Genomic DNA, 72,089 nt, shown 5'->3' with positions numbered 1-72,089 from the left:
ATACAGGGATCGAAAGGCTATATACAATTTGTACAGAAACCAGATGGCCGTTGTAGGAATCGAAGGGCATGAAGGGGAAGCAGTGGTTGGTAAGCGAGTTAGACAGGGTTATAACCTACCCTCGATGTTTTTCAATCTTTATATTGATTGAGCAGTAAAGGAAACAAGAGAAAATTTCGGAGTAGGTATTAAAATCCATGGAGAAGAAATAAAAACTTTGACGTTCGCCGGTGACATTGTAATTCACCAGAGAGTGCAAAGGACATGGAAGAGCAGCTTAACGGAATGGACAGTGTCTTGAAAGGAGGCTATAAGATGAAAATCAACAAAAGAAAAACGAGGAAAATGGAATGTAGTCGAATTATATCTGATGAGGCTGCGGGAATTAGATTAGGAAATGAGACTCTTAAAGTAGTAATTGAATTTTGCTATTTAGGGAGCAAAGTAACTGATAATGGTCGAAGTAGATATGATATATAATGCAGACTGACAGTGGCATGGAAAGCATTTCTGAAGACGAGAAACATGTTAGCATCGAGTATAGATTGAAGTGTCAGGAAGACGTTTTTTAAAGTATTTATATGGAGTGTATCTATGTATGGAAGTAAAACAAGGACGATAATAGTTTAGACAAAAAGAGAATAGAAGTTTTCGAAATGTGGTGCTTCAGCAGAATACAAAAGAGTAGGTGGGTAAACCACATAACTAATGAGGAGGTACTGAATAGAATTGGAGAGAAGAGAAATTTGTTTCACCACTTGATTAGAACAAGGGATCGGTTAGTAGTGCATATCGTGAGGCATCAAGGGATCACCAATTTAGAATTGGAGTGCGACTTGGGGGGTAAAATAGTAGAGGGAGACCAAGAGATGAATACACTTAGCACATTCAGAAGGATGTACATTGCAGTAGGTCCTGGGAGATGAAGAAGCTTGCACAGGATAGAGTAGCATGGAGAGCTGCATCAAAGCAGTCTCTGGACTGAAGATCACAACAACAACATTAAAAAGAATATCCACAAACAGTGTAACGTGTGTGCTGAGGGAAATTATAAAGATGTATTCTGTTATTATTTTTTTCTGTCATACTATATCACAAAATCTTATTTTTCGTCGTCCACACTGCTTGATATGCCAGAACGATACTTATCATAGAAACAACCGAAGCACATATTTTCGCTGCACTACACTCATTTCAAGCAAGCAAGCGTCTTGAATGTGCACTGTTTCTTCATGCAAGATACCGGGAAATACAATTCTTTGCATTCAAAAAGATTTCTCTTTCATCCTCTCATTTCGATGATAACTATGCGCAACTCATCATGCTTTCAAAATTAGGTGCTCTGAATTGATGTAGGATTAGAGAATATAATTTTATCGAATCTTCCCTAGAAGCGATCTCTGTATTGTCTTTCATCAAGTCGTGAGCATTCTGGATATTTTTCGCGAAGATTTTCACACGTCGGTAAAAATAAATATCGCAGGTCTGGCAATAATTAGTGCACTTTGGTTGAACCACTTTTTAGGGTGCAAGTGCTCGCTTTCCTTTCATCAGTGAATAGATGATGGTATAAAGTTGAATCGGTTTGCCCTCCCCACGAATTGATAATGTACAAAAAAAGTTTCTGTCCTACGTACGGAAGAATTAACACTCCGTCGTCAGGCCACAAGTGGCCCATCAGAACCATCCAACCGCCGTGTCATCTTCAGCTGAGGATGCAGACAGGAGGGGCGTGTGGTCAACGCACTGCTCTCCCGGTCATTATGGTGGTTTTCTTTGACCGGAGCCGCTACTATTCGGTCGAGTAGCTCCTCAATTGGCATCACGAAGCAGAGTGCACCCCGATACAAGACAACAGCGCATGGCCGCCCAGATGGTCACCCAAAGGAGGAATTAAGGAACGGAAAAATTGCTCTTACACCAGTTTCGTGAACTTCCCGGATTTCGTGCAGGGCACGACTGCGTTTCTGTATTTCCCAGTTAATTCGTCTACTTACTTTTGAACGTTAGGGCCAAATTTTCCGGACGGTTCTTACATACTTAAAAAACATATGGGGTCACCTTTCCTGAGGCTTTTATGGTAAACTGGGCCGTATAAGAATGAGTAGTCTTCTTTAAATTTTTTTTTGGGACGAGAACGGTTTTCATTCCTTTTTCCGAAAACGATCTATTATACATTCTCGGATACTGGCAGCCAGTTTGATCAGTGTTGATTACGAAGTCAAGGTCGAAATTATCCGTAAGTATACTCGTTTGCATGTGGAATTGTTCGGCAGCTGCTAAAACTTCGTTTATCAACGCCAATTCTTAGAGCTGATAAAACTTCGTAATTTTTCTTTCCCTAATCTTATGTTTTTTCTTGAGTCGCTCAACGATAATGGTCGGAGATCGATTTTAGGTATCACAAGAAGCGACCGTAGTACGAACTTTTGAAACACCAACTGCGAACCACAAAAGGAATGAAGATTTGAAAAAATTAATAACTGACTGTATCTTTATAATTTCGCACACCTTAAACTATTCGTAGATTTTTCTTTGAAAGAAAACTGAAAAATTCAGTCGATATTGAAAAAAAGTACACAATCAGGATTCGATCAGGGTACTCGCAGCACTGTAGCCATGAACTTTTACCGCTGCGCTGCCCTGACTTGCTCAGAATATGCGTAATGTTACGGGTCTACAAAGCGCGCATTGAAATCCAAAATAGATTTTCTCAAAATTCAAGGCCCGTCGCTAAGAAACCGTATCCCCAGGTACTCAGGGTAAGTGCCTCTACAACATATTTGAAGCTCATAAATATCCGTGATTTACAGTATGGAGGGTCCCCTAATAAGAGAAACGTCTCAGCTGATTGGAAAACGTCACAGGTTTGCTAAAAATAGCTGAGGTGAATGTTCGCGAGCGGCTAATTTCTCTCTCTGAAAATGGTTTTAATGCATCTGAGACAGGACATCCTTCCGGTGTGGATGCTTCTACACTAGAGAGATGGATTAGAGGATTTAGAGATAATGGTGAGGTAGCGACGCGTCCCATACCTAGAAGATCACGAATCTCTACATGAAGACAACACGAAAACCTAATCAGGGCGCCCCAGAACACTCCTTTGTCTCTCATCCGGGAACTAACGAGATCTTCACATTTCCAGCACTCGTCGACAACTGCTCTCGGAAATTAAAGGACCAAGAAATAAGGTCTCGTGGCGCTCTTATGAAAGAACCATTGTCTGACGAAAAACCCTTGGGTAGACTAGCAATTGTGAGTTCCTGGGAAGATTTCCATTGGAGAAAAATCATTTTATAAATCGTTCAAATGGCTCTGCCCGAGGCAGGATTCGAACCTGCGACCGTGGCAGCAGAGCGGTTCTGGACTGAAGCGCCTAGAACCGTTCGGCTAGAAAGGCCGGCTGTAGTTCTCTCCGACAAGTGCACAACTGAATCCGCGAACAGACTTCTCGTTCTTGTTTACCTCACAGATGAGCAACGACATGGCGCACAACTCGTGGCCACACCTGCTAGAAGCGGATACATAAGTGTAAAGTGTTGCGGCGTGATGTCTTATATGGAAGTAGGAACGTAACGCTCGAATAGACGTTCCGTAGTTGAAGAGTTTGTATTAAACTGGAAACAACACAAACTGGAATTCTCATCCACTCGCTCGTGTAAAACGCGTTTAAGATTTCCATTGGAGAAAAATCATTTTATAAATCGTTCAAATGGCTCTGCCCGAGGCAGGATTCGAACCTGCGACCATGGCAGCAGAGCGGTTCTGGACTGAAGCGCCTAGAACCGTTCGGCTAGAAAGGCCGGCTGTAGTTCTCTCCGACAAGTGCACAACTGAATCCGCGAACAGACTTCTCGTTCTTGTTTACCTCACAGATGAGCAACGACATGGCGCACAACTCGTGGCCACACCTGCTAGAAGCGGATACATAAGTGTAAAGTGTTGCGGCGTGATGTCTTATATGGAAGTAGGAACGTAACGCTCGAATAGACGTTCCGTAGTTGAAGAGTTTGTATTAAACTGGAAACAACACAAACTGGAATTCTCATCCACTCGCTCGTGTAAAACGCGTTTAAGGGCTTAGAAAAACATGCCAATCAGCTGACGCGTGTCTCTTCGCTGAGAACTAGAGACATCCCAAATGGTGGTCGAAGTAATTGCAAATAAATACGCCCATTTTCAATATTTTTACTATGACCATTTGTCTGTTTATTTCAAAACTAGACTATTATAAAATGGAATCTTTGAAACTATGTTGAACATAGGAAAGCCTACAGCTTTACAGTTTGTAGTGAATTAAGGTTTCAAATATTACCGAAGCAGACCTAAATAAACTAAGAAAACGACAAGTGACTCCATTTCGATTCGAACGCTGGTCCTTTAGATTCGTAAACCGTCAGCCGTAGAAACGTATATGAAACAGTTGTCACTGTAGTAATTCTGTGACTTGGAGTTATCATGCTTAAAGCGCTTCAACATGCTCAAGTAATGATTTTCAAATGAAATGAGTTAAATTACAATGAATATCGACGTATACTGCTTCCTAAATATAATATAGCTTCTATCTGACGATATAAACTACAAGTTGAAGCTCCACAGACACTTAGACTTGTGGACACTGGCATCTCTGAACTTGGTCATGGGCAATACTCTATTCTTGAACTCCACATTATTCGAGTCGGGCAATTCTTTAGCTAATCATTGTACTTTTGGAATCCTTTGGTGAAGCAGAAGTAATAATTCAATTTTAAAATCGAGTCTGTAACCACGCCTTAAAGGATATTTCCATGTCTAATGCTAGTTATACGAAGAAACCTATTACCTCTTAGAAAAATATAACCAGAAAGTAATCCACTTGTTTTACAATACTTATCTATGACTGTGCAATCCTTGCAGTGTCTTTGTTGACGTGCAGTGTCATCGATCAAATACTTCGCTGCGGTAACAGTTTGTTGAACTCTGTATTGCCCTTTGGTGTTTGTGAATTAACCACGTCTTAAAGGATATTTCTATGGCAAATGCTAGTTATATGAAGATACCTATTACCTCTTAGACAAATATAACCTGAAATTAATCCACTTGTTTTACAATACTTACCTATGATTGTGCAATCCTTGCAGTGTCTTCGTTGACGTGCAATGTCATCGATGAAATGCTTCGCTGCGATAACAGTTTCTTGAACTTTTTTTTGTCCTTTCGTGTTTGTTAATTAGATGTAGTGGTATAAGGCTCTAGGTATGGGATTAGCAAAATGCTGTTCTACTTTTCCAGAGAGGGATACGATACTGTGACTAAGCGCAACCAGAGTGGTCTCTTGTTGCCTGTCAGGAGCCACGAATGAATGTTGTACTAAATTTGACTCCTGTTGGCTTCCAGAAATTTGTCTTGTGATATCCTGCAACAGAAAAAAGACGTAAAACACACAGTAATTGCAAACATTGGCTGCGAGGTAGAAATCTGTGATAGAATGAGATTCGAAACTCGGCCTCCTGCTTGCTAGGCAGATGCTCTGATCATTGGTCCATCCGGACACACTGGTCATCGTAGCTCCGTGAGCCCTTCTGGCACACCTCGTCAGACGCAAATTCTCAACATGTCCTCACACTTCTAATGTATTGCCCACTGCCCATTATGCTCACTACTAACGGCATTCCGCCGATTCTTGTAAGAGCTGGAGCTTGTTGTATACCTGCAATGAAGAGATCATTGGCAGCTTCGACTTACACACATATGTCCGACAGTACTGACACCGCGTCCCACACAGAAGAGGCAAACAAACTCGTACACGGGCCGTGCAGAGCCCCCGCGAGAACGTATAAGTGCCGCAACAGGACGTTGCGTGGACTCGACTAAATTCTGAGCTACCTTGAATCCAGCAGGTTTGTCCATTAATGCGTAAGACTACGAGGGGGTGGAGATCTCTTCTGAACAGCGCGTTGAAAGGCATTCAAGATTTGCTCAATAATGTTCATGTCTGGGGGGTTTTGTGGCCAGTGGAAGTGTTTAATCTGAGACGAATATTCCAGAGCCATTCTGTAGCATTTCTGGGCGTGTGGAAAGTCGCATTCTTCTGCTGGCATTGAGAAAGTCCTCGGAATGCGCAGTGGATACGAATGGCTGCAGGTGATCAGACAGGATGCTTACGTACGTGGCAACTATCAGAGTCGTATCTAAACTTATCAGGAGTCTGACATCACTCCAGCTGCACACGCCCCAAACCATTACACAGCCTCCATTAGTTTCAACAGTCAACTGCCGACATGCATTGTCCATGGATTCATGAGGTTGTCTCGATACCTGTACATGTCCATCCGCTCGATAGAATCTGAAAACAGACTCGTCCGTCCACGCAACATATTTCCAATTCTCAACAGTCCAATGTCGGCGTTGACGGGTCAAGGTGAGGCGTAAAGCTTTGTGTCGTGCAGTCATCAAGGGTATACGAGTGGGATTTCGGCTCCTAAATCCCATATCGATGATGTTTCGTTGAATAGCTCACTCGCGGACACTTAATGACGGCCCACGTTGAAATATACAGGAATCTGCGGTAGCGTTGCACTTCTTAAACTTTGAAGGATTTTCTTCAGTCGTTGATGGTCCCATTCTTGCAGGATCTCTTTCTGTCCGCAGCAGTGTCGGAGATTTGGTGTTTTACCGGATTCCTGATATTCATCTACACTCGCGAATTTTTTTCCGTGAATACCCGACTTCTCGCTATCTTGGAGATGCTGTGTCACATGTGTCCCATCGCACGTGCGCCGACTATGATACCACGTTCCAACTCACTTAAATCTTGATAACCTGCCACTGTAGCAGCAGTAACCGATATAACTGCAGTAGGAACTTTTCGTATTATATAGGCGTTGCCGACAGCAGCACCGTATTGTGCGTGTTTACGTATCTCTGTACTTTAATGCGCATGCCTATAACAGTTTTTTTGGGACATTAGTGTGTATAATAAAGGCGAGACTATCAGAGATCTCTTCAGTGTAGATACACAGCAAGCTCCAGCTCTTACTGGTATCACTGAAATGCCGCGATTGATGAGGGTAATGTGCAAGGGACCATGTGATGCCATGTCGTTTGTACACTGGTAACTGCTACAGTACGCATTCAGTTCCCGCAATTAATATATCGTTAAGCTCTAATTGTACTTGTCTCATTCCTCTAAGAGTCTTGTTTTTGTAAGAGTTCAGTGTTACCGTTTGTGACTTGTAAACAGAATAAATGAAATGATTTCCGACTCTTTGATAATCGGTCCCTGGGTTCATAACTCCCTTCTGATGCGCTGGTGCATTCATATTTGCCAAAAACGGTTGCATTTCACATGAAGGGTTATCTGTTTCAACCACCTATCCAGGACTAATTGTAATAATCTCATTAATACACTTACCAGGATTAAATACTGTTAGAATTACGTGCATTCCATGTTATTCAGACACAAGTAAAATATTATTAACTAAAAATTTAATTTAATCTATCTGTTAATGAGACTCCATCCAGCTGGATACGCATGAAGTGTGTAACACTCAAATTGTGATTTAAAGCCAGTTACAGGGATATATATATATATATATATATATATATATATATATATATATATATATATATATATATATATATATCAGAATAATCTTCAACCATGTAAACATGATAGTAAAATGTTATGCACTATCTATTATCTATTGGTATTTTTCGCCTTCACCTAGAAATTATTAATATGTATTCCTTCCCTCCTTAGAAAACAGCGGATATACAACAAAAAAAACATATATTCCTAAGTATACTTCTGAATCTATGAAAACAAAGAAAAAATCCTACTGTTACCACGTATCCCCACATCCACAAGTACATATTCTGTGGTCTCAACTCATATAGTCTTTTCAGCGAATTTTCTTTACTCTTTTGCTTCGTGATTGTAGTATGTGGAGTCTCCGCTGGTATTTGAGGAAAGGAATTTTGTAAATGTTTAATTCTTCTGATTGTGACAACTGAAGTTCTTTCTGGTAATTATAACTTAACGTTTGCACGTGGTTTTACCTTGACCACCTGGTAAGGACCCAGAAACTTCGTCAAAACCTTTTTAACTTAGGAGTTTAAGGTGTGCAAGTAATACCCAATGACCTATTCATACTATTCCTCTTACTTAACCACACACACTCTTGACGTAGCGTTTATGTGCCAGTCCATTTTCACTTCTGTCAAAATTTCTATATAGTTTTTGTGAATACCTAAACGGATTCACCTTTTTTTTCAGAACATTGGTTGAATCACATCAAACAGAGACGGCATTTTGTGACCATATAGCACGTTGTAAGGTGGTAACCACGTTCCTATATGATTTTCTTCAGTTATAGGAGCAAATAAATAAATGTAAATATATGTCACAGTTTAGTTGTTGAGAATTCATGTAATGGCTCAGCATCTGAAATATATTGCTATCATGTCTTTCTGTACGGCCATTTGCCTGTGTGAGGCATGGTCTTGTACATAACTCCTTAACTTCCAGTAAGCGACAAAATTGTTTAATGAGACTGGACAAGAAATTTACCCCCATGTACATAACAACCGTTTGTGGCACCCAAAATTTAAACTTTCAATGATTTACTATAGTGTCAGCTGCTGTGCTTGCTTTCTGATTTGGTACTGTTACCATTAGAAGATACCTAGAGAAATAATTGATAATTGTTTACACATATTTGTTACCTGTTTGAATCCTGTGAAACGGCCCCAGAATATCCACATCTATCGTGTGGAATGCATAGTTCTTTTCTTGTAGTCTTTATAACTGTATCTTTTGATGCCATAAAACAGCATGTTGTGCACACAGAATACAGTTTTTGACGTGCTCTTGAACATCAGTGCATCTTATTATAAATCAAAATGCTTCTGCCTCTTTTCTATTTTAGCCACCTGCCCCAACAACATATGATCATATGCTTCCCATAGTACTTCTGTCAATAAAGCTGCTGGAATAGAAACACGTGGTCCTCACTTGGTTGATGTACACAAAATCCCATATTGTATGACGCAAAACACCTGACACTTTTTATCATTTGTCTGTGCTTTCTTCATATCGTCGTTCATGGTGTGTGTTCCTGTAGTCATGTCCTAGTTCATGAACCACAGGCAACGTATGAGTGGCCAAGTAAGTGGTCCTGACAGTCGGGATACCAGTTACTTTGGAAGAAGGCTGGGCATCTCAGACATATTCTGAATCGTGGTCATCTTTGTGCTCATACAGCAAAGACTACCAAATCCACCAGTTAGTCCCTCAACCGTTAGGGGTAAAACCCAATGGGACTTGGGGCAAGTAAGGCTAGCAACCTGCTTCCCTGGTACTTTAAATATGATGCTGGCAACAATCAGAGCAAAATGCCTCCGACCTTTTGAGGTGACGGAGCCCCACATCTAACTGACAAACCAGGGAGTCCTAAGATACGACTTGGCAAACAAATGGTAATGAGATGGGGAGCTATTAATATCAATGGGGACTACTCAGGGAAGAAGGTAGAGCTGGCAGAGGTTGCAAGTAAGATGGGGCTGGACGTTTTAGCTGTTAGTGACATTCGGGTAAGGGGTGAGAAAGAAGAGGAAGTGGGAGAATACAAGGTCTACCTGTCAGGAGTCAAAGCAGGAATAGCACTATTGGGTGTAGGACTTTACATCAGAAAAGAAATGGAACCCATTGTAGTTGCAATAAAGTATGTAAACGGACGACTGATGTGGATAGATTTGACAGTTTCTTGCAAGAAAATTAGGATTGTGTCAGTATATTCGCATTGTGAAGGGACAGATCAAGATAAGATGGATAGTTTTTATGAGGCACTCAGTGATGTAGTTGTTAGAGTAAAGGACAAGGACAGTGTTCTGGTCATGGGAAATATTAATGCCAGGATTGGAAATCGAACAGAAGGGTATGAAAAGGTTATGGGTAAATTTGGAGAGGATATGGAGGCCAACAGGAATGGGAAACAACTCCTGGATTTCTGTGCCAGTATGGGCTTAGTAATCACAAACTCCTTTTCGAAACATAAGAACAATCACCGGTATACTTGGGAAGGCAGGGGAACCTGATCTGTCATTGACTATATAATACCAGATCAGGAATTCAGGAAGGCTGTGAGGGACACAAGTGAATTCAGGGGTTCTTTGATGACACTGATCATTATTTAATCTGCAGTGAAATTGGGATTGTGATACCGAAATTGCAGGAGGTCAGGTCCACATGTAGGAGGATAAGAGTGGAGAAACTTCAAGATACCGAAATCAGGCACAAATACATGACAGCGACCTAAGAAGGGTACTAGTTAGCTGAATGTAGTCAATTACAGTAATTGGAAAAGGAATTGACAAGGTACAGGGACACAGTACTAGAAGTGGCTAAAGAATGTCTTGGAACAGTAGTGTGTAAAAGTAGGATGAAGCAAACAGCATGGTGTAATGACACAGTCAAGGAAGCCTGTAAAAGGAAAAAGAAGGCATATCAAAAATGGCTACATACTAGAACTCAGGTAGACAGAGAAAGTTATGTTGAAGAAAGAAACAAAGCAAAACAGATAATTGCAGCATCCAAGATGAAATCTTGGGAAGACTTTAAAAACAGGTTGGAGACTATGGGTCAAGCTGCTGGAAAACCATTCTGGATTGTATTTAGCAGTCTTCGAAAGAGAGGTAAGAAGGAAATGTCAAGTACTTTGGACAGGTCAGGAAAACTACTGGTGAATCCTGTGGATGCCTTGGGCAGATGGAGGAAATATTTGGAAGAGTTGCTCAATGTAGGTGAAACTACGATAGGTAATGTTTCAGATTTCGAGGTAGAATGGGATAGGAATGATGTTGGAAATAGGATCACATTTGAGGAAGTGGAGAAAAAGGTCAATAGATTGCAGTGCAATAAAGCAGCTGGGGTGAATGAAATTAAGTCAGAACGCATCAAATACAATGGAATGGCAGGTCTTAAATGGCTACACAGGATAATTGAAATGGCCTGGGAGTCGGGAAAGGTTCCATCACATTGGACAAAAGCAGTAATCACACTAGTCTTTAAACATGGAAACAGAAAAGATTGTAAGAACTATAGAGGCATTTCTTTAATCAGAGTTGTGGGTAAAATCTTCTCAGGTATTGTTGAAAGGAGAGTGCGAGTATTAGTTGAGGACCAATTGGATGAAAATCAGTGTGGGTTTAGGTCTCTTAGAGGTTGTCAGGACCAGATCTTTAGCTTATGGCAAATAATGGAGAAGTGTTATGAGTAGAACAGGGAATTATATCTATGCTTTATAGATCTAGAAAAGGCATATGAGCAGGTTCCTAGGAGGAAATTATTGTCTGTTCTACGAGATTATGGAATATGAGGCAAACTTTTGCAAGCAATTAAAGGTCTTTACATTGATAGTCAGGCAGCAGTTAGAGTTGATGGTAAATTGAGTTCATGGTTCAGAGTAGTTTCAGGGGTAAGACAAGGCTACATCCTGTCTCCACTATTTTTGATATTATTTATGGATCATATGTTGAAAACAATAGACTGGCTGGGCGAGATTAAGATATGTGAACACAAAATAAGCAGTCTTCCATATGTGGATGTCTTTGTTGTGATGGCAGATTCGATTGAAAGTTTGCAAAGTAATATTTCAGAGCTAGATCAGAAATGTAAGTACTATGGTATGAAGATTAGCACGTGCAAAACGAAAGTAATGTCAGTGTGAAAGAAATATAAACGGATTGAGTGCCAAATAGGGGGAACAAAGTTAGAACGGGTGGACGGTTTCAAGTACTTAGGATGCATATTCTCATAGGATGGCAACATAGTGAAAGAACTGGAAGCAAGGTGTAGCAAAGCCAATGCAGTGAGCGCTCAGCTACGATCTACTCTCTTCTGGAAGAAGGAAGTCAGTACCAAGACTAAGTTATCTGTGCACCGTTCCATCTTTCGACCAACTTTGATGTATGGGAGCGAAAGCTGGGTGGATTCAGGTTACCTTATCAACAAGGTTGAGTTTACGGATATTAAAGTAGCTAGGATGATTGCAGGTACTAGTAGATGGGAACAATAGCAGGAGGGTGTCCACAATGAGGAAATGAAAGAAAAACTGGGAATGAACTCTGTAGGTGTAGCAGTCAGGGTGAACAGGCTTAGATGGTGGGGGCATGTTACACACATGGGAGAAACAAGGTTACCCAAGAGACTCATGGGTTAAGAATGATTTTGAAGTAATAGGTTTAACATCAGAAGAGGCACCAATGTTAGCACTGAATAGGGGAACATGGAGGAATTTTATAAGGGGGCTAAGCTTCAGACTGAACGCTGAAAGGCATAATCAGTCTTAAATGATGATGATGATGATGATTTCTTCAGATCGCTTGGATAAAATCCAAAGACTTGCAAACACCCCAATCCTCCTACTACGAGTGTCTGCATTAGTGTGTTTAACACCCAGTTTGTGAACGACATTGTATTGAAATTCGCTTAGTTTCAATGTCCATCTTATTAGCTGACTTGGAGAATCTTCTTGCCCTAGTAGCCATTTTAAAGCTGCATGATCAGTAATCGCTGTGAACTTATGTCCATAATGACAATACCTAAAATGAGGAATAACGTACATTAAGGCTAACATTTCCTTGTCAGTGGTAGACAGTATTTATACTCTTGTGTGATCTATAAAAAAAAAAACTGGATCTGAAGTTAATATATCTCTTAAATTTTGAAATACTGTCTGACACTCAAGTGTCTCTAAACGTATCCTTTCCACAAAAATTTAGCAAACTGCTTGACAAGCTTTCCATAGCAGTTTGCTAAATTCGAGGAAAGATTATAATTGTTTATCTGTCTGAGGAAAGTCATTTACTGCTGATGTAAGGAACAGATCTGCCCTTACCCATCTTGGCTAATTATATGCCAAGGAAAGTGTACTTGCGATGATACAAAGTGACACTTGCCAATCTGAAGCGTAAGTCGAGCATTTCTCAACCTGTCAGATACCATCTCCAAATGCCGAACGTATTTTTTCAGGCTTCTTGCGAATATAATTATATCGTAGAGATGCATGATGCACTTGTTAGGTTTTAAATCTCAGATAACTCCGTCTAATAAATACTGAACGTAGCTGGTGCGTTTTTCAGCCCAAAAGTGCACCCTACAATATTAGTGGTGATCAGAAGTAGTGGTAAATGCTGTTTTAGTTCTATTCTCAGGGTGTACGTCAATTTGATGATATCCACTTCTGAAATCTAGAGTTGAAAAAAAGTTTTACAGACCAAATTACGTAATATGTCAGTAATGGTAGGGAATGGGTACGGATGTGTTACTGTTTTCCCATTCAAGAATCTGTAGTAGAAACAAAGCTGATATTTCTTTGTTTCATCAGGTGGCTTCTTATCCACAATCATAATACTGGCTAATCATGTACTGTCACTATATTTTATAATCCCATCTGACAACTGTTGATTCACCGCTTCTTCTACTAAAAGCTATAAATACTTCGGCAGCTGACACTGTTTTCAAATAGTAGCGGATCGTTGTCTGTTGGTAATCTATGTTCAGTGATTAGTGTAGCAGGTTACACTCCTTGTGGACTGAACGTATCTTAATACCCTCTTAATACTGATTCTGTTAATGACCTATCTTCCTAGTGATGTTTGCTCTGTTCTACCTCGTATCGTAGAATTCGCAATACCTACCTCTTCGCGGACCACTAACGTGGTTATCAGTAATGACTTAGGAACACTAACTTCAGCTCCCCCAAATTTATCGCAGGTTATTAGCACCACTAATATCGCTTGTACGCCCTGTAAACGCGATACAATCCTACGTAGAAACCGACATTACGCAGTCAGCATGTCATTACTAGTTAGTGGTTCACACTACGCCCTATGGAATGCTACTATCTACTGATACCCTGACTAGTTTTCCTGTACCTGCTGGTACTCTGTCACACAAAACAACATTTAATGCACTTATACACAGTTTATTCGAGGCCATCTTGACAATGGAAGCATCTTATGATATAGGAACATTTGGAACTGTTGTTCCCAACGGAAGTAATTTACCATCGAGTTCAATTTTCTGTTACCACAGGTTGGTTCTAGCATGATGCCCAACCAGAAAATGTAACCAAAGTATCGCAACAACACCAGCTCCACAGCTGAGAACATTTACGTTTATTCCCGAAATCTCGTGTTGTCAATTTTTAACCGGAACCGTGTTGTTCCGATTGAAAGAACTGCATTGCTGCTTACTGCGCGCAACCTGTACATTGGCTCTTCTAGTCTGCTCTTATACTCTAGGACCACAATGAAAACCGATATGTGTGGCCTTGTATGTAAAAAAAAAACAAAACATTCATATTGTTTCTGTTCAAACCAGCCACCAGCAACAATCCGTCTCTACATGCACACTGAATGCACTTCTATCTCTCGAAGAAACGAAGGTTTCCGTTGTCATTTAACGATTTCTTCTTCCTATTACAGTTACTCTGTTTCTTTGATCTACACTCTTGTGCCTTATGACCAACTTGTTGACCACAAAACATTGTGGTAGGCGAAGCTGCTTTAAAATGACCCTTTCTTCCGCAGCGACCACAATCTTTGTTCTACAACATTTTCTCATCATTCCGAGACTTTGTAGCACTGTCTATCAATTGCAGATAATTGGCTACCTAGCAGTGCTGCAGCTACAACTTGTGGATTTTCCATTCTCCCTCTGCGAGAATATTATGGAGAAGTCCCTCGTAGGAAGCATCCAGCGCCCTGTCTCAGCCTCTGTCAAGGAAACTGCATCTGCGTCCTGTTTGTTACTCAGCTCATACGTTTGGGCGTTCAACTTACTATCCTGCCCGAAAAGGCTCTGAACCTCTCATTTCACAATATTCTCCAGTTACTTAAATTTTCTAAAAAAGAACACCTTTTCTTTTCTGTACCGTTCGTTTAAGCAATTCGCCTACTCTTTAAATGGGGTTACTGTACTAAAAACTTCATGGTACATGATGTACGTCCTAGCATCACCTGGCAAGCGCAGTTTGGCCATCTGCAATGACGTTTATCAGACCAATTGCACAAAGTGGCTGTGGGTAAAACATCCCGCATAAAAATAGTGACGACCTCCTATTCTTCGCCACAGAAAAGGGAAATATGACTAGCGGCTATAGAACCCACAGATGGGGAAGGTATTCATTTCACATCACTAGGAACTGATTGTGAAGGATCTCCCACTAACTGCTGTGCCATTTGCTCGTTCTCGCCTTTTAATAAATGAAGCTGTTCTGGCAACGCTTATACCGTGTCTGCGGTAGTATGCGCAGTTTCCTTTTTTGTCACAGTTAGCCTTATACACCACAATGTACAGTGTAATGAAAATTAAAATTTATGTATTACTTCATTTCATTGACAAGCAATGACATTTAGCAAAAGCTCTCTTTTGCATGACCACGCTGCAAATGGAATAAATTACTCGAGTCAACCTATCACAATGCGCTCCGTAACTAGACAGATTACAAATGTTACGATCTACCGGTACAAAATAGACCTGACTATAATTCCCCTCACATTCAGATACTAGACATTTGAAAACGTAGCTCTGAAAAACTGTCTTACTGCGGACATGATCACCATCAAAATATATTTGTGTGAGACACTAAGCTTTTCTGTGACTCACCACACAATTATAGTAAATGTCGGTTTGGCTATGTACCAAACGCTTCGTACAGTCTTCTGATGTAGATAGTGCAAGCGTCAGAAGCACGAAAACTTCCTGACTTTAATTATGGTGTTTCGGTTGATATGGCGAAGGGGATCAAACAGCAAGGTCACTGGTCCCTTCAGATTAGGAAAGAAGTGGGCAGGAAGGTGGCCGGGCGCTTTCGAAAGAACAATACCAATATTTGCCTGAAGCAATTTAGGGAAATCTCTTTTTTTTTGTCATTAGTCTACTGACTGGTTTGATGCGGCCCGCCACGAATTCCTTTCCTGTCCTAACCACTTCATCTCAGAGTAGCACTTGCAAACTACGTCCTCAATTATTTGCTTGACGTATTCCAATCTCTGATTCCTCTACAGTTTTTGCCCTGTACAGCTCCCTCTAGTACCATGGAAGTCATTCCCTCATGTCTTAGCAGATGTCCTATCATCCTGTCCCTTCTCCTTATCAGTGTTTTCCACGTATTCCTTTCCTCTCCGATTCTGCGTACAACCTCCTCATTCCTTACCTTATCAGTCCACCTAATTTTCAACATTCATCTATAGCACCACATCTCAAATGCATCGATTCTCTTCTGTTCCGGTTTTCCCACAGTCCATGTTTCACTACCACACGAAGCTGTTCTCCAGACGTACATACTCAGAAATTTCTTCCTCAAATTAAGGCCGGTATTTGATATTAGTAGACTTCTCTTGGCCAGAAATGCCTTTTTTGCCATAGCGAGTCTGCTTTTGATGTCCTCCTTGCTCCGTCCGTCATTGGTTATTTTACTGCCTAGGTAGCATAATTCCTTAACTTCATTGACTTCGTGACCATCAATCCTAATGTTAAGTTTCTCGCTGTTCTCATTTCTACTGCTTCTCATTACCTTCGTCTTTCTCCGATTTTCTCTCAAACCATACTGTGTACTCATTACACTGTTCATTCCGTTCAGCAGATCATTTAATTCTTCTTCACTTTCACTCAGGATAGCAATGTCATCAGCGAATCGTATCATTGATATCCTTTCTCCTTGTATTTTAATTCCACTCCTGAACCTTTCTTTTATTTCCATCATTGCTTCCTCGATGTACAGATTGAAGAGCAGGGGCGAAAGGCTACGGCCTTGTCTTACACCCTTCTTCGTTCTTGATCGTCCACTCGTATTATTCCCTCTTGGCTGTTGTACATATTGTATATGACACGTCTCTCCCTGTAGCTTACCCCTACTTTTTTCAAAATCTAGAACAGCTTGCACCATTTTATATTGTCGAACGCTTTTTTCAGGTCGACAAATCCTATGAACGTGTCTTGATTTTTCTTTAGCCTTGCTTCCATTATTAGCCGTAACGTCAGAATTGCCTCTCTCGTGCCTTTACTTTTCCTAAATCCAGACTAATCGTCACCTAGCGCATTATCAATTTTCTTTTCCATTCTTCTGTATATTATTCTTGTAAGCAGCTTCGATGCATGAGCTGTTAAGCTGATTGTGCGATAATTCTCGCACTTGTCAGCTCTTGCCGTCTTCGGAATTGTGTGGATGATGATTTTCGAAAGTCAGATGGTATGTCGCCAGACTCATATATTCTACACACCAACGTGAATAGTCGTTTTGTTGCCACTTCCCCTAATGATTTTAGAAATTCTGATGGAATGTCATCTATCCCTTCTGCCTTATTTGACCGTAAGTCCTCCAAAGCTCTTTTAAATTCCAATTCTAATACTGGATCCCCAATCTCTTCAAAATCGACTCCTGTTTCTTCTTCTATCATATCAGACAAATCTCCACCCTCATAGAGGCTTTCAATGTATTCTTTCTACCTATCTGCTCTCTCCTCTGCATTTAACAGTGGAATTCCCGTTGCACTCTTAATGTTACCACCGTTGCTTTTAATGTCACCAAAGGTTGTTTTGACTTTCGTGTATGCTGAGTCTGTCTTCCGACAATCATATCTTTTTCGATGGCTTGACATTTTTCCTGCAGCCATTTCGTCTTAGCTTCCCTGCACTTCCTATTTATTTGGTTCCTCAGCGACTTGTATTTCTGTATTCCTGATTTTCCCGGAACATGTTTGTACTTCCTCCTTTCATCAATCATCTGAAGTATTTCTTCTGTTAACCATGGTTTCTTCGCAGCTACCTTCTTTGTACCTAAGTTTTCCTTCCTAACTTCTGTGATGGCCCTTTTAAGAAATGTCCATTCCTCTTCCTAAACCAAGATGGCCGGACGCAGGTTTGAACCATCGCTTCCCAAATGCGAGTCCAGTGTGATAAACTCTGCACCACGTCGCTCGGTACGCGAATTTTGCAGCAGATGAGTATTGCAAGGGCGCGAGTGATCTGTGTCAGGAGATCACTCTCCCAGTTCGCTCCTTACCACTTTTCCTCATAAGCGTGAAAGTGACCTGTGGTTGCCGGTAGGCGCATTGAAAGAAGATTCAGAATTACTTACCTATTTCCACAAAAAACCAGGTATTTTCATGACTCGTGGTTGGCATTGTCTGTTAATGCCCGCTGAGGAACGGCGTCGTAAGCGGCCTTCAGAACGCTCAATGCAGCAGACACAGCACACTTCGTTCCATCCGGCTACTGCACTGACAGATCGCCGGTTGCGGTGGCCCCGGCTCTGGCTGTTTAAAAATGTGTGTGAAATCCTATGGGACTTAACTGCTAAGGTCATCAGTCCCTAAGCTTACACACTACTTAACCTAAAATATACTAAGGAGAAACACAAACACCCATGCCCGAGGTAGGACTCGAACCTCCACTGGGACAACCCGTACAGTCCATGACTGCAGCGCCCAAGACCGCTCCGCTAATCCCGCACCGGCTGTACTGCGCTGCCACACCCGGGAGTGACGCCGGCGCATGTGTTGAACTTACCCACCCCGCCTTGGAAGGTGCTCTGTTCCCTCCCACTCTCCACCCCTCTTCGTCATTCGTCGTTCCGCGATGACGACTGCCGTGTAGCCGTGAAGTTTGACGATATTGGTCTGCTGACAAGGTAGGAACCCTTCAGTCCACTGAAATGTCATGAACTGTGGTGTCCTGACGCTGGTGGGAACGAAATACCTCCAGGTCCTCCCATCTGCGACAGACGCAGAGTATAGTGATCATGGCGAGGCAACAATCTACCCCGCAGGCGGCTTCCGTTGTCTGTAGAGTGCAGCTAATCTACAACAGACTTGTGCCAGACGTCACTAGGTTGCACCCAGGTAATTTACTGCGCACGTCATGTACGCCATAGATCCGTGTGACCGACTGCCTTACAAGATAAGCTGCTGGTGTATTTATGGAGAGATGTAGTGGGTAATGTTTACCCATCGTCATTCAGCATGATCGCATAGAACTTGACATTACGAAAGTATCAGCGTATTTGCCTCCACCGTGCTTGCTTAACGTGTTTGTTATGGTACAGAACTTGTTCGTAAAAGTTCTTGGTATTGCATTCGCGTTAGCCGTTCCTTCATCTCGAAGGTCATGTGACCTTGTCTGGCTGCTCTACATTGCTCTGACGTCTGCTGCCTGGCCCACCAGATACGCCGATTTTGTGTTTTATCCGCACACAGTCTCGGTTACGAAATGTTTCCAAGACCACCGCCCCGGTTCCGCATTGCAGAAATGCAGCAAGACAGCTTCGCTGTAGGGACTTTAAAATTCTACCCGTTTTACTGCCCTACACGAGTTTGGGAAGAGACGAGTGTTTATAAATACTCATATTAGAGAAATAAATTTTTTAAATGCTAAGTTATCCCACTTCAGACATTAACAATGAAGACAAGAAATTTGAAAAGTAAATAGATACAATAGTAAGTGATGTAACTTTGTTTACCTACTACCTGTATGATAACAAAATGAAAAATTGTCAGGTACTTTTTTATGGGAGATTAGTTTTTATGACGTATGGAAATTCCCAAACTTCACCAAAAAGTTTTGAGAAATAAAAATTCTCTAGTTGGATTAAATAGCGGTTGTTTAAACAATAGTACATATTTCTGACAACAGAATAATTCAGGCTACAAGACTGTCGCGCCATTCCTAAGGACAATCACAAATTAAATTTGAGCAATATGGAACACGAAAACGTGAAATACACTCCTGGAAATTGAAATAAGAACACCGTGAATTCATTGTCCCAGGAAGGGGAAACTTTATTGACACATTCCTGGGGTCAGATACATCACATGATCACACTGACAGAACCACAGGCACATAGACACAGGCAACAGAGCATAACAATGTCGGCACTAGTACAGTGTATATCCACCTTTCGCAGCAATGCAGGCTGCTATTCTCCTATGGAGACGATCGTAGAGATGCTGGATGTAGTCCTGTGGAACGGCTTGCCATGCCATTTCCACCTGGCGCCTCAGTTGGACCAGCGTTCGTGCTGGACGTGCAGACCGCGTGAGACGACGATTCATGCAGTTCCAAACATGCTCAATGGGGGACAGATCCGGAGATCTTGCTGGCCAGAATAGTTGACTTACACCTTCGAGAGCACGTTGGGTGACACGGGATACATGCGGACGTGCATTGTCCTGTTGGAACAGCAAGTTCCCTTGCCGGTCTAGGAATGATAGAACGATGGGTTCGATGACGGTTTGGATGCACCGTGCACTATTCAGTGTCCCCTCGACTATCACCAGAGGTGTACGGCCAGTATAGGAGATCGCTCCCCACACCATGATGCCGGGTGTTGGCCCTGTGTGCCTCGGTCGTATGCAGTCCTGATTGTGGCGCTCACCTGCACGGCGCCAAACACGCATACGACCATCATTGGCACCAAGGCAGAAGCGACTCTCATCGCTGAAGACGACACGTCTCCATTCGTCCCTCCATTCACGCCTGTCGCGACGCCACTGGAGGCGGGCTGCACGATGTTGGGGCGTGAGCGGAAGACGGCCTAACGGTGTGCGGGACCGTAGCCAAGCTTCATGGAGACGGTTGCGAATGGTCCTCGCCGATACCCCAGGAGCAACAGTGTCCCTAATTTGCTGGGAAGTAGCGGTGCGGTCCCCTAGGGCACTGCGTAGGATCGTACGGTCTTGACGTGCATCCGTGCGTCGCTGCGGTGCGGTCCCAGGTCGACGGGCACGTGCACCTTCCGCCGACCACTGGCGACAACATCGATGTACTGTGGAGACCTCACGCCCCACGTGTTGAGTAGTTCGGCTGTACGTCCACCCCGCCTCCCGCATGCCCACTATACGCCCTCGCTCAAAGTCCGTCAACTGCACATACGGTTCACGTCCACGCTGTCGCGGCATGCTACCAGTGTTAAAGACTGCGAAGGAGCTTCGCATGCCACGGCAAACTGGCTGACACTGACGGCGGCGGTGCACAAATGCTGCGCAGCTAGCGCCATTCGACGGCCAACACCGCGGTTCCTGGTGTGTCCGCTGTGCCGTGCGTGTGATCATTGCTTGTACAGCCCTCTCGCAGTGTCCGGAGCAAGTATGGTGGGTCTAACACACCGGTGTCAATGTGTTCTTTTTTCCATTTCCAGGAGTGTAGGGATAACTTCGGAAATATCAAGTTCCCTGGGAAATTTGAATGTTGGCTACAAAGCTGATAACGAAATTGGTCAGATAAGTCAGGTCACTCTCAGAACAACCATTCATCAATTATACTTGCTGGGCCAAGGGGCTCTAGGGGCTACAGCCTGCAACCGCGTGACCGCTACGGTCACAGGTTCGAATCCTGTCTCGGGCATGGATGTGTCTGATGTCCTTAGATTAGTTAGGTTTAAGTAGTTCTAGGTTCTAGGGGACTGATGTCCTCAGATGTTAAGTCCCATAGCGCTCAGAGCCATTTGAACCATTTTTATACTTGCTGCTCCAGCATTTTCCTTGTTTGCGAGCAAAATTGTTGGACGTTTCGCCTGTAACGCAAAACATTGATTTTTATATGACCCAATTACGTTTCAGCACGTTCGTGACATCGTGAGTCGCTTTTTTATTCAAATCTATGACATGTGAACATGCTTTACGTGATAACTAATCTACGAAAATAGTCCAAATGATTTTACTGTAGTAATCATTAGCATTCAGCGGTCCAAATTTTCTTCACTCTGGTCAGTAACGCATTTCGAGAGACATTATTCTCATCATCAAGTAGTAAAACTGAGCTCATGAGGTGAAAAAACTAAAAGGGCTACCAACACAAGTGCGGTATTCACAAAATAAAATGGAAGAAAACGAAGCTATGTGTCCTTCCCTTACTATACAATCGGCTTTCTAAAATCATTTTAAGCGTAATACCTAATTATACATTTGTAACGCCTCTTTGGCAAAGTATGCATAAACTGAGAACCGTACACTTAGAAAATGAGGAAAACTTAGCCGACTAATAGAACAGTATAGTGGATCAGCCAGTGTTTGCGCTAATGCCAACGACATGTCGTTCACAACCACCCCCGGAGTTCTACAAAATCGCAATCCTGGCGTGGTGCAGTGTGCTGTCTTAGATGGGATGGCCACTGACAGAAATAATCAATTTTACGGTAGGATGAGGACACACAGTTCAATGTGTTTTTATTTCGTTTTACTTTCTGAACAGCTTAATGGCATCGTTACATTTTTTAGCGTTTGAACCTTACGAGCTAAGTTTTACAACGTGACGATGACTGCTCTGTTTCTCGAAATGCGTTCTTGAGTTGTGAGTTGACTATAGGACAAGAAGTATAGCAGAACGCTACCAATTATTACGGTAAAACCGGAACAGTCCTTATCTCAATTCCATAATGGATAATGTTTATCATCTGTCGCTAGCCTGTTATCTGCAACTGTATGGTGTTCGTGTGAATCTGATACGCTAGTTAACACATCACGTTATATGAAATCGTAATTTCGTTGTCTGAAGGTATTTCGTGCCTATATTTGCAAAGAGCTAAGTTTTCCTTTGAAAATTCTTCTCATTTGCGTTCTTATAAGTTATTGAGTACTATACACATATTCTACACATATTTTTGAAAATGTCGTTTATAACTAACGCTTTTCACTTTGCCAAAACACAATTAAAATATTGTTGTTTTGGACACTGTTTACTTTCTATCACTGTCTCTAGAATTCGTGGCGAGCCGCATTATATTATTTAGAGGACTGATATCTCAGAAAACGAATAAATAAATTAAAAGCATAAAATCAGGGAAAATGTTTTATGTTTAGCTCTATTGTGTACTTTCATTTGTGTGTGTGTGTCCTCATTAATCTGTGGGGCACTTGCAAACGACATTTGTGTGTGGTTCTCAGTAACTTATGAAAACGCAGATGAAAAAGGATTGGCCATAGCAAAACGCAAGTATTTGCAAATGTAGGAGCGAAATTCTTGACATAACGACATTGTGTTTAGATATAATCCGATATGTTAACTCGCCAACCAAATTCACATTAATATCATGTATTTGCATATAACAAGGTGTCAGAAAATGATGATACAAAGAGGGTCATGTGTAAGTGTATAATATAAAATTAAGGTCTTTGGGCCTAGTTTTCGAGGATTAGTTATTGCTTGAAGCTCTGTATGTTCACGGTAAAACTCTTTGTAGATGGCACAAAGGTGCTCAAACATATTTGGGTGATATGAACTAACAGTGTTTTCTAAATATGTCAAAACAAACATTTTTATTGTCATTGAATTTTTAGTTTCACACGTTCAGCAGTATGTCATGCACATTACTTTATGTAATAGGCCTAATTAAATATACTATTGTGATCAAGAACTAGTAATTTATACATGTGAATTATAGAATGCATGGAGATACTGCTTGAACAAGTTCCTTTTATTTCTTGTAGTTGTCGTATCTCTGCAGTTAGGTAAAAGGATTCAGAAAAGTCAATAAAAAACTAATAATAATGAAATAAGGAATGGTATGAGAACAAATAGCATAATCCCACCATGCTCTGTTGCAAAGGAAGTGCAAAAAATATGAATTAAACATGATCACAGGAAGATCATAAGACAAAGAAGAAAATAAAATGGCACGACAGGGACAAAAATTTAATACTGGAAATATGAACAGTTCTTCGGAATGCTGCTGCAGTTATATTGGAACGTCGTTCTTGGAAAGGCATACTGCAGAGTTTGTGACCTCACCACGCGGAGACCAGGAGCTTCGCAGAGCACTTCACCCCAAACTTGTCGACTAAGTTGTCTACCCTGCGCACGAACGAACGATCCATCATGTGCGTTCCACCAGAAGCAGCGAAACTCCGCGTCCGCGCTTAGCGAACAACAGCAACAGACCCGGTAACAAGTCCACAGCTGTGCTCTGACCATCGCTCTTCCCGCAGTCGATTCATTACCCAGGAGCGAGCGCCAACCCCTTCTCTCAAATTTGTTTTGGCAGGCAGGTTCACAGATTTAAATGGTTTTACAAGCAGCGAAAATGCAAAGGGGAATATTTCCTATTCAGCTTTGAGTAGGCTTAAATCGTTGTCTAAGAATATAAACCCATTATAATACGTAGTAAATTCATGGCGAGTCTTGTCATTGTCGAACATTGAATGTTTGTGTCTGATAAAATATAACAAAATGATGAAATTTTGCAATGAGAAGATGAGAAATAATTCTTTAGGTGGTTTAAATAAGGTGGAAGAGGAACTGGAAACTTTCGAAAACATGTACATGTTTCGATTTAGTCAGAGAAAGGGCTCTGCTAATACTGATTGTTAAACTAAACAGATATCTGTAGTTTACTCATTTCAAGCACGAATGGGCAATCTGTAATAATTCTCACATCAAAAAAGTTCTGCATAGCCTCGGTTACGAGACTTTCGGAACCTGTACGGAAAACTAGAGTAGAGATCAACATAAACATCATTTTAGGACTTTTCATTGTTCCTGAAAACCACACATTGCATGTTCTAGCCTCATACAGCGAGACCTTCAGAGATGGTGGTGCAAATTGCTGTACGCCCCAGTACCTCTAATACAAGGTATCACGTCCTCTTGCATTGATGTATGCCTGTATTCCTCGTGGCATACTATCCACATGTTCCCTAAGGCACTGTTGGTCCAGATTGCCATAAACCTCAACGGCGATTCGGCGTAGATCACTCATAGTAGTTGGTGGGTCACGTCGTCCATCAACAGCTCTTTTCAATCTATTCCAGGTATGTTCGATAAGTTTCATATCTGGAGAACATGCTGGCCACTCTAGTCGAGCTAAGTCGTTATCCTGCAGGAAGTCATTCGCAAAATTTGCACGATGAATGCACGAATTGGCACCGATAAAGAAGAGTGCCTCGGCAATAGGCTGCCGATGTGGTGGCACTATGGGTCGAATGATGGCATTCACGTATCGTACAGCTGTTACGGCGGCATCCATGACCAACAGCGGCTTATGTCGGCCCTACATAATGTCATCCCAAAACAGCGGGGAATCTCCACCTTGATGCACTCTCTGGACAGTGTGTCTAACGCGTTCAGCCCGACCGGGTTTCCTCCAAACACATCTCCGACGATTGTCTGGTTGAAGGCATATGCGACACTCATCGGTGAAGAGAACGTGATGTCAATCCTGAGCGGTCAATTCGGCATATTGCTGGGCCCATCTGTACCACGCTGCATGGTGTCGTCGTTGCAAAGATCTACCTCTTTTTGGACGTCGGGAATGAAGTTGCGTATCATGCAACCTACTGCGCATGGTTTGAGTCGTAACACGACGGCCTGTGGCTGCACTACAAGCATTATTCGACTTGGTGGTGTTTCTGTCAGGAGTCCTCCGAACCATAATGCGTAGGCAGCTGTCATCCACTGCAGTAGAAGCCCTTGGGCGGCCTCAGCGAGGCATTTCATCGACAGTTCCTGTCTCTGTACCTCCTTCATGTCCGAACAACATCGCCTTGGTTTACTCTGAGACACCTGGACACTTTCATTGTTGAGAGCCCATCCTGGCGCAAAGTAACAATGGGGACGCGATGTGACCGCGATATTGACTGTCTAGGGGGGAATTGTGGAACTACAGACAACACGAGCCGAGAACCTCGTTCCTGGTGGAACGACTGGAACTGATCGGATGTCGGACCCCCTCCGCCTAATAGGTGCTGCTGGTGCTCGGTTGTGGCCAGGCTTAGTGACATCTTTCAATAGTAGAAGGGACTGTGTCTGTGATGCAGTATCCACAGTCAGCGTCTTTCTTCTGGAGTTCTGGGAACCGGGGTTATGAAAAACATTTTTTGAAGTGTGTGGATTAGAAAAGATAAACTTCGTTACCAGTACCGCTATCAATAGCAGAAAGGGTACAGGTAATCAATGTTACCATCTTCAGATCTGGAGAGCTTTATACAGTGTAAATGTGTAGAAAGTAATTGTATTGTAGAGTACAAGGAACAATATAAAGAGAAAACGAGGAATACGAAATAATTCGAAATATAGGATGTTGGATATAGTATTCTTTCTTATGAGTTGGCAAGTACTTAACATACAAGAATACTGATAGATCGACATGTATAATCTGAAACAATTAGATACACAGTTATTCACCATGTACGTCTGTCTTACGACACTCCAGGCAAAAGACATCACTGCAACGATGGCGTCGCTGGACTGTCAGGAGTGACCAGTAAAGTGTAGAGAACTGGATAGACAGGTGTCAATACTGTAACACGCATATTCTTCAATAAGTTTCTTTTAATTTACGTCTATGGTCACAAACGTTTTGTTAACAGATTACCTCTTTCGGTCTTTAGTAACCATCATCAGATCTGCAGCAAAAATGGGAAAAACATAAATACACTCGAAAACTGTATACAGCTTACGAACAATACATAGACCAGGAAAAACATAAATACCTGATCTATGTATGGTTCTTAAGCTGTATACAGTTTGCGAGTGTATTTATGTTTTTGCACAGGTACGCCTCTTCATATTTAAAGCGCACAAATGTAAATTTTATCAGTACTACTTTTCATTATGGTCTATGTGTTGTTCTTAAGTTGTGTTTACAGTTGGCGAGTGAATTTATGTTTTTCCCATTTTTTATGTAGATCTGGTGATAATCATTAAAGACCGAAACCGGTAATGTGTTAACAAAAAGTTTGTGATCATAGGCCTAAATTAAAGGAAAATTATTTCATGTAAGGGTAACTGTTTTTTCGCGACGATGTCGCAGCTTGTATATATTGTTTCTTAAGATTATTTGTTTCGTTACATTACAGTGTGCTACCCAAACTGTGGACTAAAATATATCTAAAGACACGTTTACTAAATCCGTGGCAATAATTAATTAACGCAGCCTCCAAAACGTTATTCCTGTAGTGTAAATAACGCAATGTACCTATGAAAAAGCTGAATGTATATTTATTACAGTTACAGCACATTGATGTACAACTTGTACAAAAACCACAGACGCCTATACGGAGCTATTATATTATTTAAAAAGTATTGAAAATTTTACAAATCTTAAAGAAACAGTGGGTACAAATTGTAATCTGTGCTTCTACACAGTAACTGAAGTATCAATAGAAGCTGCGATTACGTGCAAAGTAACGACAATGTCCTCAAATGAAAACATAATAAACATTTTATTATAAAATGCAGAACTGTAATTATTAAGAGGGCTTGCAAGAACTCATTGGTGCAATATGGTCCTCTACCTCGTCAATTACGTAGTTAAAAGAAACTACTATTTAATGCGCCGTTATAGATCTATAAAGTCCACAGACACAAATACACACCAATAAAATACCATAAATAATGTATAAAATTCTTTTAAACTCCGAAAACCGCAGATGACATTTCAGAAACGGAACAACCACGAAATTATTTGAGTGGCGGCGAACGCTGCGGCTACAGCGTGGGATAATGCTCGGAAATCACTAATAAAACGGAAAGACATTATTTTTAACCAAATATTTTGAAAAATGACAAAAGTTTGGTTAAAGGTTGGGCTTACTGATTTAGATAACTATCTACCCTGCGGATACCTTGTGAATAGAAACTATCGTAACAGTTATAGCATACGCAATACAACATGGTGGCAACAGTTAGGCCATGTGGTGGCCCACATGAGAATCACAACCTATGTTTACGACGCATTATCTTTGTTACACTATTTAAAAATAGAAGTATCAAGGTAATTACATGATGAGATTTAGTCGATAAACAGCAACATGATGACACATACGGCACATCTCTAGGTAAGAGAACACGTGGCCCACATGAGAATCACAACCTATGTTTACGACGCATTACCTTTGTTACACTACTTAAAAATAAAAGGATCAAGGTAAATACATGATGAGATTTAGTCGATAAACAGCAACATGATGACACATACGGTACATCTCTAGGTAAGAGAATTAGTCATTTGTTAAGTGTCTCAGACTTCATTTAACGCTCGATTACTGTGTTATACTCGGTAGCGCCAAAGAAGCTAATATAGACATGCGAATTTAAATACAGATATATGTAAGCAGACAGAATACGGCACTACTGTCGGGAATACCTATATCAGAAAGCTTATCATGAATAAAATGAGTTTTAACGTAGTGCTACAGTCAGCGCACGAACGATGGGACAGTGCATCTCAGATACAGCACTGAAGTGGCGGTTTTCCCTTCGACCATTTCACGAGTGTACCATGAATATCACGAATTTAGTAAAATATCAAATCTTCGACATCGCTGCGGCAGGAAAAGTGATCCTACAAGAACGGGAGCAACGAAGACTGAAGAGCATCGTTCACCGTGACCGAAGTGCAGCTCTTCCTCAAATTGCTGTAGATTTGTGTGCTAGCCCATCAACAAGTGTCAGCTTGCAAATTATTCAACGAAACATCATAGATTTGGGCTTTCGCAGCCAAAGGCCCACTCGTGCACCCTTGATGACTGCACAACACAAAATCTTTACGCCTCGCCTGGGCCCGTCAACACCGACATTGGACTGTTGATGGCTGGAAACACGTTGCCTGTCGGACGAGACTCGCTTCAGATTGTATCGAACGTATGGAAGAGTGCGGATATGGAGACAACCTCATGAATCCATGGGCCCTGCGTGTGCGCAGGTGACTGTTCAAGGTGCTGCTGGCGCTGTAATGGTGTGGGGCGTGTGCAGTTGCAGTGATGTGGAATGCCTGATACGTTTAGAGACGACTCTGAAAGGTGACACATAAGCATCCTGTCTGGTCACCTGCATCTATTCATGTATGTGTGCATTCCGACGCATTTGGGCAATTACAGCAAGACAATGCGACGCCACACACGTCCAGAATTCCTCCAGTTTAGTAAGGGTATCATGCGCAGTATTACTGTGGCCTGTCTAAAATTCGTATTTTCATTCCTTAGTGCAAAAGAAGTACCACGAATATTGTGCGTCAAACAATGTGTTTGCTGGAGGTCTACATTTATAGTGGTATAATGGAGACTTATTAGAGCAGGCCATCTACATAAGCTTCCACAGGCACGGCACCGGTGGCAAGGACGATATAACGTAATGGTACTGATCGTACACTGTAGCAAATAGTTCAGTGTAATTAAACCAGTCGCAATTAAAAATTTCTATAGTCGTGTTATCTAGAGGCTAACGAAAGGAGAAAATGATAATATTTATTAATTTTTAAAAAATGGTTCAAATGGCTCTGAGATCTATGGGACTTAACTTCTAAGGTCATCAGTCCCCTAGAACTTAGAACTACTTAGACCTAACTAACTTAAGGACATCACACACATCCATGGCCGTGGCAGTATTCGAACCTGCGACCGTAGAGGTCGCGTGCTTCCAGGCTGCAGCGCCTAGAACCGTTAGGCCACCGCGGCCGGCATCAATTTACAGTATAAGTAGCAACTGCTCCCAGGTAAAATACATACTGGATTAAACGTACAACGTACAACAGGTTAGGTGATTCAACGTACAAAGTAACTAGAAAATAGCCTCTCTATACGCAGATATAATGGTCCTATTGTTTCTGCTGCACATATCCTGCGGCTGTACTGAGAAACTGTTCAGCCAATATTCCTGACATCTCTTCTGTACAAAGGAAAATATTTATTATCGGCTGAAAACAAGAATGTTGCGCATTATACCCTTAATATGACACAGCAATCGAGCGTTATATGAGGTGTCATACACTGAACAAATGATTTCATTTTCTGCTACTTTGAGCTGCTGCTGTACAAGTCAGCGTGTTGTTATTTATTGACTATCTGCCATTACTTAACTGTAGTGGTAATTTTATTTTTAAGTAGCATATCCAAAAGAAAACATTGTAAGCACAGTTTTAGGCGCTGTATCGGGCCATCACACCGTGTAACCACTGAAACGGCGTTGTATTAAGTGCGATTCCACTGTTACTGCAGATTTTAATCAAGTGCTGTCCACAGCGTATGTTGTTACCTAAATTACTGAGTTAGCCTAGCTAGTAACTATACTTCTGTCCTTTGTTCTAAACATTTATTTAATTATTGTTTTCGCTTTATTATGTGGTTACATAGGATTATCTTAGACTATACGCCCAGCGATCACTGCTGTTCAAATGACTTTCACTGTTCCGTTTGCAATATTTCGTCATCTATTTTCGGGGTTTTAAAGAAAATAGTAATTTTTTGTATAGATTTTTGATAGCTCTATATTATTGTCTGTGGATTTTACAAATTATTAGACGTGTTTTAAGTGTCAACTCTGGTAAATACTTAATAGATGTGGTAAAAGCCCATGTTACCTAAATGACTTTTTGTAAGCATTGCTGATAGTTACATTTCTGCAGCTTATAATAAAAATTATACTATCTTATTATTCGAGTACATTGTCGTTACTTTGAATATAACTGCGGGCTACACTGCTACTTTAATTACACTGTAGAAGCCCAGATTGTAATTTCTACCCCTTGTTTCCTTTAAGACTTGTAAAAATTTTAATATTCTTAAATATTTTAGTGACTTTGTATCTGTTTATGTGGTTTTTGTAAATATTGAAACCTGTGTTAAGTAATCTATTGTATACCGCTTGCGGTAAGCGTATCAAATATGCATTCAGCTTTTACGTAACTATATTGTGTAATTAACGATATATGAATACTTTTTTATAATTTTCTTCAATTATTTCCAATAATTTTATAAAGATACGATTTATAGTCGTCCATTTTTTGGCCAACACACTGCAATGTAAGCACATAAATAATTATAAGAAGGAGTGTACATGTTACGATAGAGATAGCTGTCGATCCTGTTGTCAACGTTCATAAATTTACGGGTCAAGCCTACCACTCCAGCGGCGTCCTGGCTGCAATGATGTGCTGTGTCGTGAGGTCGTAAGACAGATGTATGTGGTGAATAACACTCAATCTAGTAGTTTTAAATTTTAGATATCGATGTATGAATCTTCATGTCTGCCACAAACATGCCAACTCATGTGAAAGTGTAGTATTACGCTATTTTAGGAAAAATACAATAAAATCTCTGTTGAGGTGTGTTTATATTGCCCCTTGTACTATATGTTACAACTGCCTTATATATAGTCACAGTGTTTCATGCTTTCCAGATGTGAAGATGGCAACACAGATAACTGAAAACAGTTATCGGCAATAAAGGTGACATCCCCCCTTTGGATGGTGGATAGCGATTACGCACCTTTCTCTCAAAATAGATCATGATGGCTCATTAATATTGTGATCATGTGATGGTGGTGGCTTGGGAAGAGGCTACAGTTCATCCTTGTACTTATGGACAGCGCAAGATTTGGAGAAGGGCTCGAGTCACCTTGGACAATAGAATCATTGTCGGGGAGCAATTATTGTACCACGGGATGTGCCGGATCAGCGAAATGGTGACACAACCTTCGGGCACAATGTGACGTTGTAGAGTAGCCATGAGGCTCAGCGAATACGACGATATAAATGCGTAAATCACAATCGATTGTTCCCCCGCCATTCTTCACTCATGGTAGCAAGCAGTCAGCTTCGTATGCTTGCGACGCCGTACGCCAGATACAAACTCGGCCACAAGTTAGAAATAATGTGAAAGAAAGGACATCCGACCACATGACTTTATTCCATTTCTCCATAGTCCAGATATTGTGGATTCGAGACGAAGTTTTCCTTTTAGGGCACTTGCATGTTTCATGTGTGGTTTTGAAATCCTGATCACCCTGCACTTACTTGTCTAAGGAGTTCCCTTCGCGTTGTTTTTGAGCTAACAGGGCTCACGAATGAGACATTCAGTTCTGTGGTGAATTTTGCAGCTGTCGTTCTCTTATTCTTTCGTCACAATTCTCTTCACTGACAGTCTGTCACGATCGTTGACTTAACGGTTGATGTTCTACCGTTTTCCTGTTTGCGATGTAAGTCCTCGACACGGCTTCTCTTGATAAACAAAACTCTTTGGCTACCTTACTTAAGGAAGAAAACACCAAATGGACACCAATATTCACAGTCAATCTAAAATACTTACGACAAAAAACAATCAGAACATCACATACCAGATGTTGTTGTTTTTGTTGTAGTCTTCAGTCCAGAGACTGGGCTGATGCAGCTCTCCATGCAACTCTGTCCTGTGCAAGCTTCTTCATCTCCGAGAACCTAATGCAACATACATCCTTCTGAATTTGTTCAGTGTATTCGTCTCTTGGTCTCCCTCTACGATTTTTACCCTCGACGCTCCCCGCCAATACTAAATGGGAGATCCCTTGATGCCTCGGAATATGTCCTACCAGCCGATCCCTTGTAGTCAGGTTGTTTCACAAATATCTATTCTCCCCAATTCTGTTCAATATCTCCTCATTAGTCATGTGATCTACCCATCTAATCTTCAGCATTCTTCTATAGCACCACATTTCGAAAGCTTCTATTCTCTTCTTGTCTAAACTATTCATCGTCCAGGTTTTACTTCCATACATGGCTACACTCCATATAAATACTTTCAGAAACGACTTCCTGTCACTGAAATCTGTACTCGATGTTAACAAATTTCTCTTCTACAGAAACGCTTTCCTTGCCGTTGGCAGTCTACATTTGGTATCCTCTCTACTTCGACCATCATCAGTTATTTTGTTTCCCAAATAGCAAAACTCGTTTACTGCTTTAAGCGTCTCTTTTCCTAATCTAATACCCTCAGCATCACCCGATTTAATTCGACTATATTCCACTATCCTGGTTGTGCTTTTGTTGATGCTCATCTTATATCCTCCTTTCAAGACAATGTCAATTCCGTTCAGCTGCTCTTTCAGGTCCTTTTTTGTCTCTGACATACCAGATATGTCAAATATGAAAAATAACTTAATCATATTGTCAATATTCTTCTGGGCTATTGACCACATTATTAGTAAATTAAAGTGGCCGACGTTTCGGCCAGTGTTCCAAGTGACCCTGCTCAGGACTTTGTGCCAAGCTCAGTTAATGCAGCCAAACAGGATGCATAGTTACATAGATTAATATATATCTAATATCTCGTAAGTCACTACAAAAGTACAACACTGAAACGGTCATATTCAACGTATGGTTTTTTTCTGCATGACGGTATAGATGGAAGGGGCTGCACGTATTCTTTACATGTACACTGCCGCAAAGCTAGATTAGCACAACAGGAAATTGGAAAGTCTACGCCGATTTTTCTATTTTGATTCGATGACGGCATATGCCACCTGGAGGACAGCAGATGTTCCGATAATGTTTTCAACGTCGTCTGCCAACAGACAGCGAAGTGGAATAACTATCAGAGCGTGAAATGTGTCTCCCCTTTAGTAGGGATTGCTCACAAGCAGAAAGTTCAATGTGGTACAAACCCGAGAAGCAACCAGGCAACCATGCCACTGAGATGTACTCGTGCTTCCTACAGACAAATGAGAGAGTTTGAATGTAGTCTAATGGTTGCCTTCCAAGTACGGAATGGTCCTTTCAGAGAACTGTCCCACGAGTGGAATGTGCTGCATCAGCTGTTCAATGATGTAGGAATCAGTGGTCACTTGGACATTTTCACTCCTGTAGACAAGGTTCTTGATGCTCACGCAACACACACACCCGCCAGAATTTTCGTATTGTAAGGGCAACAATGGCAGGGCGTACAGCTACCACCGCACAGGGAAGAGGGATTGCGAGTCCAGGGGTGTCAACACGAAATGTTGTGAACCGGTTATTAGCAATGAGACTACGGGCAAGCACACTTATAGCCAGTCTCCCACATATGCCACTGCATCGACGTGCAAGACAAGAGTGGAGCCGCCACAGGATCACTTGGAAGATGGAACAGCGTGTCGTGTTTCAGCGATGAAAGCAAATTCTGCCCGCACACAAATGATAGTCGTTTGCGTGTACTACGTAGACTTAAAGAACACTGTTCAAAATGGTTCAAATGGCTCGGAGCACTATGGGACTTAACATCTGAGGTCATCAGTCCCCTAGAACTTAGAACTACTGAAACCTAACTAACTTAAGGACAACACACACATCCATGCCCGAGGCAGGATTCGAACCTTTGACCGTAACGGTCTCGCGGCTCCAAATTTTAGGGCCTAGATCCACTCTGCCACTCCGGCCGGCCGGCAGCCCACATCTCTTACAGAAGTACATGAACAAGTCGAGCAGTACTAGTATGACGTATCCCAGGACAGTATCCATCATGTGTACGATCGACTGCATGCCAGAGTTAGTGCCTGCACTGCCGCACGTGCAAGCTACAGCATGTACTGACATGGTTATTTGAGCATTTGTCGATACCTAGTGCCTCATAACCGCTTGTGCTACTGATATGTAAATGTAATCATCTCGGAGTTCCATATGCCACGTTACAACAATAAATCTTGAGTAATTTGGAAACCTCCAAAATAGTGTCTTAAACATATTTTCTTTCACAGAGCTGGCAGAGAACTTATTGCATATCTCACACACTGGAGTGGACTAAAGCTTAGGAAAATGTTCATGTTAGAGGACTCATTACAGTATGATGAGGTACGCACTGATTTCCTTCCCGTTCGGGCTAATAAACTGCTGCACATTAAAACTGCAGCATCTTAGCAAACAGCATGCAACAAACGTTAAACTGGCGTGCTTAGATATGCAAGCGAATAGCCTACCAACATCAATGACTTGCAGATGTATTACAATCGAACTGCAAGAACCGTATAGTAAACAGGTTGAAGATTCCATGTCGTCTCATTAAAAATAATTATCTGATAAAACGTCTATAGAACAAGTGTAACTTATTAACATCATAATCTTTCATTCATTCTTGTAATGAAGTAAAAGAACTCAAATCCAGCTAAAACATTCGAAGAAATAAAATACATCAACACTCCTTCACCACTGCACTGTCTTAAATGAAGCTTCGTGAAAGCGAAAACAACATGTATCAAAACCTATAAATCTTGTTCATCTACGCTGATTCTGGGAGGAAGATGTACGCTAACCTATTGCGTACATGATGAAATAATGTCGACAAATATAGCAATACAAATGTATACGATATGTCTTAAGTACATAACATTGTGCAGGCATGAGCCATTAAATACTCATGTCATATAACTAGACATTCAGAAGTAAACGCAAAGTCACTTTAAACTGCAAGGAAAGAATTGAAAATAGGAGGAGGAGCTTTTTAATGTAATCATGCATCAATCGGTGTACCAGTCAACTTGACGAAAGGGGAGGAGGAATGTTAACAGGTAACCAGTATTAATGATAATACAGTGGTGGATCGTAATTACCACATGTGCTCAGTGATTAAATACAAAAGGAACTAATCGAATTTCAACCATAATAGAGTTATATGAAATACATATATAGCAAAATATATTTTTTCGACCATAGATTCATGAACTATGCACTCATACGGAAGGGTAAAATGGGAAGGACTCAAAATCGCAAGAGTAGTAATACATTCTTATAACGTTTCCAGAAGATGACACTCAACAGCCGTGAAGTAGTCTATAAAATGCATTTGAACCAGCAGCTGTTAATTTGTCCCATTGGCCATGTACTGGTTTCGGTTATTAAATTTTATCCAGAATGTAAGGTACAACAGAAGAGTTAAAAGCAAAAGAATAGTGATGCTTTTAACTAATCTGCTGTATCCTGCATCATGGGTTACGGTTAATAACCGAAACCGGCAGATGACTAATGGGAAAAATAAACCGCTGATGATTAAAATGCATTTTACAAATATATTAAAGTTTATGAATTCACAATCCAACGGCCTTGTCGTAGAAGTAACAGGGTTCCCGTCAGATCGCCGATGTTAAGTGCTGTTGGGCTTGGGTGACCGTCTGGGCTGCCGAGCTCTGCTGCCAAGGGGAGTGCTGTAAGTCCTTTTGAGACAAATTGAGGAGCTGCTTGACTGAGAAGTAGCGACTCCGGTCGTGAGACCTACCGACCGATGATGACACGGAGATCGGTCGGTACTGTTGGGCCTTCCGAGGCCTGTTCGGACGGACGAAAGGAGCAAGTAAGCATAAAGTTCAAATTCTTTTTTTTTTTTGTGTCATCAGTCTACTGACTGGTTTCATGCGGCCCGCCACGAATTCCTTTCCTGTGCTAACCTCTTCATCTCAGAGTAGTACTTGCAACCTACGTCCTCAATTATTTGATGACGTATTCCAATATCTGTCTTCCTCTACAGTTTTTGCCCTCTACAGCTCCCTCTAGTACCATGGAAGTCATTCCCTCATGTCTTAGCAGATGTCCTATCATCCTGTCCCTTCTCCTTATCAGTGTTTTCCACATATTCCTTTCCTCTCCGATTCTGCGTAGAACCTCCGTATACCGTACCTTATAAGTCCACCTAATTTTCAACATTCGTCTATAGCACCACATCTCAAATGCTTCGATTCTCTTCTGTTCCGGTTTTCCCACAGTCTATGTTTCACCTCCATACAATGCTGTACTCAAGGGTACATCCTCAGAAATTTCTTCCTCAAATTAAGGCCGGTATTTGATATTAGTAGACTTCTCTTGGCCAGAAATGCATTTTTTTGCCATAGCGACTCTGCTTTTGATGTCCTGCTTGCTCCGTCCGTCATTGGTTATTTTACTGCCTAGGTAGCAGAATTTCTTAACTTCATTGGCTTCGTGACCATCAATACTGATGTTAAGTTTGTTGCTGTTCTCATGTCTACTACTTTTCATTACCTTCGTCTTTGTCCGATTTACTCTCAAACCATACTGTGTACTCATTAGCTGTTCATTCCGTTCAGCAGATCATTTAATTCTTCTTCACTTTCACTCAGGATAGCAATGTCATCAGCGAATCGTATAATTGATAACATTTCACCTTGTATTTTAATTCCACTCCTCAAACTTTCTTTTATTTCCTCGATGTACACATTGAAGAGTAGGGGCGAAAGGCTACAGCCTTGTCTTACACCTTTCTTAAGACGAGCACTTCGTTCTTGATCGTCCACTCTTACTATTCCCTCTTGGTTGTTGTACATATCGTATATGACCCATCTCTCCCTATAGGTTTTTTCACCTATCTGCTCTCTCCTCTGCATTTAACAGTGGAATTCCCGTTGCAGTCTTAGGGTTACCACCGTTGCTTTTAATGTCACCAAAGATTGTTTTGACTTTCCTGTATGCTGAGTCTGTCCCTCCGACAATCATACCTATTTCGATGTGTTCACATTTTTCCTGCAGCCATTTTGTCTTAGCTTCCCTGCACTTCCTATTTATTTTATTCCTCAGTGACTTGTATTTCTGTAATCCTGGTTTTCCCGGAACATGTTTTTACTTCCTCCTTTCATCAATCAACTGTAGTATTTCCTCTGTTACCCATGGTTTCTTCGCAGCTACCTTCTTTGTACCTATGTTTTCCTTCCCAACTTCTGTGATGGCCCTTTCTAGAGACGTCCATTGCTCTTGAACTGTGTTGCCTACTGCGCTATTCCTTATTGCTGTATCTATAGCGTTAGAGAACTTCAAACGTATCTTGTCATTCCTTAGAACTTTCATATCCCACTTCTTTGCGTATTGATTCTTCCTGACTAATGGCTTCAACTACTGTATTGTGATCTGAATCTATATCTGCTCCGGGATACGCCTTACAATCCAGTATCTGATTTCGGAATCTCTGTGTGACCATGATGTAATCTAATTGAAATCTTCCCGTATCTCCCGGCCTTTTCCAAGTATACCTCCTTCTCTTGTGATTCTTGAACAGGGTATTCGCTATCACTAGCGGAAACTTGTTACAGAACTAAATTAGTCTTTCTCCTCTTTCATTCCTTGTCCCAAGCTCATGTTCTCCTGTAACCTTTTCTTCTACTCCTTCCCCTACAACTGCATTCCAGTCGCCCATGACTATTAGATTTTCGTCCCCCTTTACATACTGCATTACCCTTTCAATATCCTCATACACTTTCTCTATCTGTTCAACTTCAGCTTGCGACGTCGGCATGTATACCTGAAATATCGTTATCGGTGTTGGTCTGCTGTCGATTCTGATTAGAACAACCCGCTCACTGAACTGTTCACAGTAACACACCCTCTGCCCTACCTTCCTATTCATAACGAATCCTACACCTGTTATACCATTTTCTCCTGATATTGATATTACCCGATACTCATCGGACCAGAAATCCTTGTCTTCCATCCACTTCACTTCACTGACCCCTACTACATCTAGATTGAGCCTTTCCATTTCCCTTTTCGATTTTCTAGTTTCCCTACAACGTTCAAGCTTCTGACATTCCACGCCCCCACTCATAGAACATTATCGTTACGTTGATTATTCAATATTTTTCTCATGGTAACCTCCCACTTGGCAGTCCCCTCCCGGAGATCCGAATGGGGGACTATCCTGGAATCTTTTGCCAATGGAGATATCATCATGACACTTCTGCAACTACAGGCCACATGTCCTGTGGATACCCGTTAGGTGTCTTTAATGCAGGGGTTTCCATTGCCTTCTGCATCCTCATGTCGTTGATCATTGCTGATTCTTCCGCCTTTAGGGGCAATTCTCCCCCCCACCCCCCTCTTAATGTCTATCCGCTCCTCCGCCCTCTTTGACAAGGCCGTTGGCAGAGTGAGGCTGACTTCTTATGCCGGAAGTCTTCGGCCGCCAATGCTGATTATTTATCAAGTTTTAGGCACTGGCGAGGATCGAACCCGGGACCGAAGACGTTTTGATTATGAATCAAAGACGCTACCCCTAGACCACGGGTTACGAGTTCAAGTTGCAGTGAAAAAATCATTGAAATACCCGTTCATATATGTAACCAGAATATGTTGTCTAACATGTCAAAAGAGCACGGGTCATACATGATCACCTTATGAATGTATAAGGCAAATAAACAAAGTTTATCCAGTAAGAAATAAAAGACAAGGACAATCAGAAGGCTAAAAGACATAAAAGCTACAATGTAATAGATTTATGTACCTTTATATAAGATGCAGAATAGATCAGGATAATCTTATAGCCTTCTGCAGAAATGTGTGAGCGGTACGTCCGTAAGTTAGAATCATATTCCCTTGCTATTGGAAGATTAAGTTCACCATTTTAGATACTTTTATTACTATTCAGGTATTCTTCATATTTAAGGACATGAATGTCATGTGATGGCATGACTGTAATTTTTTCGTATCTGAAGATGACTGTGAAATCCATTTACAACTCACATTCAATATTGATGCTACATTGCGTTTCTCTTCTGTTTTGTCATTTGTACTGTGCCTTGAGGATGGACAGTGACCGAAACCAGTTGTTATACACAAAAAACTCAAGAGAGAATTTTCTCATGCATTTTTCGTACTATGCATACATGTTTAAGAATTTTTGCCCGGTCCCTGAACAAATACTTGATTTGCATAGTGTAGCCAATCCTTGGTTTCCCTCTACAGTTTTTACTCTTTCCCATACAGTCCCTTTCACTGCAAAACTGACGACTCCTCGGTGCCTTACAATGTGTCGTGTTAACCGATCCTTTCTTTCCGTTGAGTGGTAGCATACATTTTTTTTTTGCTTCAGTTCAATACAGTGGATCCTCGTCTCCCTATTTTAAACATTTTTAAACTTTCTTCTGTAACAGCTCGTTGGAAAAGTTTGGTTAGTTTTCTTGCCTTAATTCTTTAACGCCCAGATCTTAAATACGTACAAGGCTACAGTCCATACAGATACACTCAAGAAAGGCTACACAACAAATTTATATGTTCCACAGGCATCGTCACTTATTCTGATACCCATTTAACAAAACTCTTGTGCTACTTTTACCGTCTAGCTTCCTAAAATCATTCTCTGAGCACCGCATGATGTAAGTCGACCACATGATATCATTGTGGCATTCACTCTTGAACATACTATTATACCTAAAGCCTCTAGAACTGGTTGTGTAGAATTAGTCTGAGTCACAGCCCTGATCGAAATCAGTGAATCCTGCAGCGCAATTTCCCTACGTAATATAAGTGTTTCGGTGGATACAAAAATCTGTTAGCGTATTCTGAGTTACGGCATATAAATAATTCAAAAGTGTCTCTGACAAGTTCATCTTCCTCGAAGTGATACCGGACGGCTATGTGTCAGTCCTTGTGAAATCTGCTTTATTAATTCCGCGCGCTTTTGCATTTTTTATGAGTGCCATCCAACACTGGAGAGATGATTAATGCGCTCGGTAACTGGTTGGCATTCACGGGTTGCTGTTCCATCCGTGTCTAAAGTCACCAGACGGTACTCTAGGGTGTCGATGGTCTTCCGCAGGCCTGGTCACGTAGGGTGCAGGGCTAGGGAAGGTCGCCGGGGGCGAGGGGAGCGGCAGCCACACAGCCTTCCGCCTGCTGGAAGTGTCAGCGCACGATAAGAAAGCGTCGCGGGCCGCAATTACGAGCCATCTGGACCGGCGCTCATGCATAATTCAGATGCCAGATTAAAAGTACCTGCCTCGGCACGAGACGTTCCTGCGAAGCACTCGGGCCCTGTTGAAGGCGACCAACTTTAGTAATAACGGCAGGAGTTGGCGGGCGGAGTGAGCAAGTGCCCAGATACCGGTTCCTACTAAGATGCTCTTGACTTTACAAGCTATGAGAAATCATAGCAGATTTCTCAACCTACTACAGTTTGAAAATTTTCAGTAAACACTCGTCACCATACATGTAACCAATATTGATAGTATAACCTTTCCTCATTCGTTGGTTCTCTTTGAAGTGCAGCTGAACTAGTGTGGATGAGAAGCATTGACTGACTGTTTGGTTGAATAATTTATGCAGATGACCAAAACAACATTGGTCTGAGCGCACTGTTGTCCGAGCCAAAACCGTGTTTTTTGTACGGTTTCTCTAAACGTAATTCTAGAAAAAGCAGTAGGTACCTTTAACGAGTAGTAAGAGGAGTTTTAAAGTTATGTGACCTGGGTTTCACTCGCAGTTTACAATGATCAAATAACGTACGGGAATGCAGTCGGCTGATGTCGTCGACGACGGCCGATATTTCGACACGTGCACTCAATGCCCTTTTCAGCGTCAAACTGCAGCAAGTAACTTCTGTTCAAAGTAAATTTACAACCACGGTTTGGAGAGCAAGTCTGGAAAGAATACGTACAGACACACACACACACACACACACACACACACACACACACACACACCCACACACATCCACTGTAAACACTATCGCCACTACCAGACGTTAATGACAGAGAAAATTCCTAAACTACGGGTGAGGTACCAGTTACTCATTCCCTATGTTCTTTGACAGGGGCGAGAGGTCAAACTATCAGGACCCTGGAGTACCGATGTACCAATCATAAGCGTCACATGCGATTGCGACAGCTGAGCAAATCGGCAGTTCCTTGCCACAGGTCATCCTATATAGTGTAAAGACACGAAGATTTTGTCATGCACTTCCAGCTATTGGTATAGTGTTACTAAGGAAGCAACTGGGATCAAACTAGCCAGTAACCTTGTAAACTCTACGCAGAATTCTGCTTTCTCCCCAGTCAAAAAACAGATGGAGCAAGTTACACTACTGGCCATTAAAATTGCTACACCAAGAAGAAACGCAGATGATAAACGGGTATTCTCTGGACAAATATATTATACTACAACTGACATGTGATTACATTTTCACGCAAATTGGGTGCGCAGATCATCAGTACCCAGAACAACCACCTATGGCCGTAATAACGGCCTTGAAACGCCAGAGCTTGGATGGCGTGTACATGTACAGCTGCCCATACAGCTTCAACACGATACCACAGTCCATCAAGAGTAGTGGCTGGAGTATTGTGACGATCCAGTTGCTCGGCCACCATTGACCAGACGTTTCCAATTGGTGAGACATCTGGAGAATGTGCTGGCCAGGGCAGCAGTCGAACATTTTCTGTATCCAGAAAGATCCGTATAGGACCTGCAACATGCGGTCGTGCATTCTCCTGCTGAAATATAGGGTTTCGCAGGGATCGAATCAAGGATAAAGCCACGGGTGGTAACATATCTGAAATGTGACGTCCACTGTTCAAAGTGCCACCAATGCGAATAAGAGGTGATCGAGACATGTAACTAATGGAACCCCATACCATCACGCCGGGTGATACGCCAGTATGGAGATGACGAATACACGCTTGCAATGTGCGCTCATTGCGCTGTCGCCAATCAGGGATACGACCATCACGATGCTGTAAACAGAACCTGGTTTCATCCGAAAAAAAGACGTTTTGCCATGCGTGTACCCAGGTACGTCGTTGGGTACACCATCGCAGGCTCTGCTGCCTATGATGCAGCGTCAAGGGTAACCGCAGCCATTGTCTCCGACCTGATAGTCCCTGCTCCTGCATACGTCGTCGAACTGTTCGTTCATGTGATTGTTGTATTGCAAACATCACCATCTGTTGACTCAGAGATCGAGACATGGGTGTACGATCCGTCATAGCAAAGTCTCCAATTTAGTGTTTCTTAAAGGTCGAATTGATAGTCATTGGTCCTACCACGTGTTTAATCAGTCTCCTGTTCATGCCCTGGATTACAGAAGTTCCCTTGGAACATACATCGGCATCATTGGCTACTATTGTCATTGTTGTTTGATCTTACTCCATTATTATGCGTGCTGCCACCTAAGCTACGTAGTTTTGTTATTACCACAGCCATTACGACAGGCATTGGGGAAAGAAATGGAGTCTTCGCAACTGTCCTTATTATTGTTTAAATGCCTCTGACTATGCTTTAATTAATCTAATCTTCCCCTGACGGATCATAACGTGTGCGATACTTAGGGGGACATGGTATATTCCTGATTCTTGAAACTGCATAAGTAGCATTTCTTACTGTAGTTTGCGTCTGTCATCAAGAGTCTAGCAGTTCAGCTTCTCCAGCATCTCTGTGACACTCGCCAATAGGTCAAACAAACGTGTGATCTTTCATGCTGTAATTCCCTGTAAACGTTCAGTATCCCCTTTTAGTCCTATTTGGTACGGGTACCACAACAGTAGAGCAGTATTATAAAATGATTATCAGGCAGTCTCCTTTGCAGACCGATTTCATTTACCCAGTAAACCAAATTCTTCCAACTGTTTTACCACAGAGGCCATTTGATAGTTCCATTTCATATGCATATACCCAGGTGGATGTATGAGTTGTCCGATTCTAACTGCAGCTCACTGATTAAATGCGTAACTTTACATTTCTGAATATTTGGAACAGTTCACCGGTCTTTGCACCACTTTGTAATCTTATAAAGGTCTGACAATATTTATGCAGCTACTTTCATTATAAATAACTACATCATCCGCAAGAAGTCAGAGGGTATTGTGATTAATGTCCACAAGTTCAGTAACATATAAAATGAACAACAAGAGTCCCATTGTTCTCTACCACTGATTCCTGAGTGACAAGAAACCCACAGCATGTTTACCCTGTTGCCATCCCCTAGCCTCATACTGATTCATGATACTGTGCAACGATCTTTGACTCCATCGCTGGGGGTGATAGAGCTGCCAGAGCTGATTCGCTGTCTCAATGAATGTAATCGCCACGATGCTGGTAGCATCTTCGCACTATACTCCGCTCGTTTGCGTCACGTTGGGCACTATCCGACAGGAACGAGTGAGTCAGTCGGTTGTGTCTGGGGACGGAAAAGGACACCAAGCGCATCGCCGCACTAAAAACATGGTAGAAGTTATGGTGCATTTGGATAACAGGGTAGAGATGAGATGATATGGGGAGGGATTTACACCGAGTTTTCTTTATTAATTATTTCATATAACAAGAAGAACTGATACTCGTAACGGACTGACGCATACTGCCGCAAGGAAACTAACACCAGGAAATAATATAGAGAAATTGAATTTCGGGAATACATTTGTCTAGGTAACATACTAAAGTGATTAACATAGCCCCTTCAGGAGTTAATGTAACTACGAGAAAATCGAATTGCAAATGTGAAATGGTGGTACATTAATAAGCGATGTAAGTGCTAGAATGATGAATGCAATCTTGCAAACTTGTATGCAGTGTGTCGTACAGGAGCCGGATGCCAGTTTGTGGCCTGTTGTACTTGGTCAGTCAATAAAGGGACAATTAATGCTGATCTCGGATGACACTGTAACTGTCGTGTTCGATTGGAGACAGATCTGGTGATAGAGCAGAGCAAAGAACTTGTCGACAGTCTGTAGATGATGCTGGATTACAAATCGGTATGTGGACGAGCTTTATTCTGTTGGGGAGCATCCCCTGTTCCGGAACGGCACCACAGCAGGTCGAATCGATGACATTCACCTGCAGGGTGCTTCGCATAACCACGAGAGTGCTCCTGGTGTCGTAAGAAAAACCGCACCATAACTCCAACTGTATGTCCAGTGTGTCTAGCAGCCAGACCGGATGGTTGCAGGACCTCCTTCTAATCAGCACATGGCCATCTCTGGCGCTGAAACACAAACACATTTTTTTCAGACAGTACAACATACCCCCATTTCTTTCTCCAAGGAGCTGCAGTTTGACATCACTGATGTCACAAATAGTGGTAGTTTGACGTCTGTAGAACGCACGCTACAGGGCGTCTGCTTTTCCTTGAAATAAACAATTTGTAACAGTTCGTTGTGTCACTGTGGTGCCAACTGGTGCTCAAACTGCTGCTGCAGACGCAGTACGATGCGCCGTGTAAACCACGACACTCTTTCCACGCGACAGTGTCACGGGGCCACCCGGACCCCAATCTTCGTGCGAATCTACCTTCCCGTGACTAAAGGTGCAAGCAGTCACGCACAGTGCCTATGTCTTCCTGCAGTATCGCAGAATAAATATCGTAGCCCTATTACGCGAGCTACTTCCTGCAGAATGAGCTGTTGATAATGGCGTTTTGTCGTCTTAAAGACATTCTCGACTTGCATCAACTCACTATATCCAGCCTCAAAAGTAACTAACGCTCACCTCCGTTGCAACGCAGTTTAAAGGAAACTGGATATGTTTCCTCGTGGTCACACTACTACCGTCACTCTTGTATGACGGCGCGAAATTATAATGTATCTCGTCTTTCGGATGTAGAAACACGCCTACCAACTTTTGTTTATCCCGCATAACTCCTTCTTGCTACTGTGATTTTTTCCGTATTACTGTACGATGGGGAGAACTGTGATTTCAACACTGTGCGCGTAAGAGGTAGAAATCATACACTACTGGCCATTAAAATTTCTACACCAAGAAGAAATGCAGATGATAAACGGGTATTCATTGGACAAATATATTTTATTAGAACTGACATGTGATTACGTTTTCACACAATTTGGGTGCATAGATCCTCAGAAATCAGTTCCCAGAACAACCACCTCTGGCCGTAATAACGGTCTAGATACGCCTGGACATTGAGTCATCAGAGCTTGGATGGCTTTTACAGGTACAGCTGCCCATACAGCTTCAACACCGTACCACAGTTCATCAAGAGTAGTGACTGGCCTATTGTGACGAGCCAGTTACTTGGCTACCATTGACCAGACTTTTTCAATTGGTGAGAGATCTGGAGAATGTGCTGGCCAGGGCAGCAGTCGAACATTCTCTGTATCCAGGCGGGCCCGTACAGGACCTGCAACATCCGGTCGTTCATTATCCTGCTGAAAAGCAGGGTTTCGCCTACATTTTACCATTCGTGCACCCAGGTTCGTCGTCGAGTACAGCATCGCAGGCCCTCCTGTCTGTGATGCAGTGTCAAGGGTAACTTCAACCATGGTCTCCGAGCTGATAGTCTATGCTGCTGCAAACGTCGTCGAACTGTTCGTGCAGATTGTTGTTGTCTTGCAAACGTCCTCATCTGCTGACTCAGGGATCGAGACGTGGCTGCACGATACGTTACAGCCATGCGGATAAGATGCCTGTCATCTCGACAGCTAGAAATATGAGGCGGTTGGGCACCAGCACGGCGTTCCGTATTACCCTCCTCAACCCACCGATTCCCTATTCTGCTAACAGTCATTGGATCTCGAAAAACGCGACCAGCAATATCGCGATACGATAAACCCCAATCGCGATAGGCTACATTCCGACCCTTATCAAAGTCGGAAACGTGATGGTACTCATTTCTCCTCCTTACAGGAGGCATCACAACAACGTTTCACCAGGCAACGCCGGTCAACTGCTGTTTGTGTATGAGACATCGGTTGGAAAGTTTCCACATGTCAGCATGTTGTAGGTGTCGCCACCGGCGCCAACCTTGTGAGAATGCTCTGAAAAGATAATCATTTGCATATCACAGCTTCTTCTTCCTGTTGGTTAAATTTCTCGTCTGTAGCACGTCATCTTCGGGGTGTAGCACTTTTAAAGGCCAGTAGTGTAGCAACTGACCTCAGAAAAAAGTTAAGTTAAAAAATCATCTTGAAACTTGTTCTGAATTGTTAGCATCAGTGCCTCATTGGTCCTTAATAGAAAATGCTCGTGATAGTGGCTTTAGCTGTAGTCGGTCACTTTCAGAAGTAAGTACGACTAATGGATATGAGATCACTATTTACTACACATCATGACTACATAAAAATAATTAAATTGTGATACTGATCTACTGATAGGGATCTCACAAGCTCAGAAAGTAACTTGGATCTGTAGGTACTTGTGACTGCTTTCACCATGACGCGGATGAAGATTCAAAAGGTGGTTTCAGGGCTGAAGCTCCCATTGGAGGGACACAATGACAGATACAATTTCATAGTAGCTACGTTAACGTATTCTCAGTGCAATACCTCATCATTCAATAATGTTGTAAATGTCCTGATTAATGCCGTAAGTGGCCCGCTATGATCGTGCAACTTCTCTCTCGCCTACCATTCGGCCCTAGTCTTTTCTGCCATTCATGACTCACTTACCTTACCCTGAGTCATGTAAATGATCTAGTGCAAATGCTGCTCTGACGCTGGTCTCTGTTTGTCGCCCCTGTGCTATCTCAAATTTTCCACGAGAGATAACACTCGGTTACGTAGTGAAAGGAGCTAGATGAACACACTGACAAATAAACATGTGCAAACTTCTGCTAAATTTTATTTAACATACAACTGTAAGTAAAAAGGATAACTTAAAAATTATGAAGAGAATTGTTTCCCTTCAACGAATGTTCTATGGAAAAACAGAAAGAGATTCAATTACTCTGTCGAATCCAATTGCTCCTATCAGCTTCAAGAAAAACACTGGACCCTGCCTCTCAGAATTCAGCGGATTGTGTGAGGCAATTTAATTAAGATCCGTGTTGTTGTTGTGTTGGTCTTCAAAAAAAATTTAAAAGTGTGCGAAATCTTATGGGACTTAACTGCAAAGGTCATCAGTCCCTAAGCTTACACACTGCTTAACCTAAGTTATCCTAAGGACAAACACACACAACTATGCCCGAGGGAGGGCTCGAAACTCCACGCAGTCCATGACTGCAGGGCCTCAGACCGCTCGGCTAATCCCGCGCGGCGGTGGTCTTCACTTCAGAGACTGATTTGATACAGCTCTCCAAGCTACTCTATCCCGTGCAATCTTCTTCATGTCCCAGTAACTACTGCAACCTACATCCTTCTCAATCTATTTGGTGTATTCTCGCTTTGGTCTTCCTCTATGATTTTTACCCTCCGCGCTTCCCTCCAATACTAAATTAATGATCTCTTGATGCCTCAGACATGTCGTACCTGCCGATCCCTTCCTCTAGTCACGTTGTGCCACAGATTCCTCTTCTCCCCAATTCTAGTCACTACCTCCTCACTAGTTTCTTGATCTACCAACCTAATCTTCTGTATTCTTCCGCAGCACCACATTTCGAAAGCATCTCTTCTGTTCTTGTCTAAACTATTTATCATTCATGTTTCACTTCCATACATGGCTACACATCACAGAAATAACTTTCAGAAAACACTTCCAGCCCCTTAAATCTATACTCGATATACTTCAGAAACGCTTTAATTTCCATTACCAGTATACATTTTGTATACTTCGATCATCACCAGTTATTTTGCTCCCCAAACAGCAAATCTCATCTACTACTTCAAGTGTATCATTTCTTAACCTAATTCCGTCAGCATCACCTCATTTAATTCCACTACATTCCATTATCCTCGTTATAATTTTGTTGACGTTATTCTTACATCCTCCTTTCAAGACACAGTCCACTCGGTTGAACTGTTCTAGCTGTATCTGATAGAATTACAATGTCGTCGGCAATCTTCAAAGTTTTTATTTTCTCTCCGTGGATTTTAATTCCTACTTCAGATTTTACTTTTGTGCCTTTTACTGCTTGAGCAGTATAAAGACTGAACACCGGAGAGAGACTACAACCCTCTCTTACTCCCTTCTCAACCACTGATTTCCTTTCATGCTCCTCGACTTATATAACTGCCATCTAGTTTCTGTAGAAATCGCCTTTCACACTCCATATACGACCCCAGCCAACTTCAGAATTTTAAAGAGAGCATTCCAGTCAATATGATCAAATGCTTTCTCTAAGTCTACAAGTGCTAGAACCGTAGGTTTGCTTTTCCTTCATCTATCTTCTAAGATAAGCCGTAGGGTCAGTATTGCCTCACGTGTTACAACATTTCAACGGAATCCAAACTGATCTTCCCCGAAGTCGGCTTCTACCAGGTTTTTCATTCATCTGAAAAGAATTTGTGTTAATATTTTGCTGCCGCGACTTATTAAACTCATAGTTCGGCAATTTTCACACTTGTCAACACTTGCTCTTTTTCGGATTGGAATTAATATACTCTTCTTGAAGTCAGGGTATTTCGCCTGTCTCATACAGCTTGCTCACCAGATGGTAGAAAAAATAAAATGAAATAAGCGTATGGCATCTTTGGCCGGGAGGCACCATCCGGGAGACTTCGGCCGCCAAGTCCAAATCTTATTTCAGTCGACTTGAGCGCAGGTGATGAGGAGAAAATAATTATGAGAACAACACCTCACCCAGTCCCCGAGCGGAGAAAATCTCCAATCCTGCCTTGAATCGAACTCGGGCCGCTTGTATGGAAGGGAAGCACGTTACCATCCAGGTAAGCAGGCGGCCACAACAAGGTAGAATTTTGTCATAGCTGGCTGTCCCAAGGCTATCAGTACATCTAATGCAAAGCTGTCTATTCTTGGGGCCTTGTTTCGACTCAGGTCTTCTAGTGCTCTGTCAGATTCTTCACGCAGTATTGTATCTCCCATCTCATCTTCGTCCTTGTACTCTTCCATTTCAATAATAGTGCTCTGAAGAACATCGCCCTTATATAGACACTCTATTTACTCCATCCACCTTTCTGTCTTCCTCTCTTTGCTTCGAAGTGGTTTTCCGTCTGAGCTCTTGATATTCATACATGAGGTTCTCCTCTCTCCAAAGGTCTCTTTATTCTGCCGCTGGACATGCCTTACAGTTTAAAACCTGGTTCCAGAATCTCTTTCTTACCATTTCGTAATCTGTCTGAAACCTTCTAGCGTCTCCAGGCCTCTTCCATTATTATATAACCTTCTTTCATGATTCTTAAACAAAGTGTTAGCTATGAATTAGTTATGTTCTGTGCATAATTCTACGTGGTAGCTTCCTCTTTCATTCCTTATTCCCATTCCATAGCCACTTACTACTTTTCTTTCTCTTCCTATTCCTATTTTAGAACTCCAGGTCCCCATAACTATTAAACGGTCAACTCTTCTCACAATCTGAATAATTTCTTTTATCTCGTCATAGATTTCTTCATCTGTGGGGCTAGTGGGCATATAAACTTGTACAACTGTGGTAAGCTTGAGCTACGTATCTATCTTGACTACAATAATGTGTTCACTATGCTCTTTTTAGTAGCTTACCCTTTCTCCTATTTTTTTTAAAAAAAGTTCAAATGTGTTTGAAATCTTATGCGAGTTAACTGCTAAGGTCTCAATCCCTAAGCTTACACACTGCTTAACGTAAATTATCCTAAGGACAAACACACACACCCAAGCCCGAGGGAAGACTCGAGCCTCCTCCGGGATCAGCCGCACAGCCCACGACTGCAGCGCCTTGACCCGCTTTTTTTTCTAAAAACATTTATAAAAAAATGTTACACATTACAAATATATACTAAGTTCATGTACTAACCATGCACACCTGTTACACATGAAGTTATTTAAACAAAAGTAGTTTGATCATTTCAATTATGCTGATGTTAAAGAAAGACAACAGAAAACTGTGTTACTGACTAAATTACCAAAACGAATTAAGTTAAACATCAAGAAAAGTTTTTTTTAAAGACATTGAACCTGCAACATGAAGAAATAAAGTCTACACTTTGAATTACATGAGCTCCAATCTTTACAGAAACATAATTAGTTCTTTATTATGGATATCAGCAAGTAGATGGGATAATTTTAAATATAAAACAATTTAATAATCATGTTAGATAATTTCTGAAATACTTGAGAATGGCGGAAAGGAGATATATAATATAGTTGACTAGCCTTCCAGCTACACTTTCTGGACATTAATCGAATGTTAAATATCCTAAGTGATCAAACCTATATAATCAGTCATTCACTGCGAAACTGACTTACACAGCACAGTGCAAAAATGAACAGGGAAATGTGCCGGCCATTGAATATTACAATATATCAGATAGAATCTTATGGTTTTAACCAATCGATAAGGAAATTTCTATAGAAACTGTTTATTTCCAGATTTCTAATATACGTCAATAATGCACCTTCATTGTTTTGTGTTTCGACAATATTTGACACACAATCTCACTGTCACATAAGTTCTGTACGTCAGCTTATAAATTTCAAAAACTACTGTCTGAAGTAGAAAAGCACACATCATAAATATACTGTAAAATCTCAAACAACATCATTAAGGTAACTACAATCATCACTGTCAACACTGTCTTCTTTTTTATATTAACCAATGCCCATTCATTCAAATACAATTTGTAACATATTACCGAACTTTTCCTGATGATTCGAATACCTTCTAATTATGTGGAATTCACACAGCATGTGTCCCTTGAGCTCTATGATGCTATCAGATACAAATTTGTTATTGACGTAATTAACAAAATTTCCCAGCAACCAGTACACAGTGTTATTTTGCTTCTGGGAAATAACGTGCTTCAGGCCTGTGTATTAATGACAGCGATATATACTCAGGGGATGTTCTTGTAATCAGAGCCATTTGCTCCCGGATCCAGTTCCAACTATTCATTTGACCACTGCAAGTATGTCTTTTAGTTATTGTGTCAACTAGATGGCATTGTAGACATACATTTATTTCACAGAGCCCGATTGCGTGCAGTCTTTCATTGGTGCTAACTGTGTTGTTAACTGTCTTGTACCATGACGTTTTTATATTAGACGTGAGCACATTAGAACAATTTTTTTTCAAATATCAGTCCAGTTAATGATTGGAAACTGTCGTTCTATTATCTTCCTTTCTTTGTTTTTCTTTCGTTCCCGCATTATGGCTCTCGATGTCATGTGTCGTGACTGCCTGAGTTTGACGCTGACCTAACTAAACACAGCCCAGAAAATCCTCACATGCTGTAAGCGGCGGTTGATATTCTGCACGTTAGTCGGGGGAAGCAGGCTTAGAGGTTTAATGATCTCGAAAAGTTGGCTGGTTATGCTTTCTCGCAAGTCTCTTATGGAATTAACTTGCCTTTTTATAAAAAGTGCGAAGGCTTTATCCGTTATATCAGTTAATCCTAGACCACCATTTTTAGGATCTAAAGTTGCTATTTTAGCAGGTACTCTAAACACTTCACATCTGCACAAAAAGTTGGTGATTTTGGACATTATTCTCCTCGGTATCATTCTCGGTATTGGAAACAGCTAGGCAGTATAATAAGCTTTAGCAAGGATGCATGTGTTTATATACTGCGTTCTTTGAACTTGGTTCATATAACGAGTTAAATTCTGTACAATGGTTCCTCGCACTTTGTCTGCTGCAACTTTCCAATTTAAAGCCGTCATTTTTTTAGGGCATGCTGTTAAGGTGATCCCAAGTGTTTTATGTTGTCGGACAAATATTGCCCACTCAACGTTGATATTATCAAAACGTCTGAGAATTAAGATCTTACTTTTTTTTCGTTTGCATTGGCTCCAGATGCTCTACAGTACTAATCAATCACTGTTGGTAGCGTGGTTACCTCGTCATTATCCCTTATAATGACCCCTATATCGTCAGCATAGGCTGTTATGACTGTTTTATTTCCTGATAATGTTAAGCCTTTTAATCTAGCATGGACATGTAGGAGGAAAGGTTCCAGGGAAATGGCGAAGAGCGACATGGACATAGGACTTCCTTGAGGAACACCTCGTTGTATTTGCATCGGCCTGGATTGTTGACAACTCACTGCTATTTTAGCATTTATTCCAGTTTCTATGTTCTTAATCAAATGTATGACCCTATCGTTGAAACCTATTTTCTTCAATGTCTGTAGAAGATATTCATGATTTACTACATCGAACGCTTTATAAAAATCTAAAAACAATAAAGCACACTTTATGTTTGTTACCAAAGTTATGGCAATGATATCCCTGAATTCTGCTAGATTTAGAAAAATGGTTCTGCCTTGCACGCACTTCCGAGGATGACTAATAATGTTATCTGTAAGGCATGAAATTCTCTTGTTTACTATTCTAGCTATTGATTTGTAATCCGAATTTAGCAGTGAAATTGGACGAAAATATTTTAAATCTTAGTTTCTATTATTTTTGTCACCAGAACTATTTTACTCTCCTTAAACTCAACCAGAATCATTTTACCCAGCATAACCTTATTTACAGTTCTTCGTGATTTTCGTGCCTACTGTTGGCCAGTAACGGATGTAAAACTTTGCTGGCAGACCGTCCGGTCCTGGGGATATTTTTGGTGGCGAGGCGCACTGAGTCTCATACACGTCTTCTTCACTGACAACGTCGAGAAAATTTTCGTTGTCATTTTCTGTCAGCTGTGGGGCTAGGACGTCAAGAAATTCTTGCAAGAAAGCATCATTACTTTTATGTACAGAATATAGCTCGCTATAATAGCGATAAATCTCGTCTATGATACCCCGATGGGTTCTGAGAATCGTACAGTGTTTTGTTTGAATTTCATCAATAAAAGTCGTTCTCCCGTTTTTCGTATGCTTCACTAAATGATATAGGGAAGTAGTTTCATATTCTGACCCCGATTTTGCCTTCGATTTTATTTTAATCCCTTCCATTTGCCTTCACTTGATATAAAGCAAATTGGATTTGACTTTTTTATGTCTGCTATTAAAAGTGAGGAACCTGCTGAGACTTGATCAAATAGATCTCTCAAAACGGAGTAGTAATACTCTATAGTGCATTTGATTTCCCTTGAGCTTTGGGCACTATATTGAATAAGAACCTTCCTCAACTTTGGCTTTACCGTTTTAACCCACCAGTCGACAGTAGTGGCATATGTACTACGAGCACGTACGCATATTGCCCATGCTTCTTTAATCAGGTCTTCTAAATTATGATTTACTAACAAGGAGGTGTTCAAATTCCACTGATTCTTGAATCGGTGAATCAGCTGTCTTGTTATATTTATGAAAGCTAAGACACTTGAATTGTCTGAAAAGTATGAGGAATGATTTCTACTTTTTCACGGAAATTTCAAATTTTTGGAAATATACTTTATAGTCTATCAATCCTGCTACATGATGTTGCCGTGACATAAGTGAACTCAACAATTGAGGGGTACTTGATTTCCCATATATTCTTTCATTCTAAACCAGTAACTAGTTGTTTTAGTTCACTTGAGAAATTAAAGTTAGGTACCTGATCTTTTCGATTTAAAACACAATTAAAATCACCTCCAAGTAATAACTGTCTTGGCGATTTCCTTAACAAGTATATCAGGTCATCTTTGAAGAAACGTGCCCTGTCAGCTCGATGAGACCTTCCTGAAGGGGCGTACAAGTTGATGATAGTCACATCATGGATATTTAGTCCTGTTTCCCTTCCGGATTCCAGTCGTGCCACCTCGCTTACTATAATACCTTTCCTCACCAAAATAGGTGTTCCATCACTTGTTTAGGGTGACACATTTATGTAACTGACAAAACCCGAAATTACTAAATCCGAAATTAGAACTTCTTGTAACAGAGCAATGTCAGTCGCAGATTCGCACAAAAATTTCTTAAGGGCCTATAATTTCAAACCGGTCGTAATTTTATTTATGGTTATAGTGGTGACAGTAAAAGATTCCGTCATTGTGCTGTCACCATGTAGTTATTTTGAGGAACAAATTTAGTTTCCTGTGGTTCAGGGTTCAGTGAAGCTGTAACAGTTTTTTCGGAAGGCTGAACATGGAATATCACATTAATTAGTTTATTAGTTACGGTCCCGTTTTTTCTATTTCTGATGCTTTCTCTTGTACCACAAGCGCACTGATGTCCTGGTAAACTTGCTGATATTTCCTCCAGTGATTCGTGTAGGATCGTTTCGGACCGAACATTCTTTGGGATTGGGTCGCCCCTAGCGGATTTTCCCTCCCTTGGTTACGAGCTACATTCTCATTTGGTTGCGTCGGTATTTTACTTCGCGGCTCATCTGGAGCAGCAGCAGACGCTTTCGCAATTTCGGTTGCCGGCGCCTGCCCTGAGGTGTTGACTGTGATTTCACTTTGGCCACCACTTCCTCTTAATTAATTTCACTCACTTCCTGATCGATAGAAGCAAATGGAGACTGCAGTTTTGCTATCTCTCCCTGAATTTGTTCATTAACCGATAGCTGCTGATCTTTGCAATCGGCTACTGCACCTGTTGTTTCTTGCAAATTAATTCTAATTACACCCTCTTCATTTTCTGTTACCGTATATGTATTATCTTTCTGTTCATCAGTTTCCATTCGCATTTTGCCTTCAGGTTCCTCTGCTTCCTTATCGCACTGCTTCTGCTTGCGAAGTGAGGGAGTGGGTCAAGAGAGCTCGTCCTATGAACAACTATCAATTATCTCCAGAGGTCGTTTTTTCGGTTGAATTTTAGTTTCACGAGTAGTGGCAACAGGAATACCCTTTGTAGTTAACGGGGGAAATTGACTGTTATCGTGAAGGGAGACATCAGCTAGGCCCGATGCGTTAACATCCTCAGCCAGGTGATCCGGGCTATTCTTTGGTAACAGATCATTTAGGGTAAGCTTCTCACGCTGTATAAAATTACTTTTAAGAGCAACAGTTCGCCGAGGACATTCCTGTCGTAAGTGGCCAGTTTCGTTACAGATTTGACATGTAGCTTCCTGACCTGTATCAACTGAATATTCGTCTTAACGTCTATCTCTGCACAGCGGACCCCGTTAAAACACTACAGTTTAGAGATAGGCGACCATCTTTCATTTTCAATTGATTTAACGTCTCCTTAGTTTGAAAGTGCTTCCGAAATCTTATCATTTTCAATTTCAATGGGAAGATAACAGACACGAACGGTTTTGAAATGTTAGTCCGCTCTATAGATGGAAACCTTACTTCTATAACCATTTCTATGCACAAAATCTACTTCATAGCCCCACTTTATCAACAGTTGCAGCCCTGATCAAGTTGACAAAAAAACACTATTTTTCCTGATCCAGTTACCAGGTATCGACGGTTTCAGAAATGAGACCAATTACCTGTGTAATCCAGTCATTTGTTTCCAGGGACGTCGAATGAACAGGACGGGGTTCCTTGTCAAAAGCAAATACCAGAGTACTCTTCCTAAGGTTTGTAGCAATGGTTAATCCAGCGACGCAATTTCGGTTAAACAACCGAAATTCCAATTAGCAGCAGCAAGACCAGAAAGGGCGATCAGATCACAAGGAATAGGAACGAACACGGAGATTAACGGACGGACGGCACTCGGCGAAGCACAAGTACAGCGATGTAAGTTGGCTAATCCCACGCGGCCCTAATTTTTTATTCATTATTAAACCTTCTCCTGCGTTACTCCGATTTGATTTTGTACTTATAACCCCGTATTCATCTGACCAAAAGTCTTGATCCTCCTGCCACCGAACGTCAGTAATTCCCGCTATATCTAGCTTTAACCTATCGAATTCCCTTTTTAAATTTTGTGACCCACCTGCCCGATTAAGGTATCCTACATTCCACACTCCGATCCGTAGAACGCCAGTTTTCTTTCTTCGTATAACGATGTCCTCGTGAGTAGTCCCCGCCCGGAGATCCGAATGGGGGACTATTTTACCTCCGGAAAATTTTACCTAAGATGACGCCATCATCATTTAACCATACAGTAAGGCTGCATGCCGTCGGGAAAAATTACAGCTGTAGTTTCCCCTTGCTTTCAGGCGTTCGCAGTACCTGCACAGCAAGGCTGTTTTGGTTAGTGTTACAAGGCCAGATCAGTCACTGATTCAGACTATTGCCTCTGCAACTATTGAAAAGGCTGCTGGCCCTCTTCAGGACCCACACGTTTGTCTGGCCTCTCAACAAGTGCCCCTCCTTTTCATGACTGCGATTCACAGTCATGTGAAATTTCTTGAAAGACATAACGTTTACGTCAGCGACGCCTAAACTTTTTATTTCCACTATGGCAATTTCGGCCTTAGGCAGATGTTTGGGCTTTAAGTCATGTCTACTTTATACAAGCTGACTCATTTGTATGCCGTTGTCATTTACTGTTATATACATTCGTAACGCCACTAAGTAGTGCCAGCGCACACGTTCACATATCGTAAAACAGCACTTGATAATGGCCTAAGGCCGAAACTGCAATAGTGGAAATAAAATGTTTAACAGTCACTGCCGTAAACATGATGTCTTTTAAGATACCCCGTTGTGGAAGCACCTTAGATACGGCTATCTGTATCTCTGAGACACGCAAGCCTCCCTGTAAACGCCAAGGTCCATGGTTCATGGGAGGACGTTATGATCCATATGGAATTATATTCTTCAATATTGTAAAACAGGTGTAAGAAGCAATTACCTCACATCTCTTAAAATGAAACATGCCGCTATGTGCCTTACACTCCAAGGGAAGGAAAACTCATTCTTTGGTACTGTGATCTGAAAACCAAGGCACGGAACTAAAACGAATCTCAAATCAGGAGCTCCATTGTATAAAAAAAGCTAACTCTGCCTCAATATGATTTTCAAAGCACGTTGCTTGGCAAGGAACACGGTTTAGCCAAAATCTCTCTAAGGGCAACAGATCACTAACGTTAAGGCGACAGCTGCATAACTGGAAATGGAGGAAAAAAGGTCCTATGAGCATGTGTCCGGAAAAGCATCGTTGCCACACTAGACGGCGCTAGCGAATCAAATGTCTTCTGACGACGTGCTGTGTGGTCCTTTTGTGACGCAGGCTGTGTGACTGACGGAGCGTACTGTAGGCAGCAGCATGATCCGGTATTAATGTCGGGAAAGCGGCATGATGGCTTTTATGTACGTCCAAGCAGTGGGAAACGATCTAGAGGCGACACGGCTATACCAGAACAAGTACCCTCACCGACAGCAACCGCATCACAGAACATTTGAAGGCCTTTTTGGGCGTTTATGCGACCATGAGTCCTGACCGTTTTAATTAGAGTACCTTGGTAAATAAATTGTTGTTAAAAACTGTACACCGGGCTCTACGGCATACTGAGATGAATCCTAGTTCAACGTACATGAAGTAAGCCTGAAGACAGGTATGTGCATACTGCACGACAACAGCGTGTGAACGTGTGCACTGCATCCCATGGAAGCCGTCTTGAACATCTGTTGTGACGTGTATGCGCTGCAGCTGTACACTGCGTTCCGGGACGATTTTTTGGCGTTGTATGCACACCGTCTATGTCCGGACACATGCTCATAGAACCTTTTCTCCTCCTTTTCCGGTCAGGAATGAATCCAGCAGTTTGCCTGTTTTATTAGTAAATATAATTAGGAAGACTAGGCCAATAAACATCAACATAAGTACACAACACTTAACAGAACTCAAGCGAAAAAAAATCCAGAAATAGGGGAATCAACTAGACACAGATTCTTTACAGAATGCTCTTAAACTTCCCAAAACCGATGAAAATGATTAATCGGTGCCGTACATGAATGAAGAATATCAAAGGTGAGAAATGTTTGTGTATCAAATTGTACCGCTTACCGTCTGTTCGTCGGCACTGACCTATACTTGTGACAATGAAAATTCACAGGCAATACGCTGACATTTGGCCAAATTATCGGAAGACACGAGCCATACTATTTGTGCCTCTTGTTCTTTGACTAAAAGAGGCAGCCCGTTCGAGGACACACACAATCGTAATGCCGACGGTGAATTAGCTGAGCCTCCGCTCGGGATTATCCGAGCGCTCAGGGGCGCTGCAGTCATGGACTATGCGGCTGGTCCCGGCGGAGGTTCGAGTCCTCCCTCGGGCATGGGTGTTTGTGTTTGTCCTTCGGATAATTTAAGTTAAGTAATGTGTAAGCTTTGGGTCTGATGGCCTTAGCAGTTAAGTCTCATAAGATTTCACTTACATTTGAACATTTAGCTGAGCCGACGAACATTACACGACCTGTCATACTCTTGGCGGGAATTTCGAATTTTGGAGGACATTTTGCTCTAACATCTTACTCCTGCAGCTGAGGGGAGATAGTATGCCGACTATGGTGTTGCCTCCAATAGAGGCTGCTCATGAGTTCATCCATTTCGAATACAATTTGCTGAAATTTTTTAAAATTGTTCAAATTTCTTTAAATTTATTATCTACATACGGCAGTAGCGGCTTACTTTGGTGTTACCACCACAAGAGGCTGTCAATGTTCAATTAGCGAGATGGTGCCAGACAGGGGGAGTTTCAAAAGCAGTATTACACGCACTCATTCAGCCGAGGAGTGCATCCACACCTCACTGCATGAAGAATGGAAGCGAGCATTAACGCGTGAACATATAAAGAGAAAGAAAACAGTTCTGCATTACACAACGCATGAAAACACCCGTCTCTGCTGGAATTTTCTGTCATTTCTAAAACCGACGTATAAGCTCTCACCACACAAGGCACAACACCTTCTGATCCCCCAGACCAAAGAACTGGGGCAGTTGGAGAATTAACCGCTAGAGGGCACCGCCTTAGGTCACTGGATGGTGCAGTTCTGTTCATAGGAGCACAGCATCGTGATGAAGGTACGTGTTTTTCTCAGCTGCACGTCTGCCCCAGCGTCCTCATCCCCAGGCGGTCTGGAGGAGAAAACTGGCAGGTAAAGGAATCAGCCTTTTCTGGGCTGCTGGAGAGAGGAAGGAGTGTACTTTATTAATTTTTTGAACAGTTTCTGCAGGGTTAGATTTCACATAGTTTATTTATTACGCTGATCCAAAACACTCTCCCTAACGTGCTTGGGGTCACAATGTACAGTTTACAGACCTGGAAACTACTCGTAAATAATGCAGTACACTGATGAGCAGAGAGACAAAAAATCTCGTAAATATCCGAAATAATCCAGTACAAAGAACACAGACGTGCAAACTACTTGTGGATCACTGAAATAATGCATGAAAACATCCTCACAACACTATAACGCCAAAAAATAATGCGTTCCTAAACTCTCATTTCACCTAAAAAATGCAACGTATCAGCGACTCTAACCCTCATTCTACTTTATGTGAAGCCTAAGTGCACCCTCTAACACATGAAAAGTGTCCAGATGCGGGAGTGGAAGGTTAGCTTAGTGTACTTTATTTATTTTGGTCAGGGTACTGAGTCAAATTTCGATTTTAATAATGTAATTAATCACAAAGATCGGTCCTAGTTACACAACTGCGCTGCACTAGGACGGCCTAAAATCGCAATACACCTATAAAACTAACAATACCGTAAACGCGGGCTACTTGAGAGCAGATTACGAAACTTCTGACATTATATTTAAAAATTGGCATAAGAATTTTTTTCACAGACATACTCACATTATATTACTAAACTATCGTTTATTATGGATACTTTAACATGCCGCACGCATTGTTTGTGACGTAGGAAATATTTTAATTTTTTTATTTTATTTGGGCCCAAGTTATACTTATGGTTGGGTTACTTGAACCCAGACTCTAATTGCCATAGATACTACCATTTGAAGGTAGTCTGGGTCCAAGTAGGTTGATGGTTATTTGGATAACATAATTTCTGAACAACCGGTGAACTTCCAAACGTTTTTTTAAGGACAAATATTAATTCTGAACTTTCATTCTGAACGACACTTTTTAGATATCATACGAACAATAGAATGCAGGTATATAACAATGCTTAGATACCAGTTAAAGAAAACAAACCACTTTTTATTAATTTTGAGGGTTCTATTGTCATTACCACATCTTCAAATTTATACAATAAGACATGCTTATTTTTGCGCCACCTCCATGCTTTTAGTGTAGGCTCCATGCAGTCGACTCTAACACCCTCTGCCTCCTGGATATTCCTTCGCATTCAATTTTACCAGAACAAACTTCCCTATTTTTAGGATTTCTTTCGTTACTGACGACAGTTATGGTGTCTATTTGCAACTGGTTTGGCAATAAGTCGTAGACAAGTGTCCTATACGTTCCTCATCACTATTGTGGAGGGTGATGTCGCTGTCACCTCCTGATCTCATACTGAATGCCTCATCTTCTTCTGACGTGGAATCATCCAATTTTTGTTTTCTTTTTCATATGATTGTCTTGGTTGTTTTTGAAGATGCTTGCATTTTTAGACTTTCTTCCTGGTGTTAGGTATTTTCCACGGATGCACTGGTGTTACTGGTAGAGAAGAAATCAGACGCACTTACACTCTGTCCAGGTGGCACTTGGAGTTTTTTTCTCTTAGTAGCGCCGCTCTTCTCTTGAAGTCGTTGAAGAAATGCATCCTCAATCATAGCCAAGTCTACATTTGCCTTGGATTTGTCTTGATTTGGCAAACAACGTATCATCTGATTTTCATCTATAGCATCTATCCAGCTTTCTTGAAATCTGCCTTTGTTGTTTTTCATTTTTGGACCAATTTCATCTAAAACAGTTCGCGACTGCATATGGGACTGATCCTCTGGAAGGACACCGCTTCGTTTACGTAAATCTGATTGCTTCGAATGGTCAAGAAAATCCTTCCACCTCATTTTGATAGGCCTAAAATATGCCACATCCAGTGGCTGAATGAGGTGGGAAGAATTAGGTGAAAGACAAGCAAAGTGCACATTTTTTTTCCTTCAAGGAGATGAATCACATTGACGGTGAGGTGTGAAGTAAGATTGTCACTAATGACGACCTTCTTACCTTCTTGTTTCTTAAGAATTGAAAGTAGATGACTGGTAAACCAGTCCTCAAAAATTGCTAGATCGATCCACCCATGCTTACTGCGGTTATATCTAACCCCATGTGGGCCACCTTCCATCCAAGTTGACCACAGATTTTCGGCCTTATATATGTTATAAGGTGGAATGTACAATCCGGTTGCATTGCCACAAACCATTACACTTATGATGGATTTAGTTTTCATAATCCTCTAAGGGTATTTAGTACCCCTTCGGCAAATTAGTTTTTTCCGGCCGGCCGCGGTGGTCTCGCGGTTCTATGCGCGCAGTCCGGAACCGTACGACTGCTACGGTCGCAGGTTCGAATCCTGCTTCGGGCATGTATGTGTGTGATGTTCTTAGGTTAGTTAGGTTTAAGTACTTCTAAGTTCTAGGGGACTCATGACCGCAGCAGTTGAGTCCCATAGCGCTCAGAGCCATTTGAACTTTTTTCCTACCCGCGTCATCATTCGTATTGGTTTCGTAATAGTAGTAGGCATTTTCAGGGAGGGGGGAGGGGTCCTTGAGCAGTTTTCCCACATTTAGAATGTATTCAGTAATGATCTTTTCATCGATAGGCGCTCTTGTTCTTCTTATGTTAGCTACAAATCGAACTGAAAGGCTGGGATGGCTATAAAGGAAGGACTTAACCCAATCTCTTTCAGAGTAATTGTTCTTAAAACAACCAATGGTACGTCCCTGTCGACCTAAGTAAGCTTTAATGACAAATCTAAAATCAAGTTCGTCCCAAGGTAACCCAAAGTCACACAGCATGTGGAGGTGGGTAGCAAACGTAAGCTTCTCTTCATCCGTTAAAACTCTCGGGTACATCGGTTTCCCTGAATGTTGATTTTTTTTTTTTTAGTTTCGATAGTGGCTCTGCAAATATTATGAAAAAGTCTCTGCTTCTCGCTGTGTCATCCTCCTACTCCTTACAGCTTCTAGGTATTCTTGCAACTTTTCATGAGTAAAGTCAACGTATGTCCAGTTCCAAGGTAATGTTGTATATTTATAAGGCATTGCGTCAGAAAATCCTGAAAGAAAACAACCACAAAATTAGGATATCCAGTGCGGAACCCGAATTTTTCTGCGAAACTTGAGCTCAAACTTATTAATACACTGCACAGCAAGAAATGTGGTTACGGGTTACATGAGCCCATGGGCACAAGTAACCCGTATTTGCAGGTAACGTGTGCCTTTTTATACTTAATCACATACTGTACAATTAATGAGTTATTCAGGAAATGAACTACCCTCAGATGGCTTTTATGATAAAGTAAATATGAAATATATGCACTTAACTCCACTTTTAGGCTATTCCTGATATCTCTACAGACGAAAGTTTACAGAGTGAAATTAACAACAAACAAGTGTCTAATTAGCATAACCAGTGAAGCTACTAGTGGTGAATTCCCAAACCTCGTAGACTCACTCTAATGTCTACTTAGTGCTGCCTCCTACCAGCGAAGCAATAAATTACATCGTTATACTGATGCTAAGAGTGCGCAGAGAACAAACAATATTTTTCTGTTTTGGGCTGAAGTTGGCCTCCAGGGCTTAAGTAGCCCACGTTTACGGTACCGTACAACTGGTGTTATCCTGCTGGGAACACATTTCGCAATACCACTAGACATTTATTCAAATATCGATACTAATTACCTAAGTAATCACATATATCGGTCCTAATTACACAACTATATGCATAGCGCTGTACAAGGATCACCAAATATCGCAGTACAGCGCAAAAACTGAAGATACCATACTACTGTCCTTATACTACTGGGAAAAAGAATACCTCAGTACCACTCTTAACTTACACAAATACAAAAAACGATGATTGATCTAACTACACAAATGCATGCACGGCGCTCCACAAGGAGGGCATAGAAGGACAATACGCCTCAAACACCGACTATACCATACAACTGTTGTTATCCACCTGGGAAAAATTCGCAATACCACTCGAAACTAGCGACAGAAACACTCAAACTATACTCTACACCTATAAGCGCGTGGGGGAGGCGGGGTGGGGGGGATGGAGGAAAGCTGGGGTGTATGATCCAACCTTTATTCCTTTTGGTATGAAATACGTTCAACTGACTAGATGCTGGTGTTGGACAGAGAGATGTTCATAAAAAATAAATTACCTGCAAGCATATTGCATCGCTGTTTGACATCAGAGTTCACTGCACATGCCTATTAAACATCACCATACTGAACAGCTAACCGAATCCAATGGCAGCTAGCTGATGGAAAAATGTGTATCACATCTATAATTACACTTCGAAATTGTCGCGAAAAGAACCAGCACTCGTATTGAACGGGGTCATAATGCACCACATCTATTAGGAAAAATCGTCGTTATAAAAATACTGCAGTTGAACGTGCGTTCACTTCAATGTACAGTCACAAACTGCCGAAAATCAATCTATGGGTTGGAGGGACCAACAGAGGGAGCTACTCCGCCGACAGAATCGCTGCTCGTGGTGGCCACTGCCCGCCTTCATACGACCACTCTTCGCAACCAGAAAAGCAGGTATAAAAACAAAACAATATGAAATAAAAGGGCAGCTTTCCCAAATGCATCTTGCTAGTCTGAAGTAAAGGGGCGTAGCCACCGCTAATGGCTAGGATGCGCCACTGTCACGGACTAGACACATCCCCAACGCCTCTCGTCCTGGGATGGAAAACACTTGTGTTTAATCTCACGTACCACGCTCCAACACGGACCAGACGAGAGCCACACTCTCGTACAGAACTCACACGCCGTTCTGCGATAGATTATTTAACATAACTCCTATAATAAAGCAAGTATTAAAAATGGAAGAAAACATTGGCGACGATAATAAATGTCTTCTTTCCACCAAAATAGACAGAATCCAGTTTCATTTAGTTTTATGGGCCAAATGGGTATAGTTTTCTTGCGTTCGACTGAGAAACGTATCCCACTGAAAAGACCTTTACACGGAAACTCGAAAAAAGAAAATAGAGGTAATGATAATTCCACTCACGAATACTGATGGTGATGTAACAGATTCCAAATCACCCCTATTACTTGCAAAGTCAAATAAGGTGTTTCTCTGGCTTAGAGAACCAGCATAAAGTGTCTTCCACCTCCTCGATGCACACAAAACAATCAGTGTTCTCTTAAGATGCTAGAAGTGAAGAAGCAGTAAAACGATCAATTTACATGGGATGGAATAATGGCTGGCCTCGTTGCAAACAGACGTCCATATAAAATCGTCTCAAATTTCCGCTTAAACACGAAAGCTGTCTAAAACGTAATAAGTATTGGTTCGCTATTACGCCGTTTAGAGGACTGCTCAGTTAAGTCAGCCACATTCCTGGATTGCAACTTGCCTCTCCATTGGGATGGCCACCGCTGCCCCAAGCACACATAGAGAGAATCATCCTACAAGATCAGTATATACAATTAAATTTTAGGGCTGTGGAAATACATCCTGCTGACAGCTGTGACTCTGGAAACAGAAGTAGCTGTAGCATTCTTATGACTGGACATACTCCTCTTCTATTTGATATCACAGTATTCCACGTCAAATCCATACCTTGCTGAACATAGTTATTTCCTGTCTGACTACAAACACGTACTTTATAGGTCTGATGCTCAAAGAGAACCTATCACCCATCCCCTACCATGAAGTGTAATACATCGTTAGTATCTGATTGACGGCGGTAAGAGATAATACTGACCGAAAATCAACGCAAGGACGACATGACTATTAAGTTTCCTTGCGAGTGGTACCACTGTGTACTAGAAAGAAAGGGGTAATCGTCTTACAAACAGCGATGTATTAAAAAATAAATCTATATTATCATCACAAGCTGTCTTGGTTCTACAAGTGCATACAATTATCGATGTTGAAAGCTATACTCGCTCCGTAAATCGAGGTATATCATTACCTCTGAATGAATTTTTTTTTCAGTCTAAATCTGTGATACAGAATACAGACGTTAATCGTCTGTGTGTATTGTATCAAACCAACAGTGCGGTTACAAGTCGCCGACGGTGCAACCTCATTATATAATTACCGAATTTTGGAAGTTGTTCGGTTAAGGAGCGTGGTATGAAATTGCTATTGGCAACTCCCTCATGCTCCCACTGCTAGATACTTCCTCTAGTATTTGTAACGGATTCTGTCTCGATATCGACTGGGTTATAGGCGGTGGTTGATTGTGAATAACCTCAAACAGTAGTAGATGACGTGTTGATTAGGTCGTAGGAAATGAACGCTCGCGTTTCCGATCTCTAGTGCTACAATTTCGGCATAAATGCTGTATGGGATTTGAAATCAATTCTTTCCATTCAAGCACGTATCTGCGTTCGATCCTAAGGAGAGGTCCTTTAATGGTAACAGCCACTAGTGAATCATACTTCTGGCACTCTCATATCTCGAAACGAGTCACCTTTCTTGAACCTATCTGCTACGTTAAAATCTCAACCTCGTTTTATATCATCCCTACGCATCTTGCAATTGCCCTCTCAGACTCTGTGCTACCATCCCATCAGTTTTGCGCATGTCATCGTTTCAATGTAATTCTGAGGTGAGCCAGAAGTTGGAGAAAACCATAACTACCTCTGTCTGCACCCCATGTAGAAACAGGCTAAGCTGCTTTACTGTGACAGGAATGAGTTGCGACCATTCGATGGAAATGGTAACTGGAGAAGGACGAGGATTTTGGCTACTCCATTGTGGCGTATCCCCACACTACATACAAGTACTACGGATCCGTGTTCCTCAAGGCACATTCACATCTAATACCCCAACATGCTATCTTCGTTATTCTGTACCATCCAATAGAGAAAAATTACGAACTATAAAAGCTCCACTAACTTCATCCGACAGAGAACTCAATAAGATTCTTACCGCATATTTCCCCTTCCTTATGTCGGAAACAAATTCCACATGCGAGCAGGAATCGAGACACATGTGACCATCCTATTAAATCTACTGCACAGACCAGTTTAAGATTTCATCATCAGTACTGTAGGAGGATGATCGTACCCCGCAGACTATGCTGTAAGTCGCAAGAGTCGCTCCCGGTGACACTGTGTCATCATCTGAAACATTGTTTTTTTTTTTTTTTTTCTAACTTAGCATGCTTTGTACGCAACCATACATTTTGTTCTTTCGCCACAACTTCGAGGTCTATGTCAGGTACTAAAGTGACATTAACACATTCTGATCCATGGCATTTTGTAGAAAACTAAAAGTCACATGATGTAAATCATGTTGTTACTGCTGCTACCGTAATATACCACACACACTGGATGATTTCTAAACAAAAGTCTGTTACAACATAACAAAACTGCAGGAGTTTAGCAGCGCTGTGGAGAGTTTCCAAAATACAGCCCGAAGGTGATTGATGACCCATACATTTAAACTTACCTGTTACAGTGACGGAATAGCTGATGGCTCTGCTCTCCGTTTCGATAGATTTCTCATATAGCATTCTTGTATGCGATCACTGTTCCGGTAGTGCGCCCCCGGTAGCTGAGTGGTCAGCGTGACAGACTGTCAATCCTACAGGCACGAGTTCGATTCTCGGCTGGGTCGGAGATTTTCTCCGCTCAGGGACTGGGTGTTGTGTTGCCCTAACCATCATATTTTCATCCTCATCGACACGCAGGTCGCCGAAGTGGCGTCAAATCGAAAGACTTGCACCAGGCTACCGGTCTACCCGACGGGAGGCCCTAGTCACACGACATTTCATTTCATTACTGTTTCGATGCTAGCCATCCCCACAAGGTGTTGCCCCTCCACAAAACTCTTTCTACAACTCAAACAAGCATTGTCAGTCAGGAGCTGGAACAAAGTACAATTTAATAGTAGAATGATGATGCATTCTAGAGAGGGAGAAGTTGTTGCAGGTCAATTTTTCCACTGTTCTGTCAGGATGAATCAGTTGCGTTACATTGCCTGCGTCCGACTCGTATACAGCCACGTGTTCTGTATGTGATTTAAAGCATTCTCTACTTGCGATCGTTAACGGCAAAGCTGTCGGACATCGTACGAGATGAAAAGTGACACGTTCCTCTAAATGAATTATGATTTATGTGATGTACTCCATCCCCCTGTCACATCTTTGGTGTAAAATCGAGACTTCAGCTTCATTACTAAGATGATTCTAAGCTAAAGTTGGAACTTTGTAAGGCACTACAATCATCGTGCATACATTAGCCTGACAGATGTGATGTTTACAGAGTTATTGGCGGAATGACTTGTAATTTCACATGTCCGACGTTTCTCCTATGCGTTTATGTGTTTCCTTGAAAGAGGTATTCTCTGTTACTAACGCTCATTTTTTATAGGACTGATGCTGGCATAGTATAATTTCTGAATCAAGATCGGATGTGAACAGCGGACGCTATACATATATTGTGTTCGTATCACAAAGAGCCAAAATTTTAAGGAGGTATTTTTTTTTATGGTTCGATGACAAAGTTTAACGCACAGAAACCAGGAAGCAGGATGTATGTCAAGCTATTGAAATATATTTCTTACCTTCGAATATTAACAGCGCTGGATTTCATACGAATGATAGGTCAGAAACTCAAGAGATCTAACATTATAGCCTGTTTGAAGTGCAGAACGTTGTAGCCTTAGGAGTGCATGTGTTTATGTTCTCTCTTACCACTACCTTCTAGGAATTCATCCTAGACTCTAGAATAATAATTTAAAAATGATAGCGTGGTTCATTTACATAAAAATAATTAGAGCTCCATCCATCTGAAGCTCCACGATGCATACAAATAACTTGCTTCATGTTATTCTTAACCGTCTGCTATTACATCACAACACTTTCAGCTGTGTAACTATACACCGATAAGGTGTGCTAGTCTGTAAGACTTGGCAAGCTCCATTCATTCACTAGACGTGGAATGTAGTGGTCTACTTCTGGTGGTTCGTTGCAGATCAAACCGTAATGGTGCTGTAGGGCGGGTTGGTCAATGAGAGTGTGAGGGGGTCTTTCAGCCTCTAATTTACCCTAAGACAGCGATTATATTCTGTGACTCCCATGAGCATAGAGATAGATCGCAAATTAAGCACTATACTCGAGGTGATAGAAATATGTAGAGTGCATTCTGGTATAGTTTGATGATGTTTGTGTTTGAGAATTAACAATGACTACTTGCCACTCATCTATCTACATTAGAAATGATACAAGCGAAGTGGAGAAGAGGTGGTTTAGCTATGATACCGCAGTGGGAAACATGATGCAGCATCATTGGACAGTGTTTAAATTACTGTAGAATTCTGAAATTGTTCACGCTATCAGCTGTGATGCTTATTATTTCAGTATATCAGCGGTGACTTTTCTATCCCATTCATCCACAGGAACGCTGTTAGTTACCACGTAATAATTGACAGACTACGCTTGTTTGAGCTGGAGAAAGATTTTTATGGAGAGGCAACAAAATCTGGCAAAGGCTAGCACTAAATAGTAATCGCGTACATGTATGCAATATGAGGGATCAATCGTAATGGACTGTAGAGCCATGAGCTATTCCACCACTGTGACACATGAGTTTAAATGTAGATGCCGTCAGTCACCTTCAGACTGTAGTTAAGAAAGTCCAACACAGGTATGTGCTTGAAAGGGAAGACTTGATTTAGAATTCCTGGTGAAACGTTGTTGTGATGCCTCGTGTGAGGAGCAGAAATGCGTACAATTATGTTTCCGACTTAGATAAAGGTCGGATTGTAGCCTATAGCGATTGCGGTTTATCGTATCGCGACATTGCTGCTCGCGTTGGTCGAGATCCAATGACTGTTAGCAGAATATGGAATCGGTGGATTCAGGTGGGTACTTCGGAACACCGTGCTGGATCCCAACGGCATCGTATCACTAGCAGTCGAGATGAACTGAGTCTCATACGCATGGCTGTAACGGATCGTGCAGCAACGTCTCGATCCCTGAGTCAACAGATGAGGAAGTTTGCAAGACAACAGTCACCTGCACGTACAGCTCGACGAAGTTTGCAGTAGCGTGGACTATCAGCTCAAAGACCATGGATGCGGTTACACTGGACGCTGCATCACAGACAGGAGCGCCAGCGATGGTATACCCAACGATGAATCTGGATGCACGAATGGTAAAACGTAATTTTTTCGGATGAACTCAGGTTCTCTTTACAGCATCATGTTGGTCGCATCCGCCTTTGGCGACACTGCGGTGAACGCACATTGGAAGCGTGTATTCGTCATCGCCAAACTGGCGTTCCACCTGGCTTGATGGTATGGGTATTGGTTACACGTCTCGGTCACCTTTTGCTCGCATTGACGGTACTTTGAACAGTGGACGTTACATTTACGATGTATTACGACCCGTGGCTCTACCCTTCATTCGATCACTGCGAAACACTACATTTCAGCAGGATAATGCACGACCGCATCTTGCACGTCCTGTATGGGCCTTTCTGGATACAGAAAATGTTCGATTGCTGCCCTGGCAAGCACATTCTCCAGATTTCTCACCCATTCAAAACGTCTGATCAATGGTGGCCCAGCAACTGGCTCGTTACAATACGTCAGTCACTGCTCTTGAACAACTGTGGTATCGTGTTGAAGCTGCATGGGAAGCTGTACCTGTACATGCGATCCAAGCTCTGTGTGACTCAATGCCCAGGTGTATCAAGGCCGTTATTACGGCCAGAGGTGGTTGCTCTGGGTATTGATTTCTCAGGATCTATGCCCCAAATTGCGTAAAATTTAATCACATGTCAGTTCTAGTATAATATATTTGTCTGATGAATACCCGTTTATCGTCTGCATTTCTTCTTGATGTAGCAATTTTAATGGCTAGTAGTGTATTACACTTTTTTGTAGAGGATGTGTGACAGACTCGCCTTGAGCATCAGTCTTATAAACTCTGTGTTTGTGTTCGGACATGAGCACGGAATATTACTATGTACAGTCGTAAGGAAGGTACGGTTTTCAGGTGGAATACAGTAAGCAGGATGACTTTGTATATTCATACTTGGAGCTGCAGTGGCTATCCGAATAAAGAGAAGCGTTTCAATGGAAGAATGTAGCTGACTTAAACGTGTACTAAACAGCTGAAAAACGAACTAATACATAGTATTTGTTGGACAGGTTTCGTGATCAATGGAAATTTAAGAAGACTCAGTTTGGACGTATCTTTGCCCTGCGCCATTATTACCACCCATGTAAATTTTTCGGTTGACTGCTTCTTGACATTTCCCATCTTTATTTAGTTAAGAGAACATGGATTGTGGTATGTGCATCTAGCAGGTGGAAGACGCGTTTGCTGGTTCTGTAGATATGAGAAACACCTTATTTGACTTTGCAAGTCATAGGGGTGATTACAAATGTGTTACATCACCAACATCGGTATTTTCAATTGGAAATATCAGTTTCCCTAGTTTCTTTTTTCGAGTTTCCATGCAAAGGTCTCTGCAGATGGGTAAGTTTCTCAGTGGAACGCAAGAAAACTCTACCCATTTGGCTCAAAAAACTAAATGAAACTGGACTCTATCTATTATGGTGGAAAGAAGACATTTATTATGGTCGCAAATATTTTTATCCATTTTTCAATACTTGCTTTATTATAGGACTTATGTTAAATAATTTATCTCAGAACGGCGTGTGAGTTCTGTACGAGAGTGTGACTCTCGTCTGGCCCCTGTTGGAGCGTGGTACGTGACGTTATACAAAAGTGGGTTCCATCCCAGGAAGAGAGGTGTTGGGGATGTGTCTAGTCCGTGACAGTGGCGCATCCTAGCCATTAGCGGTGGCTACGCCCCTATACTTCAGACTAGCAAGATGCATTTGGGAAAGCTGCCCTTTTATTTCATATTGTTTTGTTTTTATACCTGCTTTTCTGGTTGCGAAGAGTGGTCGTATGAAGGCGGGCAGTGGCCACCACGAGCAGCGATTCTGTCGGCGGAGTAGCTCCCTCTGTTGGTCCCTCCAACCCATAGATGGATTTTCGGCAGTTTGTGACTGTACATTGAAATGAACGCACGTTCAACTGCAGTAATTTTAGGACGACGATTTTTCCTAATAAGTCTGATGCATTACGACCCGTTCAATGCGAGCGCTGGTTTTTTCGAGACAATTTTGATGTGTAACTATAAATGTGATGAATTTTTTTCCATCAGCTATGACAGCTTGTATTGGCTTCGGTTAGGTGGGCAGTAGGGTGATGTTTAGTAGGCGTGTGCAGTGAACTCTGACTACAAACAGCGGTAGATGCTATAACCTAGCCGGTAACACATATTTTTAAATTCCTCTCGGTCCAACAACAGCATCTATTCAGTTGAATGTATTTCACACAAAAAAGAATAGGGATTGTGCCTTACACACCAGCATTTCTTCCCCCTCCTTCCCCCTAGCTTTTTGGTTTAGAGTACAGTTTGAGTGTTGCTGTCGCTGGTTTAGAGTGTTACCAAGAAATTTTTTCCCTGCCGGATAACACCAGTTATATGCGGTAGTCAGTTTTTGCGGCGTATTGCCTTTTATGCCACCGTTCTTGAGCGCTATGCAGGTAGTTGTATAATTAGAGCGATCTCCGTTACTTACATTTGTGTAAGTTTCGAGTGGTGTTGCAAGTTTCTGTTTCATAAAAGTATAAGTACAGTTGTATGATACCTTCATTTTTTGCGCTGTATTGCGATTTTATGCGGTGCTTGTGCAGCGCTATGTATATAGTTGTGTAATTACGACCGATCTTTGTGATTATTTACGTAAATATTACAGATATTTATACAGTTTCCCTACCAAAATAAATAAAGTACACTAAGCTAACCCTTCTCTCACTCATCTGGACAGTTTTCAACTGTTACGGTGTGCACTTAGTCCTTCCATCCAGTAGAAACAGGGTCCGAGTCACTGATACGTTGC

The sequence above is a fragment of the Schistocerca gregaria genome, chromosome 3 (genome assembly GCF_023897955.1).
Source record: "Schistocerca gregaria isolate iqSchGreg1 chromosome 3, iqSchGreg1.2, whole genome shotgun sequence".
In the NCBI taxonomy this organism is placed as follows: Eukaryota; Metazoa; Arthropoda; class Insecta; order Orthoptera; family Acrididae; genus Schistocerca; species Schistocerca gregaria.
The sequence above is the reverse complement of the archived record's forward strand: the minus strand, read 5'-3'. Positions refer to the sequence as shown.